The sequence below is a fragment of the Piliocolobus tephrosceles genome, chromosome 17 (assembly GCF_002776525.5).
Source record: "Piliocolobus tephrosceles isolate RC106 chromosome 17, ASM277652v3, whole genome shotgun sequence".
Taxonomy (NCBI): Eukaryota; Metazoa; Chordata; class Mammalia; order Primates; family Cercopithecidae; genus Piliocolobus; species Piliocolobus tephrosceles.
This window is the reverse complement of record NC_045450.1, coordinates 55,720,477-55,792,565: the sequence shown is the minus strand read 5'-3', so window position 1 is coordinate 55,792,565 and position 72,089 is coordinate 55,720,477. Positions and strand designations below refer to the sequence as shown.

Below are 72,089 nucleotides of genomic sequence, written 5' to 3'. Positions count from 1 at the left end.
GATCCAAACCCATGCGCCGGTCCAATCGGTGACCTGAGAAATGGTGGTGTCAGCATCCGATGACCTTCTCCGCATAGGAAAGGGAAGTGAAACTGGTGGCATTTGGCGTTAACAGTCCGAGGATACGTAACGATGGCAAGTTAAACAGTAATCACCAGGTAACCATCTCAGACAGATAGAAAGAGAGGGGAAAAAACCCAAGAGTAGCTATCTTTAAAGAGAACAAGCAGATCTGAGTAATCCAATTTAGGGGAGATAAGAGCCTGCTGCTAGTACTGTCCTTTAACTGGACAAACGCCTTCGTTCAAGTGTCAACCCCAATCCAGAAGAGGTCACCGCACTGGGCCTGCTGCCTAATATACTCCTGAATTGGCTGAGTGGCTTTCCGAACAAACACACTGGTCCAACAGAATTGATTTTCAACAGGCTGTATTGGTCCCTAACGTAATTATCCAGCAGTGAGTCAGTTCACGGCGGCCCCTGCATTTAAACACTGTTGGTCAGCCCAGGAGAGGGGACAGCTGTGCAGAGGGGCCTTCTTCAAACATCACTTGGGAACCCATTTCTTTCCCCGCAGCCACTTTTCTCCCCGCTTCCTAAATAATTTAAAGAGCAGTGGGGATTTTGCGCAGCTCCGTCTTAAGTGGGCATTGTCTTGCCCCTGTTTACAAGGAGTGGTAGAGGCCTTGGTCTCATGTGCCAATGAATATCAAGTCCTGGCTATTTGATAGGTGAATTCAATTTACGATAAGGAATCAAATGGAATTCTTTTAAAATGCTTCAATGTTTAACCTCTTCCTTTCTTCAAAGCCTTCTCAGCAGCACGGTTTCCATTACCTCTGGGTCTCCAGCCTTCCAGGGGGGCAGGTCCATAGGGGTGACCTTCCAGCATAGTGCCCTCCCCCAAAAGACTGTCACTCAAAGCCTCTGGTCCAGGTCCTTGTCTGTCAAATGTAGTATGACCTTCAAACTTTCAGCTGAACCTTACAAAAGTATCTAAATGTCAATGGCTTCCCAAAGCTGGGAGATCCATTATAAGGAGTATGAGAACTTTTATACCATTTCCAGGATATCCAAATAAAATAACTTCTCCCTGGATGCAAGAATAGTGGCAAGCCTCAAAGACCACAATTTTCCTTTCCATTCATCACTTCCATTCAGACTGAGAGAAACTTACATATTTCTCTCAGTCTGGGGAATTGCCATACTGGTACTACCTTTTATACACAGCCTTTCAGCTCGTGCCTGTCACCCACAGAAAGGGCAGGAGTGAGGTCTAAGGCATCCTTGTCCTCTTGACACCCAGTGCACTGCATGGCCTAAAGCAGTACTCAGCAACTCTGTGTGGAGTTGAATTAAAGTGATTTTTAATGACAAAATGACCACCAAATAGCTGTGTAAGCATGGGTAATAGGTTAACCTCTCTGTGCCTGGACTGCATTTCTTCATCTTTGAAATAAGGATAGCTCCTGTAGCATGAGGTTGTTATAAGGATAAACTGAGACACTATTTGTCAAGTCTTTGGTTTCTTTCTCTCTCTCTTTTTTTTTTTGAGACAGGGTCTCTCTCTGTCACCCAGGCTGGAGGGCACTGGGCAAGATCACGACTCACTGCAATCTCCGCCTCCTGGGTTCAAGCAACCCTCCCATCCCAGTCTCTCGAGTAGCAGGGATTACAGGCACATGTCACCACCCCAGGCTGATTTAAAAAATTTTGGGCGGGGGGTAATGATGGGGTCTTGCTGTGTTGCCTAGGCTTCAATACTCATCAAGCTGTTGAAACTGCACCTGGGACACATAGACGCTTTAAGTAAGGGACACAATTAGCCACTTACAGAATAGTACAAGGGGTGTCCAATAGAAACAGCCTTCCTGAAGCTTTTCTTCATCTGGGACTTCATCTGCTGTGAAACCCTCAGTCTACTGATCAATCAGCCGTGCTATCCAGCCTGGCCTCCCTAAACTTGCTTGGTTCGGGGCCGGGGTCCCAAGCCTGTGTGTGTGCCTGACCAGAAGTCTCATGGTCCAGGGGAAAGTTGCTGATGGGGAGATGTGGAGCAGGACATGAAGACATGTGTCCCTGCCTGCCCCGCCCTAGTTCCAGGGGGAATCCACACAGGCAGTGGCAATGAGTCCATGGTGGCAGTGACCATGAGAGAAATTGATCATCTAAGTTCTCAAGAAACACTGTTCATTCACAACTGACCTGCTGGGAGGCTCCGCTCAGGCAAATGGTAAGGCACAGTTAGAACCTGTCTGAGAGAGACAAGAAAAATATTCCCATTTGTTTAAAAACACTGAAATCACCCACGGGCTCATTTCGCCAAAGGTGTTTTGGTTTTCACCGAGTTCCCCTGGCCGGAGCGGATCTGTGAAAGCCAAGGCGAGGACTCCCATCCATTTACTCACTCTGGGTTGGCCCAGGATCCTGCTTGGCTCAAACAACCTGACTGAAATGAGCACGCTCTGGATCGTTTCTGGAGAAGCCCAAACTAACACATACGTGCTATTAGCAATAAGATTGATAATATGCTAGATACTATTTAAGTGCTCTTCTTCTATCAGTTCACTTAATCTGACATGTAACATCACTGTCATTTCATCTGAGGAAACTAAGGCACAGAAAGTTTAAAGAGCATGACTGAGATCACAGAGTCGGGACTTTGAACCAGCTCATGGCCACTTAGCCATCCTGCCCCTCTACAGAGAGCAAAGTGGATGGAGACGCTGCAGTTTACAAAATCACATGAATGCTGCTAGTACAGACCCAGTGTGCAGTGAAAAACGAAAGGAAGCGGGGGAAAAAGAGGCAGGAGGAGAAAGGAAGAAAAGAGGTTTGGCATAAAGAACAGGGGGAGATAGGAAAAAGAGAAATACATTATTAATACTTAACATTGTTATTTTTATTTACCAAATAAATAGTGTTCGCCGTAACGACAGGTAACATTTATGGAGAGCATAAAATATGCCACGCGCTGCATTGCACGAAGTACTTCACTTTCGATTATTTAATATTCATAATGAAGCAATCAGTTATTACTATGAATCTCATTCGGAGAGAAGGAAACTGAGGCTCAGAGAGGTTATAACTCAGTCAGTATGGGACCCAAAATCTAACCAGAGTAGGGCTGTGGGATTTAGCAAATAAAAATACAGGACTCCCAGTTCAATCTGAACTCCAAAGAAACCCCAAATCATTTGGCACACACTTACATTAAAACTAAAAATCATTTAAGACATTACACTAAAAACATGTCTCCATTTATCTGAAATTCAAACTGAACTGGCATCTTGTGTTTCGTCTGGCATCCCCAGACAGAGGCATTATGAGGTTGTCTCAAGTTTTTCCAGTTTTAAGCTGGCAGGAACTTGAAATGTAAGGTCTCGAGGGTATTCATCTGATCAGATTCTCAGTGCATCTGTATAGACGCCAACAGGATCCAAATTCTTAACTGGCTGCAAATCCAAGTTTTAAGTGCCCGAGTAGAATCTCAGGCATGCACAATGACTGCCCAGCTCTGTGCTGGGGGGCATGCCCGTATGGGGCCCTCATTTCACGAGGTCTCCCTTCCACGCCCTGTTACCTGCAGACCCCAGCATGGCCTCTGGACGACGTGCATTTGACCTCCTCCCCAGGCCAGCATCTGCCTGCATTCAAGCTCTTTCTGCCCCAAACAGGATGCCAAGGATTTTCCCGCTTTCAGTGTGCACAGCAGCCCGGCAGCCAGAGACAGCGACCTCATCCACCCTTCTTCCTGCCTGTCCTTCCCCTAAAGTACTCCTGAATAGGGTCAGGTTCTGGCTGTATTTTTCAGTCTCTAATTAGCAGATTCCAATTCATCACCCTGAGTATCTCCTGGCATCAGCCCCGAGATTCCCTCCTCTCGCCTGGTGAATCGGTCTTCATTTAAAACCCTCTCTCTTAGCCCTAAATGGAAATCAATTCTGCAAGTTTAGCAAATAGTTAATTACTCCACAAAGAGGATTGATTGGCCTTTGATCACCAGAAAGCTCTGCAGTGCTATTAGTCTCTTTCATCTGTGATTAAACCACAGAGAGAGAGAAACAAAAACTAAATTAGGCTTCCCCTGTTATCCTACAAATATTTAATGATGGGCTAATCTCCTAGAGGTGTGTTCGGGGGATACGTGTTCCATTAGGAGCCGGCTTCCATTCAACCTTGAACCCAGATTCCATCTTTGTGGAGAGCTCAGCAAAGAACTTTACAGAGGAACAGAGCTGGGCTCAAAGAAACGCTTTGTAGGACACACTCTTTTCTGCCTTTTCTTCTCTCCTCTTCTTATGTATGTTTTAATGCAGATAAAGATTTTCCCAGTGGACTCCTGACATGAATAATAATAATAAGAGGAAATCTGGCTTAAAAAATTCCATTTGGGTTTTTTCTAACTCTGTGACTAGAACCAGATCCTGTCCTGTTGATTTGCACATACTGAGGGGTTCTTCTCTTGAGCCACAGACTCCTTCAACTAGGGGCAGAAAAGGCAGGTGACATGGAGTTTTTGGTGGCTACCTCTTCCTAAATAGGGACACTAAAGAGCAGGGCAGGAGCTGGGGTGTTCTGTTTCATCCAATCCAACATCATCATGTACAGGAAATGACACTTTAGAAAAGGCACTTTCTGTGATACAAGAGCCCTATAAAGGACATAAGGAAACTGAGGCACAGCAGGGAGGACAGATCAAGGACCTTGGAGTCAGGCAGAATTGAGTTCAAATGCTCCCTCTGCTTAATATCTGGGTGACCTTGGGCGAGTCGCTTCACATCTCAGACTATGTACAAAGGTGACCATAATGCCTACTTTCCAGGGCTGTGCTGCTGATCAGTTCCAAGAGGGCACAACGGTACCAACGACAGGGCTTGACGCATAGTAGGAGCACTTGTTTCTAGGTTTGCTCCCCTCCCTTTCTTTTACTCAGGGTCACAGAGCTCCTTACTGAGAGAGTTGAGCCTGGAGCCATTGTCCTTCCCAAGTCCAGGGATTTTCCTCCCCCACATTCATGCTGCCTCTCCCTCTCCAGCAACCCTTCCACTGCACACTTTCCATTCTGCTTAGAATTCATCCCGGAGACCCACATTTCTGAAATAACATCAAGGCTTCAGAATTAAAGAAGAGATCCAGGCCAAGAATAATACAGCCAAGAAACCAACCAGGTTTTAGTTGAGTGAGCAGTTTCTGAATGGTGGATTCACCCACCGCCGACCCTTGCCAACCGCCTGGATAAGCTACTTGGGTCTCCAGAAACAAACACAAGACAGGACCTAATTGATTGCTTTTCAGCCTGGTATGGCTGGCCCGATGGAGACAGCTGGCATGCACTTTATAACACCCTCATTTGTTCTTCCTGCAGTCTCCTGTACAGCCCCAGGGGTCATTCTGGGGTTTTCCTCTTCGTAATTTTATCAGACAAACCCTGCTAATTGGACTGACCTAGAGCAAGATGGTGATGTTGGCAAAGTCGGTGCTCTGTAATACCAGTTCCAGCTTTGTCTTCAACTTCTCCCCACGCTGAGACAGGACCCCTCACTGCGGTGACACATTCCTTGTTCTACATGCTAAAGACCAATGGACTCTGCACCAGATCATCCAGTGGGAGACCCAGCTCCAACACTTACAAGCTGAGCGACCTTGGACAATACAACGGCAATGCTAACAAGTTTAATTAACATATGCTGAGCACCTTCTTGTGTCAAGGACGGAGCCAGCATTTCCATGGGGATTAAGTAGACTAATTACCTGAAAGTATTTGTAGCTATTAATATTATCATTAGATTTTGTTCAGTTTCACTCACGTCCTTTCAACACTCACCCTACACAAGAAGGCTGTTTGTGGCAAACACCTACGATCTCACCTGAGGGACTTTTTTTTTTTTTTTTTCCTGGCCATGGGAGTCCACTAGGCCTGTGCTAGGAGTTGCCCAAGAGCTAACAGGGTGGGAAGCAGCCGTTAACCAGAGACTGACTGGGATTTCTGCCTCCCTCAGGTGGGACAACTCTGAATATGTGTCCCATACCACCTCCCAAAGTTACCCAGCGGAGCTCAGCTCCAATTGGCCATAGTGGAAATGTGCTTGATAACACACATTTTATGGGCTTCTTTCCTTCCCCTCTTTCCTTTTCCCTACTCCTCTACCAGTGTTTCACCTTCCAAATAGATGATTTCTCAAATTTTTATCTCTGGTTCTATTTCTAGGAAAACCCAAACTAAGATAATAGATATTAATAACAATAATAATACCCCCCCACCACAAAACCCCAGCGAGAATACTTATTACTCGACTGAAAATTTCAGGCACAAAATGCATCAGCAGGTTTGCATCTTGGAAGAAGGTTAAAATGAAATTAATTACAAAAAATAATAAAAATTGAGAGGGAAAGAGAGAGAAAACAGGAATATGGAAAAGCAATGGTAAAGTCTTTTGGGAACAAACAAACGGTGACAGAAGTAACCTAGGGTAACTGAGATGTCAAGTAACAAGAGTAGAGGGAAGGCCAGAGCCTTCTAGAATTGAGAGAGAGAGAGAGAGACAGATCCCCTTGGAGGCACACTGGGCCCTGTTACAGATGAACTACTTCAATGTCACCGTGGTTTTGCCAGAAAACCAGAGGGCTTACCCTATAGGCCCCATTCCTCCAGGTTGTAAAAGAAGCCTAAAATGATAGGTTCCCCTTGGACCAGTAGACAGGGGAATAGTAGGGTTCAGGCTGTACCTGGCAGGAATTTTTAGGGCATGAGAATTTGAACCTTAGCCTGTGTTGGGAGGTGTGTAGTTTGAGTGGATTCCGCTTCCGGGTCACTCTCTCAGACTCCTCACATTCCTTTGGCTCCATCTGGAATTGCCCATTTCCCTCTTCCAGGCTGGTCTGCTCCAACCCACTTTCCATGCCCACCCACTGCTGTGTAAAATCCTTCAGGGACTTCCCACTGCTCTCAGGAGAAGGAAAGGTACCCTGGGCCCACCCAGCTACGTCTGGATCTTTCCCTGTGACCCTCTCCCGTCCCCACTCGGAAGCATCCTGCTGCTGTGTGAATCAGCCTTGCCCCTTCCAGGGCTTCCCACCATTTTCTCCCTCTGCCTGGCTTCCCAGGCCTGGGCATGGACCTGGGCCAACTCTTCCATATCTGTCAAGTGTCAGCTTAGGAGCTTCTTTGGGAGGCCTTGCTTTGTATGGATTTGTGGTAGGCAGCTCCCGAAATGGCCCCCAGCACCGTCCACTCCCTGGCATCCACACTCTCATGTAGTCCCCTCCCCTCGAGTGTGGGCTGGACTTAGTGACCAACTTCTAATGAATAGAATATGGCAAAAGTGAAGGCGTGTCGCCTGCAGGATTAAGTCACAAAGGACAGCGGCCTCTCACGCTCGCTTCTCCATCACTTGCTCTGATGTGAGCTGCCCTGTGAAGTGGCTACGTGGCAGGAAACCGAGCGCAGCCTCTGGCCAAGAAGCCATGAGGAGGTGAATCTTGCCAACGACCTGGTGAGTGAGTTCAGAAGCAGATCCTTCCCCATTCAAGCCTTGAGATGAGGGCAGCCCTGGCTGACACAGAATGCAACCTTATGAGGAACCCAAGCGAAGCTGTACCCAGATTCCTACCCTGTAGAAACTAAGACAGTAAACACTGTTTCAAGCCAGCAGGTCTTAGGGTAACTTGTTAGGCAGCAATAGATAACTAATGCAGATGACCTCTCATCTATATATGCAGACAGTGTATGCTTTAGGGGACAATTTTACAACAGGTACGGACTGTAAAACAACTCTGTGTCCAGCTATGGGAGGCACCATGGCCTAGTGGCCAAGAGCAGGGCCTCTGAAGTCAGACCACCAGGATCTGAATTCCCGCCAGAGGACTCTGTGTCAGTTACGTGACTTCTGGGATTCAGTTCTTCATCTACAAAACAGAGGTAATAATAAGAGTTACCTTATAAAGTGGTTGCAAGGATTAAACAAGATAACACTTGTACGTTGTTTCACACAGTACCTGGTCCATAATAAGTATTTAATAAATGCAGCCTATTATCACTCTTATGAGGATAAGAGAAGGTATAATATAATTTTTGGAAATTGAGTATCTTGCTTTCTGCCTAGGGAGATGCCACAGCTCATAAAGGAAGATGATACAAGGTAATAGACAATTAGGTGCTAGATGGTGTTCTTTAAGTTCTAAAAGGAGTTTAGAAGAGGTTTTTTTTTTTTTTTTTTAACAAAAAGGGCTAGACTCCCCTGGAATGTTTCACAGTGAAGCTTTAACTAGGCAAGAAAGATTATTTGACTCCAAGTAGGCACAAAAGGAAGAAGTAGGGAATGGCATGAGCAGAGAAGCAGAGGTAGGGACACAGGGGTGAATAAGAGGGCAAGAGGCTTGGCTGGAGTGGAAGGTGAGTACTGGCGGAAAATGACATCAATTAGAGTAGAAACTTACACATCATCGGCAAAGGCTCAGTCTCGACTCTAGGATTGGGGAACTCTGTGGCTAGGCTCAGTATTTGTGAAAAGTGCTGCAAACAGGAGAGTTTAGAGACAAAAGAACCTGAAGGCTGAGAGGTGCCATGTTCTTAGGACTGGAGACCAGAGGCTGGCTGGCTGTGTCTGGGAGCCCAGGAGCATTGGGAAGGAAAGGCCCCACGTCGGGATGGAGAGGCCACCCCTGCCGGACCAGCTGTGGCATGGAACGTCTGGGGCTATCTTCTCTCCGGAAGTGGGTGAGTCTGAGAGTAGCTCCCATTACCCACAAGCCACTGAAGCCTCGAGGCATGAGTGTCTGCAAGTTGGTGCGTGTTTAAGGTCAAGGGAACATTGATTTCTGCCCTGAGTTGTGGCAGAAGCCGCTAATTTGATAAGACAGAACATTAAAGATTCAGTGTGGATGGGTATTGATCATGGGGGTGGTTCTTGTTAGATGGGATTTTTTTTAATGATCAAATAACTATTGGTAGAAAACTAAGTAAGAATGACCCACCCAAACCTACCTTGTTTGAGGTGCTATAAACCTGAGTAAGACATAACACAGTGATTGAGTGCACAGTTTTGAAGGCAGAGAGATGTGGGTTTGAGTCCTGAGTTTATCACTTATTAGTTGGGTGGCATTAGATATGTTACCCAAATTCTCTGTGCCTCAGGTTCCTTACAGGGACAATGAGACAGTCAATATCTATAGCGCGAAGTCATTGTGAGAATTAAACAGCAAGATACAGGTGACAATAATAGTATAATAATTGCAACAACACAACAGTGGGTTGTGTATAGACTAATTTAATTATCACAACCATCCAATGAGGAAACTTGCCAAAGCTTACACAGCATAAAGCCGAGATTTGCTTTGTTTTGTTTTATTGTGAGACGAAGCCTTTCTCTGTCACCCAGGCTGGAGTGCAGTGGTGCAATCTGGGCTCACTACAGCCTCCGCCTCCAGGGTTCAAGTGATTCTCCTGCCTCAGCCTCCCAAGTAGCTGGGATTACAGGTGCCCACCACCATGCCCAGCTACTTTTTGTATTTTTAGTAAAGACGAGGTTTCACCATGTTAGCCAGGCTGGTCTTGAACTGCTGGCCTCAAGTGATCCACTCACCTTGGCCTCCCAAAGTGCTGGGATTACAGGCATGAGCCACCATGCCCAGCCCTATAAAGCCAGGATTTGAAGTTGGAGAATACAGTTTTAACGGAAGACTGCAGTGTCTGGTATATGATGCTAAATAGATACTGAATAATTGACAGCATATATGTTGATAGGAGACCTAGAAGTCCATGCTGTCTCTTACATTAGGTCTTTACAAGCTGCTGAAATCATAGCTGTGATTCTGGAGGGCCTCACTATTTTTCTGATGGGACAATGCAGGGATCCATGAAAAAGAAAGTAATGGGAGGTCCCATGAGCCATCCCAGCCTCCATACTGGATGATGGAGACAAGAAGATAAAAGGAAAGATAATGAAAGAGCAAAAACACACATATAAAAGCAAATAAGGAAATGGGGGTAGTTTTGGCATTTTGAGTTTGAGATGTAGGAAAGCTCATCAAAGCTTGGAAAGTGTCAACAAATGCCACATTGCATGCCTAAGTCCTGTTCCCAAGAGCATCGCTTGGTCTGGAATAACTAAAGGACTCCGGTAGGCTGGCACACTGGTGGCCCCCAGTGAACCACACTTCTTGGGATTCATGCCCTTGTTTGCCTCCTCCCATACCAACTCTGACCTTGGCTGGGTGATTTTCTTTGGCCCATGAGACAGCGGCAAGCTCAAGGCAAGTAGAGGCTTGATAGGTGCTTGCACTTGGGGCTTGCCCTCTTAGAAGCCAGCCACCATCCTGCAAAGATGCTTTGGTTTGAGTGATGAGAGAGGGACCACAGAGCTCCAGCCTAGCTCACAGCTGAATTGCCCAGGTGAAATCATGGAGAATACCACCATTGTGGTTTTAAGTCAGTCAATCTTGAGGTGTCTGGTTATGCAGAAACAAACAACAGAATCAATGACTTTATTTTCTCTCTTAAATATAATTTTCAATTACACGCGATATATAGGAATCTATTCTTTTTTAAAAAATAGAATACTATAGATAAAGGCCGAAGTTCCATCCTCAGTCTTGGTCTCCCTCCCCCCATTGTAAAAGTAAGCAAATTAGGGGTCTGGTGTCCATCAAACAGAGATTTTTAAAGAAACTGTCACATACACAAATATGTACTCATAGATAATATATCGGTTTTTGAGATTACTTTCTACTGCAACTTTGGGGCAATATTGTAAGCGACCGCCTTGATGTACTTGAAGATGAAGGTGACAGTTCTCCCCCATAACATGTGGTACAGTTTGGCCAATAGGAGGGGTTTCTCTTCTTCAACATTGACATTGTCTGAAAAAAAAAAATCAACTTGCCCCAATCATGCTGTCCATCCGTCTGCCCTCATGCTTGTCATGAACCCAAATCAATGAGCCAAGGGATTTAGGAGCCAATTGTCATTTCTCATATCCTTATGGAGGAGAAATCCATCCGGGACAACTTATTCCAGCATGATTTGGGAGGATGACAGCTAAGAATGGTTTGGTTTTCCACTCCGGACCACACGCCTCCTTGCCTTCCTTGCCAACCCCCACCCAGTACCTCTGTTCCCTGCTACATTCCCTACGTAAGGAATATTTGCATCTAGGGAGAGGAATCAGGAGAAGCTCAGGTCTCTGAGAGGCACAATGTTTTGTGTGAGTTTGCAAACGGGACATGGGGGCTTCCGGAGATCCCCCCCCATTATCTACTTTGGAGTCTACTTATCCCGGGGCAGCCAAGATCAGGCTTGCTGCCTGGGGGCTTGGCCACCCATGGGATGGCCCAGGAACCAAGTCAGAGGCCACAGGAACAGTTGAGAGTGTCTCTATCTAATTCACACCTTGGCACCAGCTCACGGGGGATGGTGCATCCAATTTACAGCAGGAGCGTCTAATGGGTGTTAGGCCTCACCAGACACACACCGCACACTTCACAGAGTGTAAAGAAGGATCAGTGAACATCCTGCAAATGAGTCACAAAGAAACATTCAGAACCACCGATGAGTTCATCTGATATTTCAGTACCTAGAATGTGAGCAGAATGTGTGGCATAATATAAGACAAGGCAGGGCAAAGAGGGCACCTGCCCACCAGCCAATGGCACTGTCCTCATGACTGTACAGTTATGAAGCCATCCTTATCTCCTGGAGGTGAAAATGAATAATAACATCACTCTAATATGAAATTAGGGGGAGGGCAGATAGACTGTCTGAATTAGGAAGCTAAAATAGCAAATAGAGTACTGTCAAATAAAACTCCTGGCAGGTTTGTATCTCTTTCATTGTCATGCTTAGTTTATATACAAGTAAGAACTACTAAAGTAACCTATAGGACCTAAAACATTTTTGGTAAAGGTGTTGTATTTGATTAAACAAATGATCACAATACTTTGTAACTCATTCCATCAAGAGGTGGAGTCTATTTCTCCACCTGGTATCTGGGCTGGCCTCATGCCTTTCTTTCAGCTGTAGAGGACAGCACAAGGGACACTGTGTGAGTCCCGGTGGCCAGGCCACATGGAACAGAACTGAGGCACCAGGCTGATGGTCAGCCAGTCCCCAGCCAACCTACCAGTTCACAAATGAGCCCAGCTGTGATTAAGTGAGCCTGGCTCAGGGCAGCAGCAGAGCAACTCAGAGGACCCAGATCAAATTGCTGACCCACAGAATCACAAATTAAATAAATGGTTGTTGTTCCAAAACAGAGAGTTTTGGGGTGGTTTGTTATGCAGCAAAAGCTAACTGTTACATATTTTAAAAAGACTCCAAATTCTATTGACTTGTTCAGCCAACTTCATTTCAACAATGCAATCTACGAAGAAAGACACTCAGCATTGTTTTTCTCCCATTTTATCTCCATCTCCTTACCCTGTGCGTACCCATGAGTAGGCACTCAATGAAGATTTGTTGAGTAAAAGAATAGTGTGAAATAGACTTCTCTTGCTGGCACTTTAATTTTTTTTTCCCAAATGGGGCAGGGAATAATGATAAATACAAGATAAATGAATAAAATAGAAAGGAAAAACACAATTAGACTATGTCTTAATTATGCAATATTCTTAATTAATGGGGCATGGATTGATGAATTTTAAAGCATCTGTGAGCTCCTTCTATCCACCCTTCAACAAATATTTATTTAGTACATAATTTGTATTTCGCACTATGCTCACCCCCAGGATACAATGGATAAGCAAGACGGATAGCATCCATGGCCTCATGGAGCTATAGAAATGTACACCATTAATTCTGCCTAACATAGAATTAATTTCATATTAGTACTGTAGGTAGCTACAGTTCTGGGCGCAGCAGCGCATGCCTGTAATCCCTGCACTTTGGGAGGCCAAGGTGGGTGGATCACTTGAGATTAGGAGTTTGAGATCAGCCTGGCCAATATGGTGAAACCCCGTCTCTACTACAAATACAAAAATTAGCCAGGCATAGTGGCTCATGCCTGTCATCCCAGCTACTTGGGAGGCTAACGCACAAGAATTGCTTAAACCCAAGAGGCGGAGGTTGCAATGAGCCAAAATAGTACCACTGCATTCCAGCCTGGGCGACAAGTGAGTGAGACCCTGTTTCAAAAAATGAAAAAAAACCCAACAACTTTAAGTAGCAACAAGTAAAGTTATGGGTACATATAACCATAACAAATGCTGTCTCATCCTGGTACAGGTATTTTCTTGCCTGTGATTTGATTTCTGACTGGCATCTTCATTATTTCCTATTTATTTAATTTTTATAATAAATTCAGCCATTCAACAAATATAGTAGTAGGTATACATAATAGAAACTAAATAAAAGTATTTCCTGACCTCGTAGTTCTTTCAGTCTCGTCAGGGAGACAGATTATATGTATAATCACTCTACTAAGCAAATAATTACAAATTAGCCAAGTTCTACAAAGGAAAGCCCCACAGTGTGGTCACAGGGTAGTATGGCCTAGTCTGGTAGGGGAACTTAGGCATAGCAAGAGGCTTGGTATGATGCCATCATGACTCTAGCTGGTGAGTTTTAGGATATTCTTGTTATATAAGGTTTTGAGGACTTGAGACTGAGTTGTATGGAGTCCGCGGACCTGAACTGTTGGCTTGTAAGCACCCTGGGACTGTGTGGTTCCGTCTCCCTCTGCCTCTCATCTCATAGTTGCCATTTGTGGGCATTTTTCCATTCATGGGAGTGCTATAGCTAAAGTCTAGATATTGGGACAAGATATCATGGATTTGCTTCCTGTGCCCCATTTCACATGGGTGAGCCACTGAAACCTCTCTCTGCCATCGTCCACCTGTAAAGTGAGGACATGTGCCGCCTCCACCCCACCCCCTCCTTTTTCATTATCGGCCCTCCTTTGCCATATGTCCTTGGGGCATCTGGGGTGCCCTGTGGCGCCTCGCCCCCCTCCCAGCCATGTGGCGAAGATCACTGAGACGATGTTTGTGAAGTGCCACATGATTCGAGAAGAGAGGCGTTCTCCAGAGGAATTCCATGAGGGATTGTGATGATTACTGAGCCTCTGTGGAGAGACCTCCGGTACTTGGCATGGTGCCACCCCCTTATCTGGAGACAGCTGCTGCCTGGCCGCCCGTGCATTTGCAATCACAGGCTTTTCTGCTTCACATACAGATTGCCTGGGCTGCAGCAGGCAACAGGAGGGGATGCAGACCAGAGCTGGTGCCCACACCTCTGAGCTATCGGTCCATGTTTATTCATTCAGCAAATATTTATTGAGCGTCTACTATGAGCCCTTACATGAGTCTAGACATTGCTGGGGCATGAAAGTTTATAATGGAGGAGAGAAATTGTTTATGACTTGCTAGCTATGGGGCTCACCACTGAGCCAAATAATATCTCATTAATCCCTTTACAGATGAAGAAACTGCTGTTCAGTGACATATAGAGGGGTGCAGAATTAGCAAATGATGCAGCTGAGACTTGGTTTGATATCAGCCCAATTCTAAACACTGTGATCTTTCTAGTTCTGCTTCAGGAACTTACAAAGATGACCAAGACCTCCATATCCACAGAAGCTGAGATCCTTAAACATGGGCACAGATCTGTATCAGCTCCCTGGCCCCCAGCTCACCAAAATAAACACAGCCTGTAGAAAGTCACATTCTTCCCCTCCCAATCCTGGAGCCATCTTAAAAAACATCTTTCTTAGGCTCAGGCTTGATAGAGATTCCCAGGTGCAGGCAAGAGGAAAGAGTGTTCCAGGCAAGGGAACCAGTGCATACAAATTCACAGAGGCAACAGAGATTTATCTAGAAGAGGGGACTTGGGTCTGCTTGGTCAAAAGGAAGGAACCCAGGAAATGGAAAAATCAAAGGTACAAGAGAAAACAAAATGGAATAATTGATGGTGGCAGGATGGTATCAAACCAAACATCCAGCGGAAGTGATAAAGAAGATGTTTTCTGCAAAGGCAGGAAGGTTAGATGCAAGAACATTTAAATTAAATAAAGGCAAGTGATGATCACTAAGATACTCCAAGAGAATGGAAAAGGTTTGGCAATGGGAATTATGTTGGCAAATCATTTGCTGAAATGTTACTTAAAATACCAAAAGAGTGGAACTACCTCAGTGTCCAGCAATAGGGGAGCACTGAGGAAAATTCTGAGAAGGATACTGGATGGGATACTATGTAGCTATTTAAATAGAGATCATCATGAAGATTTTGTAGCACCATTTTTAAAAGGCTCATGATGTAATACAGTGGGGGAAAACTATAGAAAATAAAATTCTGCTCTATTTTGATTCCTAAGTGGAAAAAAACAAAGAAATAGATGAAAAGAGAAAGACAGGGGCTGGGCATGGTGGATCACACTGATAGTCCCAGTACTTTGGGAGGCCGAGGCAGGAGGATTGGTTGAGCCCAGGAGTTTGAGACCAGCCTTGGCAATGCAGTGAGACCTTGTCTCTACAAAAATACAAAACCAAAATAAAAAAAAAAGAGAGAGACAGAGAGAGACAGATAAGCAAGTCCATGGAGCAATGGTTCCAGAGTAGCCCACAAATCCCATTAATTACGTGATATTGTCAGCAAAAGTGTGTGTGTGCACATGCGTGTGTGTCTGCACACAATGCATGGGTCAATTTTTCCTGAGATGAGGTGAGAGCTCCAAGATTTCATTACTTCTTAAAAGGGTCTATGATCACATCAAGACTACAGAGGAAAGTTTGAATCATTGTACCACAAAGAATGTTCATTTTTGGTTGGGATTCTAAAGTTCTTTGAAATAACTGAAAAGTATTTTTGCCTAACATCTAACTCCCAACATTCTGAGGACCCACATTACAAATGATTTGTGTGCGGGCCCAGGCGTTCCCTCTGCTGGATTCAATGCTGACACTCATACACACTTACACACGGGCACATACACTTTCTCTCGCACAGTGAGTAATTTTCATCTGGTCTCCCAGTTCTTCCCGGTTCTCCCTCACTGGGGAACACTTCTGAGGAGTGAAGGAATCTCTTAGGAAATCATTTCAGGAACCGCATAGGGCTTTACGAAACATTAAATCACCGCCCAGTGCATGGTCATGGGAAAATCGAGCTCCACGGCTTTGGGACCAATCTGAGGTACTCAAGGCAGAAAGAGATCCCATGAGGCTGATGAACCAAGATGGCTCACCGCCCAGAAGACCACATGCCCTTATATCAAGGTGGCACACTTCACAGCGTGGAGCAGGAAGAAAAATATGCAACAAAGAAAAGAAAAATAACCACTTAGAAAAACAAATGTTCCACGGCCTTTGAATAATTAAAAATGATGGTACATTTGACTGGGTCTTGTGTTCAAGCCGGCTCACAGAGACATGAAAACATTCTGCTGCTATTCGGATCCAGCTCATAGTCTTTCGGTCACCAAATGTTTACTGGCCACCTCCCACATGCTTGGTTTCTCCCTTTTCATCAAAGAACAAGAAAATCGTGTGGCTGTGGGTGTGGAAAGAATGAAAGAGATTAAGGATTACAGATGCTGGCCAGCCTACCTTGGGCTTGAATACCTCTGCCACCAGGCAAATCAACGGTATCCTCTGAGCCTCATTCCTCTCATCTGTAAAATGGGTGGCCTTACTTATCATGCAAGTCATACGAGAACTCCGTGAGTGAACGTATGTACGGCACCAAACACAAGATACAAGCACGTAGGTCTACTCCGGCGTATACATAGAGGTAATAATTAAGGAAGGTCTTTTTTTTTTTTTTTTTTTTTTGAGACAGAGTCTTACTCTGTTGCCCAGGTTGGAGCGCAGTGGCATGGTCTCAGCTTACTGCAACCTCCACCTCCTGGGTTTTCAAGCAATTCTCATGCCTCAGCTTCTCGAGTAGCTGGGATTACAGGCATGTGCCACCACACCTGGCTAACTTTTTTTTTATTTTCAGTAGAGTCAGGGTTTCACCATGTTGGCTAGGCTGGTCTTGAACTCCTGACCTCAGGTGATCCACCCACCTTGGCCTCCCAAAGTGCTGGGGAAGTACAGGCATGAGCCATGGCGCCCGGCTGCAAAGGTCTTAACACTACATCCCCTTTTATCACCCAGGTTGTTGGGCAGATTAAATGAATTAATGAAGTATGGAAGAGCTGCAAAACAAAACGCCTCTGTAAAATATTACAGAGATATCATGATATGAGTAAGCTCCTAGCCTGTGTAGGTGTGAAGCTGCCTCGTTTTCCAAAGGTCACAGGCTCCCCATTTTACTTATGGTCTTTTCTTGTGCTTCCAAAGAGTGTGTGAATTCAGTGGCTGTGGTGAGCTTTTTTTCTACGCTCTAGCTGAGCCTTGGATGAGTTTTATCATGCTAAGGGTCAACATATCCCCAGACAGAATCGTATTTTAATTCAACAGCATTCAGTAGTGATTAAACTATGATAAATGCTAAAGTGGGAAAGATTACACTTAGACGTAAGAAGTGTCACTTGAATCACTTAAAAATATTATAATGTATGGCTAATTGCACCTTGACTATATTATCCAGCGCTGTGAAAACACTTCAGATCCTTAAGTAAGGTACCATTTAAATACCTATTTCGGTCTGTAATGGGTAATATTCTTCAGTGCAAAGGTTGTTAACGGACCCAATATTCATTGAGTATCTATTATGTGCTAGGCACTTTGTCCACATTAATTCATTTAATTCTTGAAACAATTAACTCATGGAGGCAATTATTACCAGCCCCATTTTACTGGTAAGGAAATTGAAATTCAGAGATGTCAAGTGACTTGCCTAAGGTCACACGGCTGATAAATGGCAGAGCTGAGATTGGAATCTGGGAAAGCCATCTCCAGAATCCACTGTCACAGACAGATACAATGTGACCTCTGTCTCAGTGTCCTCACCTATAGTATGGTGACAGTAATTATATTAGGTTTTTGTGAGGACTGAGATGAATGAGAAAAGCTCAGAACACAGTGCTCAATAAATGAAAGCATTATTCTCTATTGTCGTTACTGTCTCCTGAAATGCCACTCTAGCACACTTAAGCTAACAACTCCAGGGCTGGAGTTCGATTTGGAGAGAAATACTTTCTACTCGCCAGCATGGATTTAGTAGGGTTGAAACAATACAGTGCACAGGTCTAGGCAGCAGAACTGGCTACATAATTTCCATGGTCCATTGCAAAGTAAAATGTGGTGTCCTTGTCAAAAAACATTAAGGACTCCAAGATGGTGACAGCAGAGCATTGAACCGAGCACTGGGTTTCTAAGGACCAGAAACTCTGCAAATGCACAAATCGAATGCCCATGAAGCCAGCACCTGTGGTGGGAATCGAGGCTGCCTTAGCTACAATCTGTGGTCTTGGGGAATGCAGTGGAACTTTCTGAGTCTCTCTGATTGCTCATCAGTAAAATGAAGACCATTCCTGCCTCACAGGTTATAGGAAGAAACAAACTGTTGGATGAAAAAGTCCGGCTCCACCACAAAACAGCATGCCAGTGGTTCTCAATCCTAACTATGCACCAGGACCACCTGTGAGCCTGCTAAAAATATAGATTCTGGCGGCTCTTGCTCCTGAAGATTTGGATCAGGAGGGCAGGGCTGTGCTTCTGTTATTAAAAAATTCAAGGTGATTCTGATTGTGCTAACAAGCCAAAGATATTCTTTAATATAAGTACAGTAAGTTTAATTACTTAGAATTAGGATGGTCCTTTCTCTCATCTCTCTCAAGATTATAGTCAAGGCATATTTGCAGGGCCAATCTTTTGAAACTCACCTGTGAAATTGTTTCAATATATCACTTGGTCAGACTGTTTGCGACATGGCTCCAGGCACACAAAAGATCCCTTTTATACCATTAGACATGGAACGATTCCTCACTTGCAACTGTAATGTCAAGGCCAAGGCCAAAGTATTCACACAGAGGTCAGTGCCTCCCGCCCCCAGTCTTCCGGCTTCTTGCTGCCACATAACCAGAACAGACCAGTGCCAGTGAGAACGGGTATACCACAGCAGCCTTTCTTTGGAAACACCTCAATCCACGGAGAAAACTGATCATAAGGTGATGTCTTTCACGCCACCTGGCGCATGCCGCTCTAACTCAGCTGCACTGTCACCTGGGTGTCACCTTCGGGACTGACAGAATGGCCACATCCAACAAGTCACATGCATCCTCTCACCAAAGTCATTTGATTTATTTTATTTTATTTTTTAGCAGACTGTGTTCTCCCTGAACAAAAGTATTAATGAAGGCTCGAGCATATGGGGAGGCAGGTTTAAGACATTTGAGAGCTTCAGGGCAGTGGTGACAAGGTAAAGCTGGCACATGCATGTGCCATTTAATGGGGTGTCATTTGGGTGGCACATAAACATGAATAGGAAGCTCAGCGTTCCCTGGAGTGGCTAGCTGGGGGCCAGTAAAGCCCATGTGCTAACCCCATAATGTGATGCAAGCTCAACTCGAGTTTCCAGGTGGTAATTTTCAACCTACTATATATCCCGGGACTGTCAGTGTGATTACCAGGTTATGATGGTCAACTGCAGAAGGCTTCTGTCCCCATGGTGCCATGCACAGCTCACCATCCTGATCCAATCAAAGGGCCATCCTGGACTGCCATGGAGGCCACTGGCTCCTTTCTTTTGGTACTTGACTGCTTAAAAGCTCAACCGATATATGCCCCACTGGCCACAGGTCTGTCCTTCACTTTCTCTTTTTCCAGTCATCTCGGACGTAATGGGTTCTTCCCTGCTTTCTGGATAATCTGTGATGGATGTATGGGTGGTTCACAATCCAGAGGTGCAAGATGCTTGGGAATGAAGGGAGCAAAGAAGCTCTTTGAGATGATGCTCTCCTGATTGGAATCCTTTTGGGAAGCCAAGTTTTTCTCTCTTAAACCTAATCATCAGTCAGGTGTGGTGGCTCATGGCTGTAATCCCAGCACTTTGGGAGGTCAACGTGGGTGGATCACCCGAGGTCAGGAGTTCAAGACCAGTCTGGCCAACATGGAGAAAACCTGTCTCTACTAAAAATATACGGTGGTGAGTGCCTGTAGTCCTAGCTACTCAGGAGGCTGAGGCAGGAGAATCACTTGAACCCAGGAGGTGGAGGATGCAGTGAGCAGAGATTGCACCACTGCACTCTAGCCCAGGCGAGAGAGCGAGACTCCATCTCAAAACAAAACAAAAAGACCTCATCATTGAATTGTAGAATGTTGCATATGCAAGGGTTCTTAAGGTCAGTCATTCCAACCCCCAAATTTTTATTTTTATTTTTATTTTTATTTTTATTTTTAGACAGAGTCGCCCTGTCGCCTAGGCTGGAGTGCAGTGGTACAAACTCGGCTCACTGCAACCTCTGCCTCCTGCCAACCTCCAATTTTATAGGTAGAGAAACCGAGACCCAAGTAAGTTAAATAAATTGCCCAGTGTTAAACGATAAGAAGTGGCACAGGCAGGGCGGGAAGCTCCCTCCACCAACAGGAACTGGTACACAGTATGTACCCCTCAGCCCATCTCGGTTTGCTGTAGCAAGCACTAGCTAGGCTGACAGAGGCATCATCTATGGAACAGGAGTTATCCTTTATCATGCTTTTTTAAATATGGTTTCTTCATCCTCATGCTAAGCCCATTTTTCATACCTTGCTCCACTTCCTGGTTTATTGCTGCCTGGTTTGGGGCCCTGAAGTCAATGTCACTGGTAAATAGTTCAAAGTCTCTCTCGCTGATCGCGATGCCCTTTCCCTCCCATTCAAGGTCTCGGCCCAGCCCCTCTGGGCGAGCAGTTAAGATTTTCAGTGGCTATGAGCCCCCTTCCTGGACCTCTCCACTCTTTTTCAAGCCTAAACATCAGTGCTGCGTTCACATGCACATGTCACGCGAATTTTTCTACTCTTTCCACTTCCAACATAGCTTCTATTTCCAAGGAGTCAAAGGGCTTTTCAGAGTCCATAAAAGTCTATGTACACAATGGCATTTTATACTCAGCAGTCTTCCCTGGGACTTTTTCATTTTCTGCAGGTGATCCTGAGTTGAGAAATGACTTCTAAATCCCGTCTACTCTCATGGCTGATTAAAGTCCAGAAGTCCCTGTAGTCCGCCTACCAGTACTTTTGTGAAGATTTTGCATAACTACTGAAAACAGTTTAAAAGATCATGTCTGTGATCTATTAAACAAGATTTTTTTTAAGGGCGATAAAGGGTTTAAAAGGAACATATGAGACAGAAATGTCTGTGCTCTGCTTATTATACATTAGAAATTATAAGAATAACACGTTTACTACTAATTACACAAGTCATTTATCACGAAGCTCTTGCCGGAAAACGTATTTGAATTTCCCCAAATTCAAATAAAGAATTAATGGGTAAATAATTTATACTCAAGTAATTATTTGCAAGACTTTATTCAAACTAGAATTTAGTCAAAGTTAATTCAAAGGTTTTATTCCTTGCATCCTGTAATAAAGTTGTTGTTTAATTAGAACGACAACTTGCTCCTCTAGGTAGAAGGAAGGGAAAATGTAAATTTCAGAGATGATTTTCTTTGGCTGCTCAGAATAACCACCGCCAAAATGGCCCATGATTTTGAGGAAGGACAGGACCTTGGATGATTCCAGTGACACTGGAGAGAAGCACAGAATTTCCAGATGAATCAAAGTCCTGGGGCTTAGGGAGATTTCTTCAGAGGACTGACACAAAACAAAAATAGTAATGAAACCCTCAAAAAGCTCACACTCATCCATTAACACAAACTCAGTGACACCTACATGCAAAACATACACCCTCGCATGCAGACACCTTCACACACACCTCTTCCTGGCCAAAATAAATAACAGTCCCAATCCCCACCCCTAATGACAAAACACATCCCAGATGCTGTCAAATTGCTTTCACAGAGTTTAACGAGTTGAACATCCAGAGACACACTTGTAGTTGCCACTGGTCCTGAGGCTTCTAACTTTTCCAGTGTGAAGAATTAGAGACACCTGGGCCTGGGGACTTAAATTTGTGGGGTGGCCGTGGTGGGGCGTGGGGGTGGGGTGGTTCCAAAGTCTCCAGATCCATTTTCTTTAAGAGAGAGAAATTGTCAGACTGCTTTTCACCTTCTACTTTCTCACCAGTTGGGTAGCTATTCACTCCCTAGCCCTTTGGCTGAATTGTGCTGTGTTTTATGAAACATTGCTCTCAGGTCAGGAAATTTGGGTGAGATGGATCAGATAGGCAGAGACTAACTGTATTTTACCCCCATTGACCCCTAGGTCAATGAGCATGCTGTGGCAAATGGTCCTCAGGAAATGGATCCTTGTGGAGGCAATATGGAAGAGCCTCCTGATAGTGTCCTGTCCACGAGAGATTCCTTCAGGGATGACCCACAAGAGTCTTAGCAGATCAGGATGTGGAAACTCCCTGGGGTCCTGTTGCCTTCCAGTTCAACTCTTGGTAGCTAGAAAACCGAGCTACCACCAAATGAACTGGATTGCTGAAGAAAAATGAAAGCAGAAAGTATAGGTTCTGCTAAGGACAGGTGCACAAGATAATCTGTGTTCAAAGAACAAAATGAGGCGGTACATGATAAAATTCTCCTTCTGCGCCTCAGGCCATGCCTCTGAATATGTCTTTGGTTTAGAAATTTACAAAGAGGGCTTCACAAACTCCCATCTCAGACATTCCTATGATGTACGATTTCCCTACACAATACAAGAAAATGTAACTGGAAATTTTGAGTTAACCCTTCAGACTACTAATGATTGTGCAAACTTTGGACTCAGATGACTCACAAAGCTACTGAAGAAAGTTATGCTGCTAAAATAAACGCTATGTTATTGCACACGAGATTGATGGGATCTGCAAAAATCAAAGCTACATAGTTTGTGCACTCTCGGGATGAGAATGGGAATGGAATGCAGCATGCACGGGGTAAACTGGGATGCAGCAGATTTGCCAGATCCTCCAGCCCTTCTGTGGGTCCATCACAGAAGGACATAGAGTTTCTTTTTCGCTAACTCTAAGAAAAGCAGTTAGCGGAGAAAATGAGGGAGCCGGCGACAGGAAAAATGTGAAGCAAAAGAGAGCCGGTAGGTTATTTCTTAAAGAATGACTTGTTTGGAATTTTTAAACATATATACAAACATATTTAATTGTATAGTATAGGATATTATAAAAATTATGACTTAGATTTTTTTCGTTATAGAAAATAACAAGCTTCCATGTATTCATCACTTAGCTTCAACAATGATCAAGGCCAGTCTGGTCATCGGCCATTCGAGGCCAGTCTTGTTTCATCTATTCCTCCCACCCTCCTTTACTTTATTGTTTTGAAGCAAATCTCAGACTTAAAATTTCATCTCTAACTATTTCAGCATGCATCTCTAAAACAGTGATACAGTTTAAAAACATAACCATCACACCATGATCACACCTAAAAAGATTCCCTTAATGTCATCAAACATCCAGCCAGTATTTAAATTTCCCTGATTGTCCTGTACATTTTACTTTTGACGCCTGAATTAGGGTCCAATAAGGCCCATACATTACGATGGTTGATAGGTTTTTTTAAGTCTCTTTAATCAATGTGGTGAACTTTCAATCTCTTTTTGTCCTGGATTTTTAAAAAAACTGTTGTTGTCGAAGAAATTGGGTCATGAGAGCTATAGAGTTTCACACAGTCTGATTTTGCAGACTGCATTCTTACGGTGGTGTTTACATGTTCTGCTGTCTCCTTTCTCTCTGGTAAATTGGTGGTTAGATCCAATGGCTTGACCAGGTTAACTTCTTTGGCAAGATTGTGTCATACATAGGTGATGGTATGGATCTCTATCAGGGGATTTCATTGCCTGCTTGCATCTCTTTTCTTGATGTGAACAGTTATTTATAATCATTGCTTACACCCGTTAATTATTTAAGGTTGACAAAATGGGCATCTTTTAATTCTATCATTCTTTCTCTTCCTCCTCCTTCTCCTTCTCTTCTTCCTCCTTTTTAATAAAGCTGGAATACTTCTATAAAGAGAAATTTTCCCCTATTTGGTTACCTTGAGGTTTTGGTTTTCGTTTATTCATTTTGAATCATTATAAACTCATGATTTAAACATAGTTGATCTGTGTGTTTCAATCCATTGAAATTCATGGTAGTTATTACTTTGGATAATCATTTTGTGTCGTCTTTGGCTAATGGCACTTCAAGTTGACTCACGCATCCTTGCTTTTTGATGTGACAAAATGTTCCAGGCTCATCTTGTGTACTTCCTTCCCGAGATTTGAAACTAGCCATTTCTCCAAAAAGCCCTGGGTCCTTTTAGTGAGAAGTAGTATTTAGAAACCATAATTTGGATGTTAGGGTTGGTCACTACTAATGGGTTAGTCACCCTTTCCAAGCCTTTTCAGTGAACACAGCAAAAATTGTAGACACACACACACTCTATATAATACATAAAATTATATAACTATATAGGCATTTATAGATATTTAAGATAAAATACATTGTAAGTTTATACTGATACTTCCCATTCAAATTCATTCAGAGTTACAAGTTTTTATTTAACTTTATTGATCCTTCAGCTGTATCTCCTTTTCTTGATGCTAAAATAATCTCAATTATCCATGACAAGAATCTAAATACTTATTTGATTTATCCCATACTAGACACCCAACAGTCCCAGAAAAACAGAAATCCAACCATCGGTGATATCATTACTGAAAACAGCTTACTATTTTTTTATAGGTCTTTTTGTCCTTAAGGATGTACATCAAATTACTATGCTTTAAAATAATTTAGATGGGTCCTTCTCTGTGATCATGCCATCCACTGGATATACTGTTGGGTTCATTTATTTCATGTTGATTTTGATTTGAAGGATGGCTTTCTAAATTTTACTTTTGGTTTATACCTCTGTAAATACCTACATATGTCTGAAGTCAAATGTACAAAACAAGGTATATTCAGAGAAGTCTATCTCCTTGCCATCATGGCTATCCTATCCCTCCTCCTTCCCACTACGGGTAACTTTGAGATAAGTTATGGCTTATTCTTCAATTGGTTTCTTTTAAACAATATAGACAGCTGCCTTTTTATGTTAGATTTCATTTTTTTTTTTTTTTTTGTTATAGAATCAACAGTTTTATATCTTACAGAATTAAGTTTTCTAAACTGTTGCTGGATCATAATTGCTGCAGTACAGTTTTAAATCCTAGAACAGTTCAAATTTAAGAAGGTCATTACTGACTTGTTACAATTCTTTAACATTGTAGAAAATGCTTGAAAAACTTTTTTAGGTTCTGGACCATTTTCACTCTCTGATCTTTACTCAGCTCGTCCATAGAATTTTTCAGCCACGTCAGCAAGGCTTCTACCAACTACTTGCTGAACTTTAATTCATTTCATTTTCATGAAAGGAAGGAAATCCCTTGAAATCACTTATTAGTTCTTCTAAAAAGGCACAGCCATCTGGGACTCTTTCATGTTTGTTGTGTGAGCAGCCATGTCGTGCTTTTTGCATCATTGGCTGGAGTCAATGTTGAAATCTTAATTCATGGTGTTTACAAGGGCAACAACTGTAGGAGAAGATTTATGCTTTCCAGGAGGTATGGTTGAGAGGCGGATGGAATGTGGCAGTCGTGAGGAGGAAGATGTGCATACTCGGTGTCAATGGACGACATAGATGACTCACCTTACATTCGATGTCCTGCTGAGCAACTGACTTCTCTGTCTTGACAATTATAAAACCGGTTGGAGAGTTGCTCCATGATCTAAGACATTTTACTAAGCAGCCAATATATTGGGATAAGACCTTCTAATTATTGCCCTTTAATATTCTGGGCTTTGCAAAACAGTAACTCCAATTTTTCCAATTTTTTCAGAAACATTTTCACTACCATGACTACGTTTTTTCTTTTTTCCTTTTTCTTTTGAGAGAGAGAGAGAGTCACTCTGTTGCCCAGTCTGGAGTGCAATGGCACCATCTTGGCTCACTGGAACCTCCATCCCTCACATTCAAGTGATTCTCCTGCCTCAGCCTCCTGAGTAGCTGGGATTACAGGTGCATACCACCATGCCTGGCTAATTTTTGTATTTTTAGTAGAGATGGGGTTTTGCCATGTTGGCCAGGCTGGTCTCGAACTCCTAATCTCAAATGATCCACCCATCTCGGCCTCCCAAAGTGCTGGGATTACAGGCATGAGCCACCATGCTCGACCCATGGCTACTTTTGATTGCTACAACAGTGTCACCAGTGGCCTCCCTGCTTTCACTCTGTCCCCTTCACCCAAATCCGTCGTGCACATAGTGACCATCAAGGAGGACTCAGACCTACCAGGTATTAAGACTTACCATAAGGTCAGTGATGAAGACAGTATCAGCACAGAGACGGACAACTAGATCAATGGAACAGAACTGAGAGCACAGAAACAGACCCTTGCACATTTCGATGCCTGCTTCACGACAGAGGTGGTATTGGAAATCAATGTGTAAAGATGAGCACACTGTCTCATGCACATCTTTCCATCTCAGCTGCCATTCACAGACATCACTTTTAGTAGCTACATGGTACTCAGCCATATGAACATACCATCATGACAACACCATTCATTTCACCAATCCCTATCCCTTAACATTTAAGTGACTCCAGTTTTTTTTTTTTTTTTCCCTATTACAAATAATGCTGCAATGGAGATTTTTGTATTTAAAAATGTTATATACATTCTTATGTCCTTGGTTAGAATTAATTCATCAGATGGAGCTAATAGGTCAAAGGGCTCAGATATTTTGGGAAAGCATGGTCCACATTTCTTTCCTGAAAGGTCTGCTACTCCCACTAACAGCCTATGAAAGAGTCAACGTGCTTCCTCTGACAACATGGAATACCGTTACTTTAAAATCTTTTTGCATTTCGGGAGTAAGGAAGGGTATCTCATAGTTGTTTTAATTTGCATTTACTTGATAACACATAAAGCTAATCATTCCTCCCCCACAAATGATTGACCCTTTAAGGTTTTTCTTTTGTAAAATAATTTGTTTTTGTTCCTACGTGGTTACTAAACTGCTATTTCTGACACCACTCCAATCCCCCAGGTATGCCACTGTGAAATTACTATCTCTAACCAACTCTTGAGTACCTGGTTTCGCTGTTCTAAGAAATTCTAAAGGTTAAATGCTAAAGGTTAAAAAAAGTATAAAAATACGTACAGATAAATTTAAGATAAAAGACATGCTTCTTGCTTCCTGCAAGATAAGGGCCAAAGTCTTTTACCAGAGGTTGATCTGCACCAAACTAACCTCAGTATTCTCTTCCACCATAACCCTCGTCCTTGACCAACTTGGTCTGCTCTCTGTTCCTTCTCCATGTGACATATTCCTCCCCCCATGCTTTGGCTCTCATTGCTCTCATCTCAGAATTTTCTTTTCACTTGCTCAGTTTCTTATCTCCCTTTATGCCAAGCTCAAGTGCGTTATCCCCTTAAATCTTTCCCTGGGAGAGTATCACCTCTGACCTTCCGAGATACTTACTGTAGTACCTTCCCATGCTTCATGCCATCTACCTTTTTAAGATTGTTCTTTTGGGGGCACATGTTCTAACTGAAGTGTAAAACTCTCAAGGAAGAAGACAGTACATCTTGAGGTTCTTTTATGCTAGTGTTTCGTACAGTCCCAAGAACTCAGTGTGTGGATGATTCTGATGATCCCACGAAGGAAGATCTGTCAATGGCATGTTGGGGAGGGGGAGATGAGATTTCTATATCCTTATATCTGCATAATCCCAAATATTTTTATGATGTTTTTACTGAATTTTCAGATGTTTAATGATAATACAGTCACGGAGGAGTAAAGGTGTTAAGGGCAAGTACAGGTTATAGTGAAGTCTGCTGAAGTTGGTAAGTAGCCATTATTGGGTCATTCTGGAATGCCGTGGCTTTCTGCTTCTGTTGACCCACAAGCCCCAATCTCAGCACAGGCCCCAATCTATCACCCCACAAGCCCCAATCTCAGCGCTGTATTGTGGGCTGGCAGACTCTGGAAAATGGAAAAGCAGCATACAAGATAAAATGGAATAAAAGCCAAGTTCCACCTCTGCTACTTACAGGTTATGTCTCCATAGGCAGGCTACCTAACTCTCTTCACCCACATAGCAGAGACAGTAATATATTCCCCAGGATTCTTGTGAGAATGAAGTAAGACAATGTGTATAGAGTAGGCAAAGTTATCTCCACAGAGCCAGGACTCAAGGCATGGAAGATATTAACGTAAGCAGAAAGGAAGAGGACCCTGCTGGTCATTTCTGTCTTGGCATGAAGCAAGAGGTTGGGTCAATATCACCAAAAATAAAGTCAGGCATGTCCAAGGTAATAAGGGACAAAGAGTGGAGTCTTATTTGGGGTCCACTGCTAAAGCATTTATCCTACTCTGTAGGGCACTAATTCCTGTTCCAATTCAGGGCGTAAATTAGGATGGAAATTGCAGAGTGTATGTGCAATGCTTACTTCTGACCGAAGGGAGCCTCCAGGGCTACTGAGAGTCACTGGAAACAACAACCAGAAATATTGGAGACTAAAAACACAGTAACTGTGAAGTTCCTGGAGGAACTCTAGAGTTCTACATTAATTGATTCTGCAATGAAAACTGGCAAAGGAGGGTGAAAACGCAAAGTATAGATGAAGCATAACCAAGCAAAAGAGAAAGCAAAAGTAGCAATGTGGACATCAGAATGAAATTTAAGGTTGAAGGTATACAACAGAATGGAGAATGACATTATATAATGTTAAAAAGCACAGCTGATAAAGGAGATATAATATCCATAAACCTGCATGCACCATAGAACACGACAGTTAAACATATAAGGGAAAAAAGAGCTTAAAATACAACATTTCAATAAAAGTAAGAGTTGGAGTATCCATACACATCTCTCAGAATTAGACATATTTACAAGACAAAAACAAGAACAGAGGGAATTCAATATTTTTCAAAGAACTCGGTAGAATAGATAACTTGCTAAGGTTACATTATCTGAGAAACTAGTGAAATGCACTGACATAACAAAATAAAATCACCAGCATCAATATTGAGAAAAGTAGATAAAATTCTCACTTTTGTGTTGATATATCTGAATACCTAGAAAGCCCAAGAGACTCTAATGAAACACTAGCCAAATAAATTAGACAACTCCATAACGATAGTAAAGATAAATACACAAAAATCAATTGCTTCACTCTCCACTAGCGTTAAGCACCCAGAAATGAGAATGGGAAAAAATGACAAGAGATTAAGAGGCTTAAAAAACTTTAAAAATACTTAGAAATTTAACATAAGAGGAACTTGGGTGGTCAGGCACAGGGGCTCACACCTGTAATCCCCAACTGTTTGGGGGACCGAGGTGGGAGGATGACTTGAGCCTGGGAGTTTGAGACCAGCCTGGGAAACCTGAGACCCCATCTCTACAAAAGGAACTTGGACCCAGAGTTATATATTCCTGGGGTCACTATATCCTCATCAGTGAGGTCTAAATTTCGACCCTGGGTTCTCTGTTCTATCTTTGCTTGCTCTCTTTCAGTCCTAGATATAGTAGCTGATTCTTGCATTTACTATTCCTATCTTCCTTAGAGTCTTCTTTTTAACTCTTTTAGTAGTTAACCACTATTTTACTAGTTAAAATCTTACATAAATTTTCCCTGTTTAAATTACTGGTGTGGTTTCTCTCTCCAGACCCTGACTGAAGCAGACCTATATGAATAAATTATAAAATCTTACTGAAAGATGCCCAAACAAGAACTAAACCAACAGATATTTTCTCAGATAGAAAGACTTACTAATGTAAGATACCTTTTCTTCCCAGAAAACACATACAAACTTAATGACATTCTAATTAGAATTCCAGTAAGATTTTCATTATTTTTGGAAATGGATAAAAATATCTTAGATTCTGATGGTAGGGTAATTTCATGAACAGCTACAAAAAGCATGAAAAATAAAAATTGTGATGAGGGATATGACTAGCTGTATATAAAGCCATAGTAATCAAATCTAAGTGGTTTGGGCAGAGAGAGAGAGACAAAGAGATGAGTGGAAAAGAATGGAAAAATCCTGGGAAAGATCTTAGGATATATTCAAATTTCATCTATTACAAAGACAGAATTTCATTTCAGACGGCAGAAAGTGGTTTATTTAAAAAAAAAAAAAAAGGGCTGGCACCAATGACTAGTCATCTAGAGTAGAGGTTGGAAAGTTTTTTCTGTAAGGAGCCAGACAGTAAATATTTTAGACCAGGGATATCCAATCTTTTGGTTTCCCTGGGCCACATTGGAAGAAGAATTGTCTTGGGACACACATAACATACACTAACAATAACAATAGCTGATGAGCTAAAAATAAAAAATGAAAGTCCATGCATAAATCTCATGTTTAAAGAAAGTCTACCAATCTGTGATAGGCCACATTCAAAGCCATCCCTGGCTGCATGCAGCCATGGGCTGCGGGTTGGGCAAGCTTGGTGAGACTTTGGTCTAAAACATTAGTCTCTGCTGCTACTACACAACTCTGCCATTATGGTGTGAGAGCAGAGCTAGACAATACATAAATGAATGGGCATGGCTGTGTTCTAATAAAACTTTATTTACAAACACAGGCAGCTGGCCTGTGGGCCATAGTGTGTCAACCTCTGGTTCAGAGGGAAATAAAGTAGTCCCCCATTTCTGACCAAATACAGAAATAAATTCCCGATGGAACAAGAACTTAAATGTAAAATAGGAACCTCTTAGAAGAAAAATCCAGATGTGATAAGGTGTGATCGTATTACGAAGAGTATCCATCTTATGTCAGAAAATTCAGAAGCCATAAAGGAAAAGCTAGACCTATTTGAATTTATAAAAACGTAAAACTTTTATACGACAAAGATGTTATATACAAAGTCTGAAGATAACAGATTTGAGAAGAATGTTTGCAGTATGGATGACTGATATCTCTAATCTACAAAAGGCTCTTACCGATTGGCAAGAAAAAGACAAACAACCCAACCGAAAAATGAACAAAGGTTATGGATTTTAGTTTAAGTGCAATTGGAGCCCTTGGAGGTTTCCAGCAAGAGAATAATATGATTTATGTTTTAAAAAGCCCACTCAGGCTTCTGTGTGGGGAATGGATTGTCGGGGGCAGGAGGCAATGAGGAAACCAGGGAGGCTCGCTGGAATGTTTTTGCAGACTACCCCACTTCCCCTTAGAGAAGGCTTAATAGATGTTCAATAAATGTAGGCTGATTTTTGATGAAAACATCTATGCCGTGCCCCGCTATGGCATCTAGGCCAGGGGTCCTTGAGCTGACTCCCTGACCTTCCCTTGAGGGTGAGTGAGGTTCAGAATGTGGTAGGACTCTTTTCAACTTTCAATAGAAACAAATGTGTGTCTCTGGTTGATGAAACCCAGGAGCCTGGATGAGGGCTACGCCTGAGAAATCCTGCCATTCTCGTCCACGGCTCAGTGCGGTTGCCCCTCTTGACTCTGGTTATGGAAAGGGGAGGCAAGAAGACCTGTTGCAGTCTGAAGGAACCGGTGAATTCTTAGTCTAATGAGGCAGGACACAGGAGGAAGGGGATGAAACTGACAAGGAAGTGGGATCTAAACTAACACAGGAGATGACAGAGCACATGCCTGGACACTCGCCACATTCCTACATGAGGAGGAGGGGGTTTTACTGAATAATCTCTTCTTGGGGACCCAATGACTTAACTGCAAGTCATTGGTCCGCACGTGCAGCCAACAGTTTTCAAGTGATAAATGGTCAAAACGAAGTAACGACTTGCTTCACCTCAGCTAGGAAGCAGGTTTGGAAACTCCGGCCACCCCCCCAGGGCCACCCACCCAGCAGCTGGAACAGCAGCTGGAGTGAAAGGCAGCACAAAGAAACGTCCCTCCCTCCCTCTGCAAGGTTTAGGAAGCCCGAGGCAAAAAGCTGAGGCTGTAGAACAGCACTGGGCCTGGAGCTGGTAACACAGGCTCGGTGGCTCCGTGCAGAGCCTCCGCTTTTTCAAATGTAAAATAAAAACCATCCTGGACAGGAGGGATCTCTGGAGAAAAATGAAAAAACGCACACAGACGACAGCTGCCGGGGAGAGGCAGCGGAGCTGACATTTTCTGCAAAGGGAAGAGAATAGCATCGCCGCAGAGGCACCCTGAATCCAGCAACAGAGCTCTTGTGGCTTATCTTTGTGGAGTCCTCTCTGTTGCCTGAAATCCCTTGTGGAGCAGGCACAAGAAAGTGGATCCGAAGGAACTGCGGGGGTGAGGGGTGGGCAGTATTAGCTCCCCTCCAACTCTGCACCTTACAGCTGCATCCGGGCAAATTGAGGATGCTCTGTTCTCCATGACCAAGCCTGTGTCTGGTTTCCCAGGGCGATGGGCACAATGGACCCTGCTTGCCAATGATGCTGGTCTTTAACAAAACAGCAGCGCCTCGTGCTCTGCACAAACACACATTTCTGCACATCCAGAAGAACGCATGCCTTCCGAAGAGCATCTGCCATGTGGTAGACACTCAGGAAATTCAGGATCCTGCAATCATTTTAAAGGCCTCCCAAACAGCGGGTGCTCCATAAACACACTTTGAATAAATAAATGAATGAATGAGATTATTTTGGAATCATGTTCTAATAATCCATCTGGGTATGTAGACCCCCAAACAGAGGCAACAACCATGTGAATTCGATTCCTGCCATGATGTCAGATGTTCTTGGCCAGGAATTGGCAAATTGCAGCCCAAGGACCAAATCTGGCCTGCACCCTGTTTTTATAAATAAAGATTTACTGGAACACTGCCACACCCCTGTGTTTACATATAGTCTATGGGCTGTTTTTGAGCTGTTAACAGTAGGCCGACTTGAGTAGTTACCACAGAGATCATATGGGCTGCAAAGTCTGAAATATTTATTATTTGGCTCTTCACAGAAAAATTTGCAGACTCTTGCTCTAGGCAACTTCCTGGATATAGAAGGTCTGAGGTGAGGTCAAGGATTTCATGTTTCTAAGCAGCTTTCACTTGAAGTTGATGCAGTTAGTCTTGGAGCCACCCTTTGCAAAGCAAGGTTTTAGGCACTCTCTTTTTCCAAAACAAACAAAAGTATGATGAACCATTAAACATTAAGTACCAATACTGTACATGGCATGAATTCGGCCCTGCAGTATCACATCACTTGAGTCAGCTGCAATCAAAGAAAGTCTTGGATAACCCTGTTTCTCACCTCATTGGCCTCACTTACTGATACGAGCCTAGCAGCATACACCAAGGAAGAGACTGGAACATTCCTGTTTAGTTCATCGATAGCCACAAATCTAGACAGACAGCTCAGTGGACATTCATTGCCTTTTGACTTCCAGCATCCATTCATCCCTCTCCCAGTGGCAGCAATTTTGATATATTTCTCTCTTCCCATTTCCCTTCATGTGCTTTGGGCAGGGCTGACTCCAGCCTCAGCCCAATCAGCATCTTGCATCCCGCCTAAGTTACCCTGATTGTTTCAGGGGTGAGCATGTGTCCCAGTGTGTTCCTATGGGACCTTTGCAGAGACTTCTGTGAAAACAATGTTTTCTCTTTCCTAGAGCATCTGTAGTGAGACAACATAGAATCTGAGCTGCTGTAGGTATCTCATGACCCTAAGAAGGGACTCTAAGAAGGAAAGGAACAAGTATGGAGGGGACAGTTCCAAGCAACACGGGGAGAAGAAACTTGCTGACTTTGTTTAGGCTCCTAATCCAATGATACCCCTAGCCACAGGATGTTCCCATGGGGTTTTCAGTTATATGAGCCCATACATCCCTTTTTGCTTCTGTCATTTGGAGTTGCAATTTCTGTGCTTTGCAATTGAAAAAAAAATTCAGATAGGAAAGGTTACCAAAACTTTCCATCTGACTGTGGCTGAGCAGTTAGGGCCATGAACACTCCTGCATGAGAATCCTGCATGTTTGGACACATTTTGGCACATCTGCAGGAGGAGCATGAGTAAATGGCTGCCTGTCTTAGAGCTGAGGCACTTGCTGCCTTGACCATCACCAAGGCTGCTATTGCTTATAGACCCTGGCAGCTCCAATCTCTCCAACTGTAACCAGCTCAAGTCAAAACAAGAGAAGGGATCCTGGGAAAGGGTTCAGGAATCCTGCTACAAGTCAACTGCTAGGTTTTGAAGGGAAGGTGAGGGTTAAAGAAAGACACACAGAGAGAGAGAGAGTGGCAGCTCCACAGCAAATGCAGGCTTTATGTCCAACGTAAGACCTCCAGAGGTGGAGGACCAGCCTAATGCCAGCGCCCACCACTGCTTACAGGCTGGGGTACTCATAGGTATGGGCAGGAGGGGCCTGGGCAGTATGGCTTGCTGCCCAGGAAGATATTGATAAGACATGCCCATGATGAGGCAGTTTGGCCTTTGTTCCCAAGGAATGTGATGTTCCTTGCACTTTCTCCCAGCAGGGTGTGATAAGGATGTTCCTGTGCCTTGTGGTCAGGTGGTTGGGCAGGATGTGTCTCACGCCCCAAACCCCCGTGGAACGTTTCACTTGACCAAGGTCTGTGAAATGGCAGGGGGTGGGGGTGGGGTTACAAAATGATGCAGTTTGGTCTAACACAAAGAACCACTAAAGAACCTACCAAAGGGTAGGTCATCTCAGGCAAAACTATACCACATAATGTTTTCTTTAGCACCATTCCATGTTCTCTTAGCGTCTTCTTGACCCTAAAGTAACCAACGCTCACTCTCACTCTATTTCTCCCTCTGTTTCTCTCCCTACGTCTCTCTCTCTCTGTTTAACTCTCTTACCAAAACAACTTTCAACTAGTAAACAGGTAGGAAAGGATCTTACTAACCCACAGGAGTCAGGTTCATCAGTTTTTTCACCAGATAGATCTGGATTTGAATTCCAGGCTCACCCCTCACTAGATGTGCATGTATAAATAAGCAACTTAAATGCTCTGAAGCTCGCTTTGCTTATTTTTAAAATACATGCTTTGCTGAGTTATCATAGGGAGATGAGATAAGGCATATAGTGGTTAGGTGTAAGACTATCGTCAAACCATAAAAATAATATTACGGACATAACATTAATATTGTTTTAGCCTCCTGGAGGTGTTTGCATTTTCATAATGAGCAATTCCTTTCTTAACCCAGCATTAGGAACTGTAATGTCAGAATTTCAGCCTCAGTGACAGACCTGTTGCTAGGTTTATATCTGACAGATGGCTACTTAAAGAAGGTGTTCAAGAGCCCTACACAGTCCTTAGACAATGACCCTGAGAATCAGAAACTCAGGCCATATATGTGGAAGCAAAAAAAAAAAAAAAAGATTCCAGAGATTGGAGGAGTCACTTAGCAATAATCAGGCTATAATCACTGAATTCTGATGGGCTCCCTGGAACTGGCTTAGGGTGGGATTTATACCTCCTGCCACATCAGATTTCCTTCTATTTGGTGAGGGGTGGCATCATCCAATGAATAAATCTGTTAGTGATCTCCCTCGCATAACCTAGGAATTCTCTCAGGATCCATTTCTCTAGTAGTTTTCAGAAAGGAACCAGCGACAGCAAAGAGAGAAGTTCTTCCATTCCAAGAGCAGCCATATTGCTTTACTGACAAACTAGAGAGAGCTGCAAGGAGTCAGTACATCCCTGGCACAATCCACTCCCTCTCACGACATATGATATGAGACTGTGTGAGCCCCACTTCCACAGTACACTAAAAACCCACGGTCCCTGCATTATTTGAGCAACTGACAAGCTTCTGAAATTAAGATTCATGAACGCTGAGAGCGCTACCCAGTGGATTTGTGTCAGGTGAGCAGATCCTTCTCATTTCCCATTTTGGAAATTTCACATTTCATTCTGCTTTGTGAATCCCAAAACTTCATGATAATATAGATTAACATTTTGCAAAAATATACAAATAATGTTCTGCTTGAGGGAAAATCAGACATTAGGCTTCTTGTAAGAAACAAGGGGTCATGGGGTCATGTTGAAGACTTCAGGATAACATATCTTGGAGAAGAAAAAGCCATTCAGTGGTTCACTCTCCAAGTCTGTGGGAGGGGTTTTATTTATTTTTTTTTAAAGAAAAGGTTATTTTCATAACTTTGAGACTGCAATTAATTTCTGCAAAACTCATGGAAAAATTGTCTCTTTTCAATAATTTTTCCCCCATCTTTTTCCCCAAGAGTCTTTAAATTTGACAAAACTTTTCTTTTCAATTAAAATAAAAAATTTGAACAGATGTGCCTCAAGAGGGCTGGTGGCACTTTTAAGAACTGGTAATAATTTATTTAGAACCATGTATAGTAATACAATATATCTTTACACACAAGTTGCACAGAAACACCCACTGCTTTTGGTGTGGTACTTACTGTTCCTTGTTGGAACACCCAGGAAACTTCCATATGTCAGAGATCATGTATGACAGTCCTATCTTCTGTGCAAAAGGTCATCTCCCAGCAGAAGAATAGCTCGCCTAGTTAAAGGGATACCAATTTTTAAACGCTCTGCCAAGCTGAAGACGGAGTGAATGAGTGAGAGAGGGGGATGTCAGATTTTAAATGCAGGGCACGCTCATTGTGCCCTCAGATGCTGAGCTGGGAGGAGGGGGAGAGAAACCTCTATTTAGAGATGATTGGAAAAAATCAGTGCTACACGGTGCACTTGAGAAGCAATGCAGGAGGCTGTTCTTGCCCTCTCCTTGAATATGACAAAATGGCCGCCATGGAAACAGGAAGCAGCAGCAAATGGCTGCCACAGGTCTTCTTAGATGCTTAAGGAAATGTCTACATGTGTCCAGGCCTGTGTGGGGTATTCCTAGGGCAGCAGGCTTTTAAAGTCAGGGTGAAGAAAAGGGAGGCATTTAGAAGGAATGGACAATTGACAAGGAAAGTGGTCAGACAGCACCAAAGGGTAATGATCTGGGAAAACCCAAGGCTCCAAGAAAGAACATTGACCCCAAGAAACAGAATTTATAGTATTTTAGCCACCCTGAAACTATATAACCATGCCAGCTCAAGTAATCAATCATATCCTAGTCCCTGCAAATGCTCACTAGCCACTTTTTAAATATCCCGTTTAAAATGACCCCTTCACTACCCCGGGTAAGTTGGCAGGGGATTGGAGGCTCCATGGAGGGCTATCCCTAAGCCAACCTGCCAGGCAGGCAGGCAGGCAAGTTTCTGCCCTTCCCAACCTCCCGCTGCTAGCTCCCTTCCTCCTGAGAGTTGAAGACTTCCTAATGTTCCTGGTTGCATCAGACTCCAATCTGGCCCAGCTTCCCTATTGGGAGGCCTCTGTGACAACCAGCCAATCTGATGCACCAATCTGAGTAACTATGTTTTCCCTCCTTCAGGACATGGTTACATTTAGTTCAGTTTTTTCCTTCCCAAGGCAGATGCCCAAAGCAAAGAGAGTGAAGCAGTCAAAATTTCAGACACTGTGAACAACTCCCCTTGGGGTACCTCTGGGGCTGGCGTCTTTACATCACAAAGACAGAGAACTGGCCCTCACAGACTACGGCCACCGCGTCTTAGAGGTTTTGTTTCTCTGTGGGCGTCCATGTGCTCTGTTTCTTTCTCTCCTCACCACTCTCCAAACCACACTCACACTTTGCATACATCCCCATATGCAAAGATGCGCATATGTATATTGCACATCAGGGTGACACTCACACGTACGTGGGGTATTAGCATAGCCTTTCCCCCCTCCCCACCGAGTCCCTCTTGTGTTTCCCAGCATCCTCCAAAGCGGGCAGTGGCACACTACAGCTCATAAGCTAAATCCAGTCACTGCCTGCTTTGTAAATAAAGTTTTGCTGGAACACACGCCTGCTGATTCGTTTGTGTGTCATCTGGCTGCTTTTGCACTAGAACAGGGTTGAGTAGTCACAAAAAAAGACCACGTGGTCTGAAATATTTGCTCACTGGCCCATTAAGAAAAAGTTTGCTGCCCTCCTAGTCTAAAGCAGCATCTTATATCTAGAAAATCTATTTCTTAAAAATTGTCAAAAGGTCTTTCTCTTATCTTAAAAGTGATTCATAAACCTGTACCTCTTAGAGTCATGAAGCCTTGTAATCAGAAGGTGTATTTTAGATTATTAGTCCTACTTATGGCCTAGTGCCTGATTCTCTGACAGGATACCTGTGGACGTCTCTTTTCTCTTGATGGTTCCAGTAAAAGGCAGCACACAGCTGTTGACAGGGAAGCTGTGACGTTTCCCAAGAGCTCTGTTGGAAACCTCTTTTTTATCTGCAGTGAAAATCTGATTTCCTATCATTTCCACCCACTGGTTCCCATTCTACCCTTTGGGGCCAGTCAGGAAAAGGAGGACAATCCTCTTTGAAAAATCAGCCAGGCACGGTGGCTCGCGCCTGTAATCCCAACACTTTGGGAGGCAGAGGCAGGCAGATCACCTGAGGTCAGGAGTTCGAGACCAGCCTGGCCAACATGGTGAAACCCCGTCTCTACTGAAAATACAAAAATTAGCCCGGCATGGTGGCACACGCCTGTAGTCCCAGCTACTCAGGAGGCTAAGGCAGGAGAATCACTTGAACTTGGGAGGTGAAGGTTGCAGTAAGCCGTGACTGCACCACTGCACTCCAGCCTGGGTGACAGAGCGAGACTACATCTCAAATAAATAAATAAATAAATAAATAATAAAATAAAGCAGCGAGTATCTGGAGGTAACTGACATGCCTCACTTTTATGTTTTGCTTCTCCAGGTTAAAAAATAACCCCGGTCCCTTGACCTGTTCCTGGGGTGGTACGGTCTCAAGGCCCCACCACCTCTGTAGTTTCTCTTGGTGGCCAATATCCCTCTTAAATTTAGAAAGCCATGAGTACCGTGAAGACATCACATGCTTTCTCAAGATGAGCATCCTGGTCACCATGGTGCTGAGAGTTCACCAACGAAGTGTGAGAAGCCTCTGGAGGGCAGGAGCAGAGGCTTGCTGTTCTCTTTCTGAAGCAGCGGCACAGGGTAGCACCATCATCTAATCGGGTCCTAAGAGACCCTCTGAAGCTGGATATGCCAAGCCTTTGCATCGGTGGCTGGAGGCCTAGCGGGGATTCCACTGGAAAGCTGGTTCTAGAGAATGGTATATTTTGAATTAACCACTCAACAAATCATAAAGCAGGATTGTCAGACTCATTATGGGAAAAGCTGCCCTGAAAATAATGCCTTAAGGACGTGTTGTTGCTGCTGGGGATACAACTGGTATTAGTGGCTTAAGGGGCTCAGGAAATTTCCATGAGACCGTAACAAAGGAACAGCCAGCATTTGGTGGGAACAATGGAGGATGGACCCTTTTTTTTTTCATCGATGAAAGGATATCTTTCTTATTATTTAAAAATTTGCTACTCCAAACACCCACTTCTCCCCCTGGTGTACCATGTCAGAGTTACTGAGGAGGAGGTTTAAAAAAATAAAATCATTAAACAACCGCCCCCCCCCGCCCCCCACCGCAAAAGAGGGCTCAATGAGGTCTCATTTCGTGGTAATGAGCTCCAATTTAACGCCATCATTATTTCTGACATTAAAGGCCCGAGAATAGTGTCACATGCCCAGAAGCTATTTTTTTTTTTCTTTTTTAAACCAGCTAATCCCAGAAATAAGAAACTGCCATGAGGGACAGTGAGTCAGGGCCTGTAAAAGTGCTTTAGGAGAGGACTGCGGCAACAGACTGACCTGAGCGTGGGAGGCACAGCCTGCACAAGGCCCTTAGTCACCTGGGACGGACAGGGCCCAGCTTGTGCACTGACTGCCCAGTGAGTAATTAAGAGCCTAGGTTTTGGCCGGATGCAGCAGCTCATGCCTGTAATTCCAGCACTTTGGGAGGCCAAGGCATGCAGATGAATTCGAGACTAGCCTGGCCAACATGGTGAAACCCTGTGTCTACTAAAAATTAGCCAGCCATGGTGACAGGCACCTGTAATCTCAGCTACTCAGGAGGCTCAGGCAAGAGAATTGCTTGAACCCAGGAGGCACAGGTTGCAGTGAGCCAAGGTCACACTACTGCACTCCAGGCTGGGTGACAAAGTAAAACTCTGTCTCAAAAAAAAAAAAAAGTCTAGGTTTGGTGTTGGATTCTAAGTTTGAGGCTTAGCTGCATTGCTTGTGCCAAAACCTTACGACTTTAGGGAATTTTACTTAAGTTCCTCATGCCTTGGTTTGGCTCATCTGTGAAATGGATCCCATAATAGTACCTACTACCAGGTGGAGACAAAATGAAATAGGAAGCAGGAAACAGACTCTAGCATATCAAAGAGAAGAAAGGAATCTACAGGATGATGGACAGGGAGGGACATCTGGAAGCAACAGCTGGTCTCTGGGCTTAGAAATCAACCAGTGCCAAGGGGGGGGGGGGGGGAGATCAGAAGGCTCTAGAAGAACTTTTATAAGATGAAATTGGTAGAATACCCAATATATTTGGATACCTTGAGAGACAATGCACACAACTGGGGGAGACTTCAGGTATATGTCAATGACAGAAGACTAAGAAAAGCAAAAACAGAACCACTGAAAACAGAGTTCTTCAGGAAAGGAGAGTAAACGGAATACACTACATGGCTCAGGTAGGCTAAATATTGATCTGATAAAAATGACAATACCACGATATTGGCAAGATGGGAATTTTACGAGGGTTTTTTGAAGGGGAATTTAAAAGAGAGCTGGGCCCTCATTTTTCACAGTGGGAAGTCAGTAGATAATTCCTAGAAATAAAAATCAAGAAATAGCAACAAGGCCAGGTGCAGTGGCTCACACCTGTAATCCCAGCACTTTGGCAGGCTGAGGTGGGCGGATCACTTGAGGCCAGGAGTTCGACACCACCCTGGTCAACATGGTAAAACCCCATCTCTACTCAAAAACACACAAAAAATGAACTGGGTGTGGTGGCATGAGCCTACAGTCCCAGCTACTCAGGAGGCTGAGGCACAGGACCCTGGAGGTGGAGGTTGCAGTAAGTTGAGATCACACCACTGTACTCCAGCCTGGGTGATAGAATGAGAATCTGTCTCAAAAACAAAACAAAACAAAACAAAACAAAAACCATTTTATGGAGCGATATGGAGGTAAAGTTCTAAGGAATCAGTTTAAAGCATTAAAAGAGTTTATCCATAAGGGAGTAGGAGCCAGATGGGGGATTTTGGTGTATTTCTGCAACAACGCTGGAAGGCCTGTATCAATCTACAAACTGTGTATATAAGTAACTTCGATAAAAGTAAAACTAAATAAAATTCCTATTGAAATAGGTCCCATCAATTGATTCCACCACCAGTTCCTCTGGATTTATCAGGATTAAGACCAGATTTAGCAGTTTCTCTGCTGGCTCTCTCAACCTTCTAACAGATGAAACGTTGAATAAGGCAGGTCAAGAGTGTTTCCAGAAGCAGCGTATCTTTGTTTTTTGTTTTTTTTTTTTTTGTTTGTTTGTTTTTTTGGTTTTTTTTGAGACAGAGTCTCACTCTGTTGCCTAGGCTGGAGTGTAGTGGCATGATCTCAGCTCAATGCAACCTCCACTTCCTAGGTTCAAGAGATTCTCCTGCCTCAGCCTCCTGAGTAGCTGGGGCTATAGGCACCTGCCATGACCCCCAGCTAATTTTTGTATTTTTAGTAGAGAGGGGGTTTCACCACATTGGCTAGGCTGGTCTTGAACTCCTGACCTCAGGTAATCTGCTCGCCTCAGCCTCCCAAAGTGCTGGAGTTACAGGTGTGAGCCACCATGCCTGACCAGGAAAGAAGTTTCATTGGCTCACAGGTCAGCATGACTGGCTGGGCTCAAGCAATCCTTCCACCTCAGCCTCCCCAAATGTTGGGATTACAGATGGGAGCCATTGTACCTGGTCCTTCCCTCCAACTTAAGCTGAACATTTCTTTGATCAAGTCAGTATGTTGCTTGTCAGTACGTTCTTGTCAGTCTCAGTGGGCTGACGATAGGGCCCATGACATCCCCCGTGATCACTGACAGTATTTTACCATTCCTGAAACTGCAGTTCCTGGTCCTCCCCCTTCCTCCATACAAACGTCACATTTAGTACTCTCAATCTAGACAGCTGTTCATATGCCAGTTCCTTTGAGATCAAAATTATGAACTCACATTTGAAGCAGAGATGAGCACATACCAAAGGTATTTGGTGCTGTTCACGACTTTAAAGTCGCTGGCGAGAAAATGGAGTTGCTACTGGTCGTATGCATTCCTGCTCACATGAATCTTCCTTCTGATACTGTGTGCTGTTTCCCAGCTCTGATCACATTGAATAAACTATGAAAGTTGGGACCTAATCTCCAAAACGAAAGGACGAGGATTCTTGCAGGAAAACACATTCTCTTGAGAGTCACCATAGCATCCAGTGGGTGAAAACACTGTTTCAAAAGGAAAAGTGCCAGAAAATACTGAATTGTTCAATTAAGAACACTGATTCTTTAGTGGTTTTCTACCTGTATGCCAACACTACAGATATCCTATTATGATATATATATGATACACACACACACACACACACACATATATATATATACACACACACATATTTTTCTTTTTGAGACAAGAGTCTTGCTGTGTTGTCCAGGCTGGAGTGCAGTGGTGCGATCTTGACTCACTGCAACTTCCATATCCTGGGTTCAACTGATTTTCGTGCCTCAACCTCCCAAGTAGCTAAGATTACAGGCACCCCCCACCACATCCAGCTAATTTTTCGTATTTTCAGTAGAGATGGGGTTTCACCATGTTGGCCAGGCTGCACTTGAACTCCTGGCCACAAGTGATCCACCCACCTCGGCCTCCCAAATTGCTGAGATTATGGGTGTGAGCAACCGCACCCAGCCCTATTTAATATTTTAAAATAATACTTTACATGAACAGAGACGAAAGGACCCAGATATACTTGTAATGGTACAGAAAACCCTGTTGAAATCATAAAAACTGGTATGGTAAATAACTTTCTAGATTTTATATTAATTGAGGCTTTGACATGGTCCCAAAGTAAATTGAACTCTGTACCCTTTAGATAACATTTTCAGTGTACTATGTGCCAGACACCGACCTAAGCATCTTATATTCATCGTATTATGTCACGTTCTTATTAACCCATTTGATAGATAAGGAAACCAAGGCCCAGAAGGGTAAAGACATTTGCCTTGGGATTGAAAGTTCACATTAGTAAAGCCAGGACTACAAAGTGCCTGTAATCCCAGCACTTTGGGAGCCCGAGGCAGGTAGATCACCACTGTCAGGAGTTTGAGACCAGCCTGGCCAACACAGTGAAACCCTTTCTCTACTAAAAATAGAAAAATTAGCCAGATGTAGAGGGGCTTGCCTGTAGTCCCAGTTACTCAGAAAGCTGAGGTAGGAGAATCGCTTGAACCTGGGAGGCGGAGGTTTCAGTGAGCCAAGATCACACCACTGCACTCCAGCCTGGGTGACAAAGCGAGGGTCCATCTCTAAAAACCCCCCAAAAAACCAACCATCTGGCCCCCATGCCCACAGGGTCACCCTGCACTGTGCTCTGCTTGTTTTTTCTTTAAGAAATTCTGAACTAATTGCCCATCATCCTATCCACAGCATCTAGACTTGTGGCTGGCACATAGTAGGCTGTTGTCTCCTAACTATTAGCAAATGGTTTTTCTGAAATTATTAAGACCCTATATGGCTACATAAAAAGACACCAATTGTTTTTCTTTCATAAGTGATTATGTGCCTAATACTTTAGAAAGGCCTGTAGACTTGAACCTTACCACAGGTGCTTGGAACAGGGCACCTGATATGTAAAACTCCCCAGGGATGCTATAGAAGTCCCAGGAATAGACTCTAATTACTTACCTTAAGTGCAGATATATAAGACATCTACCAATTTGTTTCACTACACACCAGTTGTCCCACAGGACTTTGTTAAGTATGCTTATATGTACATCTTAGAGTTACACTTTTAATAAGGTTTAGAAGAAAACAATGCTTACTATACACTTCTTGGGTTTTCTTTTCCCTTTGTTATTTCATAATCATCACCCTACCTGGAATAAATAGGCCAGGGCCTTAGAGGAATGTAGCAATTCTGTTGAAGTTATGGGAAAGTGGCCGAAGGGCCTAAATGGAAGACGGGGAGTTAGAAAATGGAAAGACACAATATTCCCTGTTAGCCTCCCAGCGGGCATCTTTCTCCACGCCTTTCTAGTTTGTATGATGGGAAGAAGCTTATGCGGAGGAGGGGATGGAGAATTAGGTCACACCCATGATAACTGAAGATTGGCTTATTTATGAATGTCTTGCACAGTGCAAGTGTACCATGTAGGCTCAAACTGGAGAAGGCTGTATTTTACCTTCCTAACCTCCTTTTGCAGCTTTAATGAAAGTTTTCAAAGGGGAATTGACATGTTTAATTGTTAACTAGAAGACTCATTTATTTATTTATTTTTTCAATCATTCATTCAACACATACTAAGTGTATTAATCTGTTTCCATGCTGCTATGAAGAACTGCCTGAGACTGGGTAATTTATAAAGGAAAGAGATTTAACTGACTCACAGTTCTACATGGCTGGAAACTTACAATCATGGCAGACAGCAAAAGGGACGCAAGTACGTCTTACATGGCAGCAGGAGAGAGAGAGAGAAAGAAGGGGGCAGTGCGCCAGACTTATCAAACCACCAGATCCCGTGAGAACTCCCTCACTATCACGAGAACAGCATGGGGAAACTACCGCCATGATCCAATCACCTCCCACCATGTCCCTCCCTCGACCCATAGGGATTACAATTAAAGATGAGAGTTGGGTGGGGACACAGGGCCAAACCCTATCACTAAGCACCAGGGTATCCTCCTGGGTACACAGATGGCCTACATTTCCCAACCTCCTTTGTGGTGAGGTGTGGCCATGTGGATGAGTTCTTTCCAGTGCAGATGAGCCTAAGCGATGCCAGCTACTTCTCTGCCCAGACCTTAACACTGATCCTGTAGGTGGTGGCAATGCCCCCTGCAGTGTGGAAGCAGCATAAGAAAATGAACCTAAGTGGCTCTCTTGTGAGCAAGAAATTCACTTCTTTGCTCATCCAGCTGCTCTATTTGGGGGCATCTTTGTCAGCAGCCTTTGTACTTACATGGATGTCTAATAGCAGTCTATGCACTCATGGACTTCATAATCCAGACAGACAGTAAATACCAAAGATAATCAGGGAGGCCTCTCTGAGGAGGTGACATTTATGATGACACCTGAACAGTAAGGATTATCAGTCATGCAAAGATCCGGGCGCTCAGGCAGACAGAAAATCACATGCAAAGGCAGAAATTAACTTGTGTCTGAGGAATAGAAGAGTGATGTGGCTGCAATGCAGTGATGGGGTCAGAGCGTCACTGGGTGAGGTTGAGAGAAGGCAGACGAAGAGTAAGTGGAGGCAGTTCTAAGTGTGACATGAAGCCACTAGAGTGTCTTAAAGTGGGTATAGGCATGTGTGTGGAGACAGAGAGAGGGAGAGAAGGAAAGAGATAGCATTTGATTTGCATGTTGAAGATCAACTTTGGCGATGGCATAGAAAACAGATTGCAAGGATCAAGAATAGAAATGAGAAAAGCGAAGACAGAATTGCAGTGGTTCAGTGAGCAATGATGGTGGCTTGGACCAGGCTATTAGTAGTGGGGATGTGGGGAAAGGCTGGATTCAGGGATGTGTGTGAAGCGAAAGTCAATGGGTCTGGCTGACAGATTGGAAGTGGAGGGTGAAAAATAGTTCTTATCTTGAGCATGTGGGTAGTGGTGGTATTTATGAAGCTGGGCAAGACTTTGGAGGTCTTGGAAATGGGGGGACATCAAGAGACCTGTTTTGTGTTTTTTTGTTGTTGTTTTTTTGTTTTTTTTTTTGTTTTTTTTTTTTTTTTTTTGGAGACAGAGTCTCCCTCTGCCACCCAGGCTGGAGTGCAATGGCGCAATCTTGGCTCACTGCAACCTCCGCCTCCCAGTTCAAGTGATGCTCCTGCCTCAGCCTCCTGAGTAGCTGGGATTATAGGTGTCGGCCACCATGCCTGGCTAATTTTTATATGTTTAGTCAAGACAGATTTCACCATGTTGGCCAGGCTGGTCTCAAACTCCTGACCTCAGGTGATCTAACCGCCTTGGCCTCCCATAGTGCTGGGATTACAGGTGTGAGCCACTGCACCTGGCCAGGAGGCCTGTTTTAAAAGTGCTAAGCTTAAGATGCTTGTTAGAGGTTGACATGGAGAGTCTGGGGTTCAGGAGAGATTATTGAGGAGTCTTTGGCAAATCGATAGAATTTAAAGCCATAGACCTAGATGTGTGCTCTTAGGGAAAGGGAAATGGGAGAAAAAGAGGAGAAGACCCGGGAAAAAGTGTCTAGCAGACATTTAGGCATCTTCTCACCAGTGTCGAGGATAAACAACACATCAGCATTTCTAGGGAAGCAGGGAAGAGCCTGCACTGTTGGTAATTGCAATTGGTACCATGAGAATTTCTTTCTGTGAGTGCTGGTGTTGGCCTCCATTGGCTCATGAGAGCTGTTTGTTAAATTTTCAGGAGTCGTGTGAGCCAGTTATTAAATACAGCTATTATTGTGGAAGTCGGGTGGAGCATTTATAACACAGAAATCAGCAAATTATCCATAGGACGATCTTTAAAAATTTTTGAGAGCCTATTTATTAGCACACCACTGGTGTCCCCCATATTTTGTGTCCAGACTTATCAGATAAATGGCATGGGATGCCCAGATGCCATCTGACTCACTTCTTACATAAGCTGACCCGTAAGCACACCATTTGTAGTACATGATGGCACGATCCCATTGGCTGGGAACTCCTATAACACTGAGACCTCCATCCAGCGTTGCTCTCTTGCCGGCACAAGTACACGGTAAGTAGCAGTGGGTTTGTTTTTGTTGTTGTTGTTGTTGTTTTTTATATATATTTTTTTGGGATAGAGTCTCACTCTGTTGCCCAGGCTGGAATGCAGTGGCGCAATCTTAGCTCACTGCAACCTCTGCCTCCTGGGTCCAAGCAATTTTCCTGCCTAAGCCTCCCAAGTAGCTGGAATTACAGGCCTGCATCACCATGCCCCGCTAATTTTTTTTTTTTTTTTTGATTTTTAGTATAATCGGGGTTTTGCCACGTTGGCAAGGCCAGTCTCAAACTCCTGACCTCAGGTGATCCACTCATCTTGGCCTCCCAAAGTGCTAGGATTACAGGTGTGAGCCACTGTGCCCGGCTGGCAGTGGATCTTAAGCAGCCCTAGAAAAATGTTAAAGGGAAGGGTTGGGAACCTGAGTATCTGGATTTTTGTGGAATTCTTAGAAAGGTAGAATATTCTCTTTACTAAACAATAGTCACAAACAATCTGGGAACTTGGCGAGTTCCTTTCCTCTGAGGCATGGGTGGAAACACTGAGGTAAATACTTTGCCCTGTGAAAGAAAGCAGAAGGGACTCCAGTGTTTTAGATATTCATCTCTCCGACCCTGGAGACACACAGCACCCCATGATAGCAAGTTTGCTTTTAATAATCCTTCTTTGTTTTTCCTCCACTCAGTCTTGGCATTGTCTCTACCACACCTATTTCATTGACTCTAAGATGCGTTTTCACGAAGGTGCAAATGGGTTGATTAGTTTATTCAGGAGTATCGACATGCTCCGGTGCATTGGAGCATGCAGCCAATCTCCCGACACGCTTGAGTGGGCCGTGGTTACCTCCACGGCCTCCAACAGGAATCGAGTGCTGCTCTGCCTCTGTGCTGGGGGACTGGAGAGATGTGTCATTCCAGTGTCACCCTAATTATGATTTTCAGAAAAGGTAGCTGTCTGGATACAAAAGGACCATCACAAGTGTGTGCAAAGAGTGTGTGTGGTGTGTGTGTGTATGTGTGTAGACAGCGGAGGGTACACCCTCAGAGGCTGGGCTTGAGAAGGAATGAAATGGAGTTATTGCATTACTGCCTGTGCAAAGCTGAGGCTGCACACACAATAACAGACATACAAAGGCGTTCACACGTGTGTGTACAAAACCCACGAGCTTTCCTGAGCGAGACTTTTCTTTACAGATGAATTTAGTGAATCAGAGAAAGTCAAATCCGAAAAAAAAAAAAAAAAAAATCACTAAGGTTATCAAATCCAAAGCTTTGTTGTTTTTTCAGATGAGGAAACTGAGGCCCAGAGAGGGTAAGTGATTGCCCTGAAGCCACACAGCTAACCAGAGAAGAGAAGATACAAGTTCCTGCCTTCCTTATTTCCAATTCTCACAAGCAAGTTTCCGCATGAACAAGGTGGCAGGTCTGAGCAAAATGCTAAAACCGTGGCCCCGTTTTGTTTGTGCATGTGTGTGTGTACATGAGCTGTTGGTGTGTGACGGGAGTTTGTGGGGATATTCTCTCCCTGTTTCATGTTTTCATTTCTCCCACAAGACGGGAATGAAAAGGAAGAGCTGAACCATTCCCTCAGGCAAGCAGATCTGTGGCAAACAAAGAGTCCACAGCTTGGTCTCCATGGGGTCAGTCTGACTTCCTTCTCTCAGAAGCATCCTGGGCTACATTTTCATCTTCGCTATCTTCCGATCTTGCAAAATCTATAATAATGTGATTCCGAATGCATTTTAGCAAATGCAAGATGGAATGGGACTCCCCCCGCTGCTCCCGAACATCTGATCTATGAAACCCGTAAGGAGCTGCACCGAAAAGTTCACTGATAGAAAAAAAAAACAGACAATTGCCTGTGTCCCCAGTTAGGGGTGAGGTTCTTCTGAGTTGGTGGCTCTTGGTCATCTTTGTTTTCCTTAAAAAAGGGATAATGCTGAGGAGTTGGAGGTTCACCTTTGCTCTTGTGTTTAATTGCTGCAAAAGCCATTTATTACCTTTTGTTCTTCTGCGGAGGGGACACTGTCTCTCCCAGTCACCAGGCCTGCTTGGTGTTTGGCTTCTCTACCCGCCCCAAAAGCCATCCCCGTCACCTCCAAGTAATTCTGGGTCACTTCCATGGCCAGGCTTGTCTGGCTCCGGTACAGGAAGGCCCTCATGAAAGGAAGAGGAGTGGAACTGGGATTTGTTTTTCTTTCTTTGAATTTTGCGTAAAATTCCATCCCCAGCCACCTAATGAGGAAACATCCATCATCTGTCTTTCCCTGGGAATGTCGGTGGCCATCTCGAGCCGGTTTGTGGTCCCGCTCATCTGTATGCAGGCAGGGCTTGTGAAATTGCTTTCCCCTCAGAAAAATATATTCATTTCCACCTTTCTCAGATGGCCCTCACAAATGAAAGTGCTTTGTCATTTTTAATGCCCGGTGTTCCCTTTCTCCCTGCACTGCCTCCAGTCACGATCCAGCTGATAAAGCCCACAGGTAATTTAAAAAAAAAAAAAAAAAAAAAAAAAACACACACACACACACACACCTCAAAAGCCCAGAGGACTGTCAGATTCCACCGGTGTCCCCTTGTGGGTTTTCCTTGCACACAGAGCAAAAATGACTGCAAGGGGAGGTTCTTTCTGTTCCCTGGGAATCTCCTTGGGCCTTGTGCAGCATTTGGATGGACACACAGCAACAGGGGATGTGCTGAGTTCTACGTAACAGACGCTTGCCTTAAAAATGAAGGCATGAAGCCCAGCCCTGTCCTCTTGGCTGGCTGGCTCTGGGCATCCTGAGAATTAGGATGTACAGAGGTACATGTGCTTTGTAAAAACTGGAAAATGCACTAAAAATTCAGTTATTATTATTTCTAAAATGTCTCCAGCCTACAATTTGTCATAGACACCTATCATTCTGCTTAGATAATTGGGTAATTGTTCCTCATGCCGGAGGGAACAAACGTCTGTCTTTGAAATGTGCATGGAGGCTTACACACAGAGAGCCCTGTTACAACATGGGTCTGACTCCACAGAGACCTGTAAATGCCAAAAGACTAACAATAACGTCCTCCGAAAAACAACTGCATCCAGCTTTTCACAGGCAAGTTAGTAGGATCACCTGATTCCAGCATTTTAAAAGAGTCACCCTCTTTATGGAAATGGAGCCAAAATACTAGTCCAGGAAAGGAACATGATAGATTTATTGGCCAAAACTTATTTCAAAGCAGAATCTTTGCAAAATATGATCGTTTCCCACATATCTGCATTTCAAGACTGGGTTATCTTTGTTTCTTGTGATCGTTATTTACATACATATTAGTTTTAACTTTTTCTGCATTTTCTTGATCACACCAACCACTCAGTTAAGGATCTGTAAACAAAGACTGAATTGAGCCAAAATGATCTAACTTCCAAAGGGACCGCTTGTTTCCTCGAGTAAACTTGAACGTCTTCCTTGATGATGGAGAACCTTGCTTCTCAAATAACCTGATGAAGGGCAACTTGGTTGTTGTTTTTGTTGCTAATATCCAATTCCCCATGGCCTGATACTTTTTGTAAAATACATACAAGTTGAATTACTAGAAAAATAAAATGCCGCTTGAATGTTGCAGTCGTGTCAGATGGCTATAAAAATCTTTCAACTCCTACTCCGAATTTCTGTACTTAACTTGTTGAGAATCCCTATCAAATGGTTCACAGACCAGGAACGACCTGTGGACCCGCTTTGAGTAGCACTGAGGTTGAGAAAACTGTCCTGCCATCTTACCCATGGTGGCTCATGTTCCAGCTGTGAAACTGCTCACTCCTTAACTTATAAGAATTTGTCAATCCAATGTTTTAATAGCTTTTTTAAAGCAGGGACAGGTCTGTATACAAAGCCTCCAAGCTAAGTAATCAATTGATAATGAGAAGGAGGGCTGTTAATGTCAATATGAGTTACACAAGGCATTGTCCAAGAATAAATCAGGAAGTTACCCTAAGGTATGGCAGAAGGAGGGGAGGGCTTGGGGGTTGCTGTCGTACATATGGAAAATAAAAACAAAAAATTACAGAGAAGTAATTCTTAACCTGTATTCCGTAAGACAGTAGATTAAGAGGTAATAGAGCTAACACCAGGCTGGACTAAAGAACTGGATGCAGAGAACATATACAAGAGTGTAAATAGGCACACACATGTGTGTGCATGTGTATGTATGTGTGTGCATGTGTGGGCACACGGTCCACCTGGCGGGCTGGCTGATTGGAACTGAGTAAGGAAGGGTGGAAAAAAGGTTGAGGGAGCATTTTCAGAAAGGGGGTCCAATTTATATCCATTGCAGTAATTGGTTTGTTTGTGTAGAGCAGGAAGAAGGGGCAGTGGGGGACGTGATGGAGTGAAACACGGAGGGCTGTGACTCCCCTGCTTGATGAGTTGGAGAGAAATTGTTAGTAACCAAGACTGGTCCCGCAGGGGTTCATTAAGTGACTGGTCCTCCACCATATCCTGTCATTTCCAACCTGGATGCATCAGCATTAGCCAGCTTTGCGATACGCAATTGTGCATCTGTAAGGGCGTGTGAAGGCGCAGGAGTGTCTGCGGGCTGGGTCTGTGTGCACATTTGTACCTTTTCTTGTGGATACAGTTAAGTTTTCCGTGGGAATTAGAATCATGAAGGCCACATGCAATTTTTTTTTTTTTTTAAAGGCAAAAAGCAAAAGGTGCTTTCTTACTGGAAACACAAATTTGCTTTGACACTGAAAAAGTACCGTGGAGTAGAACAATAGGGAAACCAAGAAAGGGTCTGGACTGGGCGGGCTGGAGGAAGCTGAGCACTGAAAGGCTGGCCGGTGGCAAACACATCCAAATGGTAACTTCTTAAATCAGCCCTGAAAGGGACAGCGAGCAGTATTTGTCTCTGGATTGTGAGGCCTGTCAGCCCCTGGGAGGCAGGGGCCCAGAAACTGGAGTTCAGGCCAAGAGCCAGGAAGGAAGGCTCGGCAAATTTGCCAAACGTGCAGACTGCCCACGATGTCTGGGCGCTGGTGGCATTTGGAGTCACGGTTGCTCTGCCTTTGGATCTTGGGATTATTTTTTTTCTAGGCAAAAATGAAAGAAAGACTCTTGTGGGGAGTTTTAAGGGTAGGAGTCCCCTTGGGAACCCCATAAATTCAGATGTTAGAGAAGCACTAAGAAAAAAAACCAAAAATGCTTTTTGCACCACTGGGAACTCTCTGCCTGTCTGGGTTAGCCAAGAATCCAGCTTCAGGGGCTGGGGGAAAGCTAATGCCATCTAAAGGAGGCCAGCCCCTCCCACCTCCTCCTCAACCCACTCAGCTCAGTCCTGGACAAGGCTGGCCTGTAGCCTCTGGACAGAGGATCCCCCTTAAGGCACAGAAGAGGGCTGGACTTCAACCTCTATTCTGTGGTTTGTAATGGTTTCCTGGAATGAACAGTCAAAATGTAAAACCTGCAAGACATGAAAGTGACCATCTTTGAGTGCTTTTTCTACTTCCTAAAACTGGGATGCACTCTATCTGCACAGAGAAAAACTCGTAGGACCTCCTAGGATGCATCTTGGCTCCAAGTTCGTGCCATGTTATTAGGAAATTGCAAGTGGAAGCAGCCACAAACAGACCATTAAATCACATCACCTGCAGGTTTGCAAATATATGAAGACAGGCAGCGCTAATTGCCGTTATTGTTGTTGGTATCATTATTGTTAATAGATGCCATCCGTTGATACTTCACATCTTACACATGCCTCATTTTCATCTTCATTATAAGCATATAATAGAGAAAGGCAAGTACTATTATTATCCCCATTTTACACATAAGGACACCAAGTCTCTGAGTTCAGGATGTCCCCGTGAGCCCAGGCCACCTGAGTCCACAGCCATGCTCTTAGCAGCTTGTTTTGCTGTCCCTCCAAGTCCTGTTACCATTTCCGAAGCGTTTCCCAGGTGGAAGGCCCATTCGAAGCACTTTACATATATTATCTAATTATCTCGTTTGGTCCTCAGAGCCACAAATCAAGGTAAGCAGACTGCCCAACCTCCAAGCACTTATGAGCTTGTTGTTCCCACAGAGTCACATCATCCTTAGACCATTTGCAATGGTCCAAGGTGGCAGAGAAATCACTTCTGGGCACAAATGTGGTCATTACCCATGGCCGTGATGAGACCTGGGGCTGTTGCTCTTCAAGGCTGATATGAGCCTCTAGATAACTCAGGAAGGAAACTTTTAATCCTCATCATTACCACGATCCGTGTTGTTCTCAGCATCAGCGACCAAAGCCAGAAAGGAAATAAAGAAGGACTTTGAGAGTCATCTGTGTTTTGCAATGAACCAAAGGCAAATGGGGCTTTCCTGAATTTTTTAAATTTCGGGGCCAGCATGGAAATTATTCTGTTTTTTTCCCCACATCTACCAAGAAGGACTAAGGCTTAGCTGTACTGCTTTCTACGATCCTGGCTGATTTTTCTTTTTCAATAGAATAACATAAAAAAAGAAGGCCAGGGTGCTCTCCAAACAGAACCCAGATCTAATGAGGGGATTTTGGAGTTGTTTATATAGCATGTCTCTTTATCTGTATAAAGCAAAGAACATCTCCAGGTATTTTCAGTGGATTGATCTCATCAAGACACAGATTTATTAAAAAGAAACACAGATAGAGGGAAACAGGCCACTGTAATTTATACATTAGTTTTTTTTTTTTTTTTTTTTTTGTTTTTTTAAGAAATAAAAACTAACTCCAAGTTTTTTAGTCATTGCAACGGGGCCCTGTACATCATGTATGTGATGTAATGACAGCTTCAGACTAGGGATGCTTTTGATGCATTATTAACCATAAAAAAAGACATTAAATACCAGGCTTGAATGCCATGGGGATGCATATTTCACTAGGAATTATTTTTCAATGTATGCTTAAAGTTTATTTTGGTAAACAGATGACTGGAGGCTGTCAGAGCCGGAGTAAGATTTATGTTCATTTGGAATCTTCTTGAAAGGAGCGGAAATGCCTGGGACTTGTGGAACACCCACAGCAAAATGTAAATCTTTTCTTGGCCCCAGGGAAGGTTGGAGAGTGCCACACAAACAATTCCTCCTAGGGATGTGTGGTTTCTAAGCAGCATCAGCGTAGATGCCCGTAGGGGCACACGCCAAGGGGAGGGGTAGAGGGAACACACATTCCATTGTCTCTAGGAGGAGGGAGCAGAGCCAAAACATCTGGACTGGGAAGCCGGCCTCAGGATGCCCCATCAGATGCCTGTGCTTCAGCTACAAAGAACGCCCCCAACTAATTCCTCCGTTTAACAGGCACCCCCATGTTGGCACCAGGAGCTGTTTCCTTCTGTGCTGACACATTTCTAAAGAATTTCTGGTTGTGGACATAGAACTTATTGACCATGTAGGTTTTCCTATCCTTTGTAAATGATGGAGGCATCACTACATCCATCTGCAAAGTCCTTCCTTGGAGCTTCTACAGCCCCAGGAGCTATCACAGAGTTATAGTCGAGGCAGGACCAATGGGTACCTTTCTGAAGACAACTTCAGATGATCACAGTGTCCACCTTTAGGGCCTGCTTCTGCCTTTTTTCTATTTGATACTTAATAAGTCTCATCCTAAAGACATACCCATTTTGGCAGATACAGATAACTTCATGTAGCTGCTCCAGGCTCAACAATTCATATGAAATGCGATAAATTCTGTTTAACATTTGTTACGTAGATACTTAGCTACAGATTCAGAGCCAAATAGGCACATCTAACCCAAGTGCATCTGTAAAATACTCTCCTGCCCAAATCCTGACTGTACCTGGAACACTCTTGAGTGCTCAGAAGGTGTTACCACAATTTTAGGGCCGAAGGATGGTCTATTTCAGGTCAATGATCTGTGATTTGCACTAATGGGATATTAGTGGCATGAAGATGTCTGCAAAAGAACAGAGAGAAGGACTTGGGAATGTATTTTCTTTTTGCAGTCTTATCATCTTGAGCTTCAGCTGGGGCTGGTTTATATTATCTGGCAACATTCCCGTTTCTAAGTATGGCACCAAATTAGTCTATGCATTCATGTTTCAGTTTCTTAGAGTAACAATTAATTGAGTCAGTGTTTTGGTGATGCCCTCCTCCAAGGATGGCTGATTCTGTAGCAGCAGTTCTCGGCAGAAAGGGTGATTTTGTCCTGCAGGGTGTATTTGGCAATGTTTAAATATATTTTTGGTTGTTACAACTTGGAAGTGCTAGAGATATTCAGTAGGTAGAGGCCAAGGATGCTGCTAAACATCCTACAATGCACAGGACCTCCCTACCTCCAACCACCAAGGAGAACGATCCAGCCTCAAATGTCAGTCGTGCAGAGGTTAGAAGCCTTGTTCTAAGGGACCGTAAATGTGGCTGCTATGCTTTGTGACTAAAAGCAGCTGGAATGACAGTTCAGCTGTGTACAATCCAAAACCGATTGCACTGGAAAATGAGGGAGGGGCCCGAATGCTGGTTTTCCACTGGGTGGAAACCCTTGGGTCCTGTGTTCCATGGCCTGTGGTATGATGTCATCAATGCTCTGAGACCCACACAGCTTGGTAGAGGACACATCAGTAGTCCAAGAAGGTGTCACTGTGCTCATTCCGTGGTTCAAGAAATGGAGGTACAGTCCACGTCAATGACTTGCAAGAGACCACAGCGTGAGGGAGTGGCAGGGTCAGGAAAAGACCACGGACCCTTCCACCTTTAGTCTCCCATCTCCTAGTCTGGTGTTAGAACCAGGAGATCACACTGAACACTTGCTCCCTCCCTTCCTCTCCTGCATATAGAGATATAGCAAAATGCAGGTTAAGTTGACTTTAATCTTTAATTCATACACAAGGATGTGCAGCACAGAGTGAAACAGAGAGTAAACTCCAGAGGCAGCAAGTTCTGTAGGTTTGGCCAGATCTTCCTTTTCAAAGACAGACAGCCTGGGGAATCGTGTGAATGGCCTTCCATTGCCCTCTTAGATTCCTTTTATGGCAAAATGCTGGCTTTTATCAATTCCTACCCCAACCTCTGATTCCCACAGGCTGGGAAAAGCAAACAGCAATTGGGGGAAGTGTACCCATCTTCTCTTGTGATGGAAACAGGAGACTTGGACCCCTGGGGAGGCCAAGAAGGACGGGAGTGAAAAGGGGTGAGCTGCAGGAGTGGATGGGGGCGGGTGAGGAAGAAGATCTGGTTGCAGATGCCTGTGAAGCTTTTTTTTTTTTTTTTTGCTTGGGTGGAGGGATTTGGCCTGGGACCTAAACAGATGGTTGTTCATTCTGACCTCCCAATAGGCATTTCTGCATTAAATGATATCAGAGTGGACACAGGAGAAAGAAAAGTCTATTGTTGTATCCACCATAAAAATAGACGTGTGGAGGAAATGATCTTGGCGCAGAATTGACTAGAGAGGGTGAACTTGGGCAGAAGAAATCAACTCGGACAAGCCAGAGTCCCTGACAAGGTCTTGAGGTCTCAAGCCAATGGGGTGACATAAAAAGGGATTTGGAAGGCCAATAACTATAACCAGCAGCAGATGCAGCTGCTACTGGTTCCTCATTGACACATCTGCCCTTCCTTTTCATCCCCAGGGCAGTCCAGCCAAGAAATAAAGGCAACTCGGGATCCCAACAGCTGGAAGTGCTGTGGTTCCATATGAGTCAATTGTCTGGAACCCTCTGGTCTGGGAATACTTACTCCTTTGGGAATGAGAAGAACACGAGCAGAGCGGGGCTTTGGAAATGCGGTTCCCAGCTAGCTGCACTTGGGGCCCTCCAGGCTTGAAGTCAGGACAGCGGTGGCCTGGACATTTCCAGGGAGTGGCCCAGAGGGTTGGGTCATTGGCCAGATGCTGCTGTGTGCCGGGGTCCGAGCCCCTGCTCAGACAGGAGACAGGCATGGCCTTGCATGGGACTCAGGTGTTGTGGTCCTCTCCCATTCTGGCGAGGCAACCAAAGTTGTCCTCATCTGCCAGACCTGCTCAAACTTTATAGACATCAACACCAGAGATTACCCCACCACCCCCAAAAATGTTGGCTTTCTCACCATTCATTTCAGGATGGCCTCGTGCAAGGGACTCCCACTGTTAAACACTTCTTTCTCTGCATTCAATACGGGGATTCATTCATTCGGTCAAGGCCAGCCACAGTAAAGTAGAAGTGTCAACTTATCTGCTACATGAGCATTCGCCCAAATGAACAGCTTACTTGCTCCCAAGCCAACTATTAATACCTTTTGGTTTATAGTGCCAAGATACAGCATTGCAGGCAGTAAGCCAGGAGAACATGTCCTGACCTTTAAAAGCTTAGGGTTCCCTGGAGACCCCAGTGATATATCTCAGCAAGGAGAAGACATACCCTGGCTGAGTCATCCCCCCTGGATATGGCCACAGACAAGAAAAAAATGGTTGCATTTGGTCTGGGGACAGCCATGCCTCAGATACATGGTAAAAAATCTTGACTCCTGGAACATGCTTGCACCTCTCATTTTAAGAACTGTCTTCGTGGCCCAGTTATAATGGCTTTTATTCAAAAGACAGGCAATAACAAATGCTGACAAGGATGTAGAGAAAAGGGAAGCATCGTATACCACCGGTGGGAATGTAGATTATCACAACCACTATCGAGAACAGTTTGGAGGTTCCTCAAAACACTAAAAATAGAGTTACCATATGATCCAGCAATCCCACTGCTGGGTATAATCCCCAAAGAAGAGAAATCAGTATATCAAAGAAATACCTGCACTTTCGTGTTTATTGCAGCACTGTTCTCAACAGCCAAGATTTGGAAGTGACCTAAGGGTCCATGATGAATGGATGAAGAAAATGTGGTACATGACACACTGGAGTACTATTCAACCATAAAAAGAATGAGATCCTATAATTTGCAACAACATAGATGGAACTGGAGGACATTATGTTAAGCAAAATAAACCAGGAACAGAAAGACAAACTTCACATGTTCTCACCTACTTGTGGGAGCTAAAAATGAACAGCAATTGAACTCATGGAGACAAAGAGAGAAAGAGAGTAGGATGATGGTTACCAGAGGCTGGGAAGGGTAGTGGGCTGGGGGGTGGGCAGGTGGGAAGTGGGGATGGTTAATGGCTACAAAATTTAACCATAAAAAGAATGAGATCCTATAATTTGCAACAACATAGATGGAACTGGAGGACATTATGTTAAGTGAAATAAGCCAGTAACAGACAAACTTCACATGTGGGAGCTGAAAATGAACAACAATTGAACTCATGGAGACAGAGAGAGAAAGAGAGTAGGATGATGGTTACCAGAGGCTGGGAAGGGTAGCGGGTAGCGGGAAGGGGGGGGGGGAGGGGGGGGGGGAGGTGGGCAGGTGGGAAGTAGGGATGGTTAATGGCTACAAAAATGTAGTTAGATAGAATAAATAAGATCTAGTGTTTGACAGCACCGTAAGGTGACTAAAGTCAACAATAATTTATTGTACATTTAAAAATAACTGCAAGAGGCCAGGCATGGTGACTCACACCTGTAATCTCAGTACTTCAGGAGGCCCAGGTGGGTGGATCACTTGAGGTCAGGAGTTTGAGACCAGCCTGATCAACATGGTGAAATCCCATCTCTACTAAAAATACAAAAATTAGCTGGGCATGGTAGCAGCTGTCTGTAATGCCAGCTACTCAGAAGGCTGAGGCAGGAGAATCGCTTGAACCCAGGAGGCAGAGGCTGCAGTGAGCCGAGATCGTGCCATTGCACTCCAGCCTGGGCAACAGAGAGAGACTCTGTCTCAAAACAAAACAAAACAAAGCAAACAAAACTACAAGAGTATGACTGAATTGTTTGTAATACAAAGAAAGGCCAAATGCATGAGATGACGGGTACCCCATTTACCCTGATGTGGTTATTATGCATTGTATGCCTGTAGAAAAGTGTCTTATGTACCCCCCAAAAATATATATACCTACTATGTACCTACAATTAAAAAAAAAATGTCTTCAGTTTGTAGCCACAGCCCAGATGAGTGCTGTCCCATCTCCTGCTGCTGGACCAGTGTGATCTGAAAGGATAATATCCAGTAGATGGAGGAAGGACCCAACAAGAGAGGCTGCATCCTCTGATGATACCAATGGTATTCCTAAGAATGAAGAATCACAGTGTTTACTGTCTACCGAGTATAAAACATGCGTGCTACACATATAAGCACGATTCCATCTCCTTCCCAGAACAACCCATGGGTGATGGGAAACTAAAGCACACAGACTCGAAGTGACTTGCCCAGGTTCCCAGTGGCAGGCCCAGAACTACAGCTCAGCATCGAATAATCAAAATGCCAGGCTGTAAATATCCAGTTGTCATCCCACCGACATAGCACAGAGCTCTGATACGTAAGATGGATGTGGGTTGCTCTCCTAGAGCTGCCGCTGGCATTGAGCACTTATGAATATGTCACGGATGGCCACCAACTGGACAACTTTCATGCTGCTGGAATTTTCAAGACAGGGCCCTGTGATAGAGAATCCGAAGAAACTAGGCATAACCACATGCTAGAGTTGACTTCAGAAACGCTGATGTGAATTTCCATCTTTAGAATCTCAGTCCTTGGCCAAAACTGTCCTCAATTTTTTGACTTCTTGTACAGTGGGATTTAAAGAGGTTAGCAATTAAATTTAATAGGAGATTGGTGCATTATTGTTAAAATTTCATCAGAAATTCGCACCTGCCCTTTGAAATACGTACATAAACTATTCCCTGAAGTATGATTTTTCAAGAGTGTTGTTGAACAAAAAATCTTTATCTGTGGGAATACCTTTCTGAAATTTTAATGGCCATCAAATGGGAATATACGATTCTCTCCACAAAAATTCCATTTATACTTCTTTATTTTTTTTTCAGGACCACATTAAGTGAAATACGACCATACACAGCAAAGATGTCATGGGTAGGATCCAAAAGTGTATCTGTATGCCTGTGAGGGGGTTGGGGTGTGTGTGTCAGTTTATCTTGTTTTAAAATTTTAAATTCAACTATCAGCATATAAAATCTAGGAGATAGTATATAAAAATTAAGATCGATGGCTTCTCTTGAAAACATGGAATATTTTGAACCCTGGGTGCACATGTGACTGAAGCTTAGTTCAAGCTGGTCCTTTATATGCGACATGTACCCTGCAGGTTACCACCACGCTCAGCATCCGTACTCCTGTCCTGTTTCATGAATTTTCATGGCCTGCCTGCCCCCTTAGACATTTGAGTTTGTGATCTCCAGTCTACATGATAGCAGGCACCTCCATGTGTTGAAATAAGTCTTTCTTGGTTTCTTTGTTGATGTATTTAGATTCTACTGGGGCTAAAACTTAAGGAAGAGCAATTAAAAACCTCTAAGACAGGCATAGATAGGTAGTCTTCCAAAGACATTCCAATAAAAATAAATATCAGCCAGGATCTGTGGCTCATGTCTATAATCCCAGCACTTGGGAGAGCGAGGCAGGTGGATCACTTGAGCCCAGGAGTTTGAGATAAGCCTGGGTAACATGACAAAACCCAGTCTCTACAAAAAATGCAAAAATTAGCCAGGCACAGTGGCGCACACCCATAGTCCCAGCTACTTCAGGAGGCTGAGAAGGGAGGATCATCTGAGCCTGGGAGGTCAAGGCTACAGTGAGTCATAATCACGCCACTGCACTCCACCCTGGCAACAGAGTGAGAGACTGTTTCAAAAAAGAAAAAGAGTAAATGTCAGAGAATGTGTTTGTCCCCTGAAGTCCCTGCACTAGTGCACTGTACCCATTCCACCTGAGTTGCCATGGCAGACTGGACGGACTCCCTTGCTCAGTTTGTCATGGCCATGTTATTTGTGCTTACCTCATTCTTGCTTACAGTAGACGACTCCCTCCCCTCCCCTTCCTTTCCCCCCATCATCCACCTTATCCTCTTCCATCCCGGCCTCATACTTTGCCTCAGGGCAAGGTCTGTAGTGTTAAGACTGCCTATGGCCTGAGAGAAGAGGCCGATGAACCCCTGGGGCTGCTATTAGTATCGGACTTTAGACACATTACAAGTTAAACAGGCTTTTGTGCGCTGGCGGGAGACACAACCACCACATGTGATGCTGTTTCTAGAGGAGTATTTCACCCAGGTTCGGAACAATAGACTTAAAATGAACTTCTGCAACATCGTAGCCTATTAGTACATTTGACTCTTCCAAATTCTAGAAGATAATTGGGCTTTCTTATTTGCAACGTGTTTTCTTAGGGCAAGATCTATATCTGTCTCTCTGTGCTATGCTATTGAAGAGCAATAATACGGATGCATTTATGGATCTTAACAAGAGTGCTCAGCTCACCAACTATTAGCTGAGGGCCCACTGTGTGCAAAGTACTGGGGAAAAAAGTAGAGAATGCTGCCTTGCAGGAGTTCACAATACAGTGTACGTGTTGGGCAGGAAGGTGGAAATGGGGCAAACAGATGGATTACTGGCGATTATGAGTGATATCAGAGAAGGCCACAGAGATTCAGAAAATAGCAGGACTAGAGACATTCTTATGAAGAAGATGGTTTAGAATGAAAGTGAAAAAATAGGTAATAGTTCAAGAGGCCCTTGCCATCAATGACCCAGGATTCCCCGGGCATTCCAGACAGAAAACAGAGCAAAGAACAGCACAGGAGTGAGAAAGTTCAAAGGAAACTTGGGAAACAGAGGGGAGGTTGGTTTGGGTGAAATGTGACCAGTACATAAGGGAGTGAAGGAGGATGAGGCTGGAAGAATGAGATGGGACTGTGTTGGAGAGGGCTCTGGGCACCCTGTGGAAAGACTGCCAAGTAAATGACCCAGATACATAGCAGGCCTGGGTGTGGACAGATTTGAGGGCCGTTAGACCAGATGTGGAAACAGCACTTAGAAGCTCCTGCAATTAGCAAAAGGCAATGGGTAGCTCTATGCCGGGGGCTGGAGTGGAGGAGAGAGGCAATCGAAGTGAGAACACTGTGGTTGTGGAGAAATCTCAACAACTCTCCCGGATCTTGGTGCTGATGATGTCATTTATCTAACAATATTACTCTGATATAGTCACTAAACCATCCATCCATCTATCCATCCACTGAACAAGTATTTGTGTACCTAGGGGCATTGTTCACATTATGCATTTGATTTGGAAATTTTTCTACACGTATATAATGAGTTCAAGGTCAAAGACTGGAGAAACCAAATGTTCTAGGATGACTTACCCAAGTAAAAATGATCTGCATATTATAAACAATGTTTCTGAAATTGTGATCATTGGATTATTAGAATGAAGGATACTTTAAGAAAACAAAGAATCAATATTCAAAGTGTTTATGCCTCCCTCGGTAAATCCCAACAGCCATGCAGATGATCAAAGGCCCTGACAAGTCCTGCAGTTAAAAACGAAAGTAAACAAAAAACTGTTTAACCTTTCGGAGTTCACACTTTGACCACAGGACTCTGTTACTGAATAGTATCTACTAACTTTCCAAGAAACACATTATGAAAAAATATTGTTACAAAGTAGTATATGAATTTAAGGCATAGACCTTCAAGTGTAGATATTCCTTTTAGGTTACCTCTAGCTCCAACCATTATCTGACAGGTAAATGAAAGGGACCATAATTCAGGGTCTAACCCACACAGAGATGACTTCTACCTTTAACCATTTATTGATGCATCACGGATTATTGATTACCTACTATGTGCCAGGCACTATATATGGAATTCACAGTACAGCAGTCACTGAGACATGGACGTCCCTGTCTGCAAAGAACTAAACTCACAGTTTAATCAATAACACAATCTTTACTACAAGTTGTGACAAACTGGCCACTCGTTCTCCTACCCTCACTTTCCCTGTGATTCTCCAACTTATATTAACCAAAGCAGTTTTATGACAGTGATATTTCAAAAGTTCTCTATTTAAAAAGGGTCATTAAGAGGTAGGATCCCACTGGGGGAAGGGGGAGGCCAAGATGAGAGAAGTGCTTGAGCCCAGAAGTTTGAGACCAGCCTGGGCAACATAGTGAGACCCCCGTCTCTACAAAAATTTAAAAAGATCCACCAGGCATGGGGGCACATGCCTGTGGTCCCAGCTGCTTGGGAGGCTGAGGTGGGAAGAACTTGAGCCTGGGAGGTCGAGGCTGCAGTGAGCTGTGACTGTGCCACCGCACTTTAGCCTGGGTGACAGAGTGAGATCCCGTCTCAAACAAAAAAAAAACAAAACCAGAGGCTGGATCCCAAACCAGTACATTCCTCTATTAGCCAGCAGATGTGAGAACAGACTAGCTAGGAAAAGAGTTTCACAAGAACTGGCTTAAATAACCCCAGCTGGGGACAAATTTTAATTTTCCTCATCTCTGGATTCTTGTCTCTCTTTGACAAAGACCTCTATCCATGATCAGCTCCTGGGTGTCCATCCCAGTCCAGCACTCACAGTTCACCCCTGGGAGCCAAACTTCCCTCCCCTTTATAGTTCCAAATGTTTCTCTCTCAGTTTTTTTTTAAAATAATGACTGATGTTCTAAAATCAGCTAGCAAGATAGGCAAAATAATCGGTAATTTCTAATTGTATCTTTAAAATATCAATACAAATTGGCTCTGGGCTGCTAAACAGACTTGGCTTATAAGACATTAAGAAAATTTTTAGTCTTGAGGTCTGCATGTTTTGTGAGCTTTATAAAGAGGATAAAAGTGAAACTTCAGCTTTTAAGCCACACTGTTAAAAACTATATTTACGTCTAGTATAATTCTGCAATCATTAAGCCTTAAATGGGTATTAAGCCTGATTCAAAGTAGTGAAACAGATGTTGAAAACGCACACTATGGATTCTTCAATCTGGGGAGAAAAGGGCTGATTCGTATGTTTCAAGGGCCAGACAAAGATAAAAGACCTCATCCCAAATGGAGCTGCTTCCTCCTCAAACCTTAGCATTCCCTCCAACGTATTTCTCCGTGTGGAAAGTATTATTAATGTCAGTATCCCTAGTGCTTGTAAAAGATTCATAGACCATTTCCTCCCCTTCCTGAATTCCCCTGTCTGTCCTGTCGCCGCCCCAGGTTCGTTCGTCTCACCGTTGGGCGGTTTGGTGACGCCAGCTGCAGATTCCATCACAACCCAGCTGCCTGTCATAGGATCACAGCATTTTAGAGCTGAAAGGGGCTTAGAGATGGCGTTTTCAGAAGAGAAAATGGGGTTGGGCACGGTGGCTCATGCCTGTAATCCCAGCACTTTGGGAGGCCAAGGTGGGTGGATCACCTGAGGTCAGGAGTTCAAGACCAGCCTGGCCGACATGGTGAAACTCTAGCTCTACTAAAAATACAAAAATTAGTTGGGCGAGGTGATGGGCATCTGTAATCCCAGCTACTCGGGGGGCTAAGGCAGGAGAATTGCTTGAACCTGGGAGGTGGAGGTTGCAGTGAACTGAGAGATTGTGCCATTGCACCCTAGCCCGGGCAACAAGAGCGAGAATCCGTTTCAAAAAAAAAAAAAAAAAAAGAAGAAGAGAAAACAGAAGCTCGCAGGACAGTGACTTGTTCAAAGTCACACGGTGAGCACAGATTGGGATTACTGTAGGCACTTTTATTACTTTGCTTTTCTCCTCTTCTTTTCCACTTCTGAAAATATTTACAGAATCCTTTATAGGGACCACGGTAGGAGATTAGGAGAAATTCTACAAGGTAAAATAAAAATGTTGTGTACAGTCAGCCCAAAGGTTGTGGGAGGCTGATGAATAAACATAGATGGAATGAGAGGACTAGAAAACCAGTATTGGGCTCATTCATCAAAAAAATTTATTTCTTAACTTTAGGGAGAACATGGAAAAGTCCCTGTGAGGATACCACCATCATAAATGTCGTAGGCAAGACCAGTGCTGCCAAGGGTACTCAATGTAGCAGACAAAAGTTTGGGAAGTAGGATATTATCATCATCTCAACGTATCTCCCAAAACATACGTAACAGTTACAAAGGGAAAAACAGTAACTTTACGGCATGCAAACCTGGCAGACACCACCTTACCAAAGCGACTATCAGTTATAAGCCACACTGACATCACGCACCCCCCATGTAACACCCTGAGAAGGGCATGTCACCTCTGGTATTCCTGCCCAAAACACAAGCATGTCTTCAATCAAATCATGAGACGCTTCAGACACATTCTATCCAGCCATGGAACAATACTTTTCAAAAGTGTCCAGGTATGAAAAACAAGGGAAGACTGAGAGCCTGTCATAGATTAAGGGAGAGGAAGGAAGCACAGCTAAGAGCTGTCCTGCATTTAGGATTGTGGATAGGATCCAAGAAATAGGGGGTGAGTGAAAACACTGGTGAAATCCAAATACAATCTGTACTTTAGTATTAGTATTGTACCCATTAATTAAGAAAAGCAATTTCTTTTTCTTTTCTTTTTCTTTTTTTTTTTTTGGAGACAGGGTCTTGCTATGTTGCCCAGTTTGTCTTCAAACTCCTCGTCTCAAGTGATCCTCCTGCCTCAGCCTCCTGAGTACCTGAGATTACAAGCATGCATCACAATGCCCAGCTGATTTCTTAATTTTGATAGTTGCACCACAGTTATCTAGGATTGTTACCATTGGGGAAGTTGGGTGAGGAATATGCAGAAACTCTGAAAAATTTTTGCCAACTTTGTTGTCTAAAATAATTTCAAAATAATTTTTTAAAAAGAAAAAGAGGTGCGGTGGCTCACGCCTCTAATCCCAGTACTTTTGGAGGACAAGGCAGGTGGATCATGAGGTCAGGAGATGGAGACCATCCTGGCTAACATGGTGAAACCCTTTCTCTACTAAAAATACAAAAAAAAAAAAAAAATTATCCAGGTGTGGTGGCAGGAGCCTGTAGTCCCAGCTCCTCAGGAGGCTGAGGCAGGAGAATGGCGTGAACCCGGGAGGCAGAGCTTGCAGTGAGCTGAGATGGTGCCACCGTACTCCAGCCTGGGCAACAGAGCGAGACTCCGTCTCAAAAAAAAAAAAAAAAAAAAAAAAGAGGAAAAAGAAAAGGCTGTGGGATGCAAGGAAAGACAGTAGGTCATGGGATGGAGCTATAAATCACAGCAGCAGCAGCTGACCATTCCTTCTAGAACCTTCTAAATCCTGAAAGATGGACAGAGGCCACAGGGAATTCGCCATTTCCCTTTTGGGTTAATCTGAACTTGCACATTATTATAGCCATTACACTCACAAGTTAGATAAACTTCTGAGAATAAACCCCAGGGTGTGGAAGGGATTAAGGAAGAGTCCGATTTCCTCATCAGTTGCAGCTGGTAGACGGTGGTAACAGGACTGCTGTTTAGTGACTTCAGGGCAGCCACCCTACAGGCTCAACTCCCAGAAGCTACCTGGACTGATTACCTGGAATGGGGAGTCCCACTGTCATGGGAAAGGATGAGAAGTGGGTACCCAGGGAAGGAGTGGTTGGGGGAAAAGGACATCTTTGTTCAGGCTGTGTTTGTTCTACATGGTGTGTATATATTTCTGACAATGAAATGTGTTCTTGGAAATGTCCCCTTCATTTATAGATGTATCACTGCAGAGTGTGTGTGAGAAAAAGAAAGAGACATGTCAGAATCCCACAGAAAACAGCTTAGCCCTTCATTCCATTATATATACAAAGCATTGTGTACGTTAGTGATAACATTTGCAGAAGGGGTGGGAATGTGGCTTTGTTGGTATTTCCAAATGTAAAACAGGTCTCCCATTCCCTCTGTTTGGTTGTCGCTGTTTCCTTACAGCACGAAAATACCGGCATTGGAGGCACTGTTGCCAGAAACTTGCTTGGCAAAACATTTACATTCCTTTGTATATAAAAAAAATCACTTCTTCCAACGGGTACTTTTCCATGTCCTCCCTGATTTCTGTGGCAATAATGACCACATTTGGCTCCAAACCTGGGTATGTGGCAGAGAAAGCCACCTCCAGATTCTAGATTCTGAAATCTCGTGGAAGATTAACATGGACGTCAAACTGACATTACCAATTTAAGGGATTTAAACGCTCAGCTCTAGAGTAAACAAAATCCAGTGGCAAGGTTTTGGACAACTTCAGTGACGTTTGACAACACAACCCAGATGTTGGGGAGTGCAAACGTTGGAAACATAGGCTTTCCATTGTGTTCTGTACGAGCAAGATGTTGAGTGGGACAGACCGGCTAGTGAAGGAAAGCAGCACTGATAATTATTGAGTGACTTTTATGGGGCAGATAGTATGCTAAATGCTCCATGGACACTGTCTCACTCACCATGTGCAGTGAGGTAGCTATTATTTATTGATATGGACATGAGGCTCAGAAATCTGCAATTTGCCTCACTTGGCAAGTGACAACATCAATATTTAACTCATGTGAGTATGACTTTAAAACCTTTGCTATTTCCAGAAGTCAACACTGACTGTATGTAGCATTCCTTTGCTTAAAGCCTCCCAATTTCTCTCATTGCCACTAGATCAGTGAATGTCTTAGCTCAGGCTTTGATGCCTTGGTGGTCACCCCTGCTGCCACACAGAACTAAAAGCTATTTACCTAAGGCTGGGGCTCTCTTAAAAATGTGGTTCGCTCGGTCTTCCCACCTCTGCCAGCATTTACTATATGCCATATGATTTTTTTTTTTGAGATGGGGTCTCGCTATGTTGCCCAGGCTGGACTTGAACTGCTGAACTCAAGCCATCCTCCCACCTGCCTCAGCCTCCCAAATAACTGGGATCATAGGTGTGCCCCTCCGTGCTCAGCTTTGGCTATGTGATTTCCTCATTCACAAGTCTGCTTGGAACTCCTTGTCCGTGAGGGTGTTGATACTTTTTGAATCCAACGATACTGTGTGCTTAGTGGTTAATACCTGCTTCTTGCCAAATGAATGAATGAGAATTAACAGATATATATACATTTTTTTTTTTTTTCTGGAGACAGGGTCTCCACCCAGGCTGCAGTCCAGAGGCATGATCACAGCTAACTGAAGTCTCAACCTCCTGAGCTCAAGTAATCCTCCCACCTCAGTCTCCCAAGTACCTGGGACTAAAGGCACTCCTGGCTAATTTTTTGTACTGTATATAGGGACAGGGTTTCGCTATGTTGTCTAGGCTTGTTTCAAACTCCTGGGCTCAAGCCACCTGCCTGCCTCAACCTCCTAAAGTGCTGACATTACAGGCATGAGCCACTATGCCCAGGCAGGAAATGTTTCAAATACTTGAGGTAATAAATATTTTCAAATTTTATATAAGATTCTACGTAAGTGCTATGAATGTTACAACTCACTGTGAATAATTTACTAAAGCTGAATTCCTCACGATTCATATTAGATAGTATTCAATGGTTTTATCTCAGTGGTTCTGAACCAGGGTTATTTTGACACCCCCACCCAGGGGACATCTGGCAGTGTCTTGAGACATCTGGATTATCACCACCGCAGGGAAGGCGGTGTCACTGGCATTATCGGGTGGGTGCCAGGGATGCTGCTAAGCATCCTGCAATGCCCTAGAAACTCCCTCCAATGCCAGTCCTCCCAAACAATGCCCATATTGCCGAGATTGAATACCCCTGCTTTGTTTGATTTAATGGCATGGCATACACTTGAAGGCCGTCAAACCACAGTTCACTCGTTTTTTTAATTCAGATTTTTGATTAACCAAGCTGGCTGGCATTGCCTCAGTTTGCCTAAATTACCAAGGACTGCTGGAATTTTCCCGGGAATATGTTTCGGGAAAGGTCAGAAACACTTCGGTCATCTTCACGCTTCCACTCAGTAGCAATGATTTTGCACATTCATTGACTATCAACTGGTTGTCTACGACTCAAATTACATAATGAATCCAGCACATAAATTATTTACCCAGATTTAATTCCAGCAACTGTTATCTTTGTGTTTTTTCCCCCTCTGCCAGCTAGTCTGGCTCATTTCATTGGAATTTTGGTCATGCCCATTCTCCTTCTGTACTAAATTATCTCCATAACGTGGTAGAAACAGAACAAGCTTGTGTGTGATATGCTTAACTGTTAATTTACCTAATTAAACTAATTCAATTAAATCATTTACATCTTTTTGGTAACGTGCCAGTTGATACCACGGCAGAAGTGGGATGTTTCAGAAGATGATTGTTCAGCAAATGAATGGGGAAAAGAAAAAAAAAAAGGAAAACAAAATGAGACAACCATCCAAATCTCTTGGCTTGAAACATTAAATGATACTGAAAAAATGCAGCTTTCACGGGGTACTGTGATTAGATATTTTTCGTGAATCAATTTTCTCTAGAAACTGGTATTTTAACAGAGTGATCACAATGTATTGTATAAAATATTTTAAACACTATTTGTGCATTCACATATTTGGTATGTTGAAGTAATGTGTACTTGTTCCCACATTAAGGTGTGATTTGTGAAATGTTTTGTGATGATAGCAAGATGTGAACTGAGCAGATTCTTTTGAATGAATTTGCAAAATAATTTTGCTAAATTACATAAATATCTTTAGGATACATCCATATTTCATTTACAGTCATCCTTGAAACATCCATGCCATAGTGATAAATGTACAAAATGTACAACATTTTATGCCAGTAAAAATCAACAGAGAAAAAGACAAGAAATTCTAGGCAGGAGAACCTAAATAGTCATCTCTGTGGATCTGCATCACCTTCCTGTATCATTTGACTGATAAAGAATCTGCACTTGTGGCGGAACCTAGGTTTGTTGATGGATGGGCCACCCTAGTTTCATCTCTCCAGGGCTTCTGTCTGGGTGGGGACGGAAGGATTTGGTTCTCTCTTCAGGTGCACACATGCTCAGGGCAAAATCTGAGGCAAAGCCCTATCTTGACCTATAATGAGGGAATAAAGCCCTAGATTTCATAGAACTTCAGAAAAGCCTGCATGAAATCCATCTAGATTCCTCCATCTGAGCAACCTCCTAATGTTTCCTGGTAAGGCCTATAAGATTCCAGGACAAATCACAACATACAGTAAGACTTGGCACCTGCTTGGAGCTTCCTCATCAGAAAGGTACATTTCCTCTACCACGCTTCAGGGGCAAACAGGCAGCATAGTTTATCTTCTGGATGTTCTTGCTTTCTTAAATCTAAGCATCTTTTTCTTTTCTTCTCCCATTTAAGAAGCCCAAGAAGATAATTCGTGGAAATCAAACAGGATGTTTTCAGAACATTTTTTTTTTTTCTATTTGGGAGGCCACCTCTGCAGATACTTTCCTCTGCTCAACCCTTGGATGGGATCATTTGTCTTTACAAATCAATGGCTCCAGCACATCCTAAACTTCCCGACAACAGAGCTTTGGAGGTTGGCAATCAAATGTCTGAAACTAACCTTCTTCCCACCACACATGCTAAACTTATTCTCTTTTAGTAAATACCAATTCCCTGAAGTCAGGGACCGCCCCATCTATCCATTTCACAGCCCAAGCACAGTGACTGGCACACAGAAAACACATAAATTATTGATTTCATAGTTAACAGAGAATAAAAAGAATTTTCCCCAAATCAAAGTCATTTTTCTGCCCAAAGCAACTTTTCCTTCCAACTTCCCAGAGGTCAGTGGCCTCATGACTTCCTGGCATCCAGATTTACGTCCAGATTTACAGCCCAATGGGCCAGATTTCCAAAGGCATTCACATTTCCTCTCCAATACTCATGTGCCCTCCTTCCTCTGCCTGTTTGCTGTATTCCTTCCTCTGGATAATGTGCAGTCATCCTCCCAACTCCCTCTACCATCTCTGTCATTCCCAATCTCCAGTGACTATTATGGATTTAAAGGAAACCGTGAAACAGACAATCCTCCTGGGTTAGTTTGCTTGGGTTTCCATAACAAAGGCTACTTTGTTCATTTTCTCTGTGAGGAAGCCTCCCAGGCTCTGGGAGGGTAGACATCCGAGATCCGGGTATTGGCAGGGTTGGTTTTGCGTGAGGCCTCTCTCCTTGGCTGTCTTCTCATTGTGGCTTCAAATGGTCTTCCCTCTGAGTCCTAATCTCCCCTTCTTTCTTATAAGAATCCCAGTCACACTGGATTAGGGCTCACCATTTTAACTTAATTACCTCTTCAAAGACTCTATCCCCAAATCCAGTCCCATTCTGAGATACTGAGGGTTAGGACTTCAACGCAGGATTTTTTGCACGGGCTGGGGTGGGACAAAATTCATCCCATAACACCACCCTTTGTTATTCAATAGCTGTTAGGGGGGAAAAAATCAGAATTCCTTCAATTTTGCTGAGTATTGGATAGACATAGTTTTATAGCTAGAAGACTAACATTTCCTCTTTTGCTATCAGAGAGTGTTGGCGTCTTGGCTGTGGCTGACAATGGTAACTGACAACTGCTGCCTCAACTTCCAGTTCCCTTTCATCCTTTTTCGACTTACCCAAGTCTTATCCTGCACATTCCACCACACTGGGTGCTGGTGACACTGAGCAGACTGTGATCTCCTCCATTTGTCAGTGATGCGTTTAGGTCTGGTCATATGTCCCAATGGAAGGAAGCCCTGCTGAAGGATACTGGGGAAAAGTTTGCTGTTAAGAGGTTTACAAATTGGCTGGGCACAGTGGCTCATGCTTGTAATCCCAGCACTTTGGGAGGCCGAGGCAGGTAGATCACCTGAGGTCAGGAGTTCGAGACCAGCCAGGCCAACATGGCAAAATCCTGTCTCTACTAAGAATATAAAAATTAGCCAGGTGTGGTGGTGCACACCTGTAATCCCAGCTACTTGGGGGGCGGGGGGGTGGGCGCTGAGGCAGGAGAATCACTTGAACCTGGAGGCGGAGGTTGCAGTGAGCTGAGATCACATCACTGCACTCTAGCCTGGGAGACAGAGTGAGACTCCATCTCAAAAAAAAAAAAAAAAAAATGGTGAGAGAGATCTATAAATTGATGCTTCCTTTGTATCTCTGGACAATATTGGGTCTCTGTGAGATATTAATTTCTGTGCCAATATTAGCATTCAAAGGGGACCTGAAGGAAGGGCCAGCTAACATATCAAGAGGAGCATTATCCGGAAGAAATGGAAAAATTTCTTGATGACACCAATGAGCCACTGAATCCACCCATCTGAGAGCCCACACTACCACCCCATTTGTTGTTTGGTGAGACAAAACTGTTTCATGTTATTTAAGCCACTTTGAAACAGATTTTTACTACTTTCACCCCAAAAGTATACTAATAAATAGAAACGCTTCAGACCACTTATTAGTAGACACCCACCAGTCATGCTTCCCGCCTCAGTTGTCCCATTTGTAAAACAGAGGTAATGACACTCTGTGGCATCACTGTGTAACTTGAGTGAAATCTGTCATGCAAGGTGCCCAACTCAGTGCCTCATA

At 43.7% G+C, this 72,089-nt stretch overlaps 1 long non-coding RNA gene across 1 annotated transcript; it reads left to right on the top strand.

Moving 5' to 3' along the window:
* Window positions 1-35,328: 35,328 nt before the first annotated feature.
* Window positions 35,329-69,129, top strand: LOC111541224. Its single transcript, XR_002731221.1, has 3 exons — window positions 35,329-35,774; window positions 67,829-67,966; window positions 68,388-69,129. It is a non-coding gene; the product is annotated as an uncharacterized LOC111541224 (long non-coding RNA).
* Window positions 69,130-72,089: the final 2,960 nt, after the last annotated feature.